Source organism: Phaseolus vulgaris, chromosome 9 (genome assembly GCF_000499845.2).
Source record: "Phaseolus vulgaris cultivar G19833 chromosome 9, P. vulgaris v2.0, whole genome shotgun sequence".
In the NCBI taxonomy this organism is placed as follows: domain Eukaryota; kingdom Viridiplantae; phylum Streptophyta; class Magnoliopsida; order Fabales; family Fabaceae; genus Phaseolus; species Phaseolus vulgaris.
Genome location: NC_023751.2, coordinates 31,690,120 through 31,761,816, shown reverse-complemented (window position 1 = coordinate 31,761,816; position 71,697 = coordinate 31,690,120). Strand labels below are relative to the sequence as shown.

Below are 71,697 nucleotides of genomic sequence, written 5' to 3'. Positions count from 1 at the left end.
GTCTACAAAGACGGCTATTAGTGGTAGCAGTTGTCTTATAAATAAATGAAAATATCGTATTATTATTAAAATATTTTATTAATTTTTAAATAAAAAAATTAAATAAGGTTCGGGATACTCATTTGTTTGATAGTTCGGGGCTATTTAAACCAACCAATGAAGATTTCTTAGATAGTTCTGGATACTCATCAATTTTTCCGAGAAGCTATTACCACTAGCAAACATATTAATATGATGTGGAACGCTTTTTGTGTTATGCTAATAAACTTTACTTGCTCCACTATTTCAAACCTGGCTGAGGAAGCGTAAAACAAAATGGGGATTCAAAGATTAGGGCATACTCAATTGATTCAATAAAACATAACAACAGTAAGGTCATTCAATTTCTACAAACTACTCACAAGTTCCATAGCTTTGGGTCTAACCTCGTTCAAGAACAATTGGAGCCCACGGAGAATCAACTTGAAGAAGAAAAGTAAATGGTATCAACCCGAAGCATGATGAACGAGAAGAAGTCTGATGCTGGGCAGATGTTGCTCTTGATGTCTATGTAGAAGGAGATGGCAGAGACTAAGAGAAAAAATGAAGATAAGATCCTAGCTCTAGAACCGTTGAGGAGCCGAGGCATAAGATCCACCCAGGAAGTTGAGGGTGAATCTTATCCAAATAGGTCGGTCCCTATGACCGGTACTCTGGACTCGGTCCGCCGACACCCCTTCACCGATTCCATAATTGGAGTTCCACTACCAGATAAGTGGAAAGGCTTAACATGGAACGTTATGATGACACGATCAACCCTGATGAGCACATGAACGTGTACACCACACATGAGCATGTACACTTCGGACGATGCAGTTTTGTGTCGAGTGTTCCCTACGTCACTGAAAGGAGGGGGAGCTTTGAGCTGGTTTACGAAGCTCTCCAAACTCCATCGACAACTTTGAGACCCTAGTGTCCAAGTTTAAGACACAGTTCGCTGCCACCCGACCACCTCACCTGACCTCCATCGCCCTGGTTAACATTCGCCAGGGGAAGGGGGAGTCCTTGAGGAAGTTTGGGAAGGTAGCCATAAGCATTCAGAATCTAAGCCTGAACATGGTCATGCATCACATGATCACGGCCTTACGACCGAGACCTTTTGCTGACAGTTTGTGCATGTAGTCAGCTGCAAACTGGGACGAGCTTAGGTGGAGGACCGCTAAGTTCATGCAGTTATAAGAACTGAGAAAGTTCAGGAATTCCAAAGCAAGTGATAAGGGAGGAGGGTTAGAACCGACCAACTGTTGGTAGAGGGGATTGGTGCAGAGATATTCGGGGACACCGATTCACAAGATACACCCCCCTAAGCATCAAGAAGGGAAAAATCTTAGACGAGGCTTTGAGTGCCGAGCTAATTCCACCACTAAGGAGGGTTGCAAGCCCTGAGAACACCGGCTGCACTCTTAAGTGTCGTTACCATATAAACAGTAGACACACCACTGAGGAGTGTCAGACATTGAAGGATGAGATCGAGGAACTTATCCAAGCCGAGCATCTCCACCGATTTATACAAGGGGACTCAGGTGCAAAGCGATCCTCGCGAAGGGAGCAAACGAGTGAAGAGACTACACCTCTATGAGAATATAAGATGACCGCCACCCAAGTGTCGACCGAGAAGGGAGGACCCTTCAAGGAGGAATGGAAGAAGGGATGACCGAGAGGTCATCAACACAATCGCTAGGGGATTCGCTGGAGGAGGCAGCTCCAACAGCGCCAGAAAAAAAACACCTAAGGACAGTGCATCAGGTAAAAGTCGTTTAATTCCGACCGAGGATGTCATCCATCACCTTCATCAACGAAGATTTCAAGGGTGTCAACCCCTCACAGGACGATCCTATGGTGATATCGGTCGACATTGAGAAGTTCACCATCATGAAAACGCTGGTGGACCAGGGCAACTCGGTGGATGAACCCCTTCCACGAACTTTCTTTTCATCTCTTTGTTCTCCTTTTGGAGAGCTAAGATCTCATCTTCATTCTTCCACTTAGTCTCTTCGTTCTTTCTCTTCATCTCTGCAATCTCCTTCTACAAAGACATCAAGAGTGTCATCTGCTCAGCATCAGACATCTTCTCGTTCACCATGCTTAGGGGTTGATACCATTTACTTTCTTTTTCAAGATGATTCTCTCGACCCCACAATGGACGTCAATTGTTCTTGAACGGGGTTGGAACCAAGAGAATAATTCGACCGATCATCTCTTCTTCTTAAAGCAGGCTCCTCATTCTCCTTTCACTGCTCTGCCTCTCGGTCTCCGTGAAGTCAGGGCTCAAATGGTACCTGCAAAAGGCACTCCAACGCTCAAGTGAGAATTTGACACTCGATACTCTGAGTATTGTATAATGACGTACCTGATACTTGGAATTTGTGTCTATTTATATGATTATCATATACTCTTTCTTATTGGATCAAACTAGGGAGTTGAATCATGTTTAGAAGTACATTACCTAACTTTTGATCGCTGATTAGTTACTAATCCTGCTTATGCGTAATGGTCTTTGAGGTGTTAGTCGGTTTGGACCGAGTGCCGAGTCATAGTCTCGGTTATGCGGGCCTTACCAGTATATAATACATTCTTCTTTTTAAGACTTAAGAAGAATAGAAATTACGGATCCAATAATTTCAAAAACATTGAAGGATGAGTCATGAAATAAAAATGTGATAAGAGTCACACTAAAGGTAAATCTATCAACTTTTCCTCTCTTTACGTAAAGTTCCATAATACATTAAAATTTTTTTGCCTATGTAAATGTAAATATTGTCAAGGAGACCACATTATGATAGCAACACAGATATTATACAAATAATTCAAACAGTACCACTTTTACTCTAACCATGAAGAAAATGGATTGTTGCTAAGGCTTCGCAATGATTTATCATGGTGAACAAAAAGATTTGGGTGAAGGTTTTCCTCGTCTTCAAATGTTGTCCACCCCATCGAGTTTTCATGTTTCATTTCTGCATCATTGTGCCTAGTTTCCATTTCTCCAACACGGTTTTTCAGTTGTTTCTTCACCGCTTCTTCACTGTGCAGGTCACACCTTGGTCTTCAACACAATAAGAAACCACACTTGTTAGCAACACTTGAAACCTTGGGAACAGATAATAATAGTTCTACTGCTATAATGAAAAAACATATGTTAAATTACCGACTTGGTTCCCCTATAGTTTGATCTAACTATTTTTTAGTTCCTATATTGTTTGCTAGAATTTGGTGTCCAAAATTCACACATTAACCCTTCTTACAAAACAAGATTAACCTATTTGCTTGCTTTCTGATCACTTCTGTTTTATACAATAAAAAAGTAAGTAAAATTGCATTTCTAAGAAATATGCAGATGGATGTCAAACATAGAAAATGAAATAATTGACAGATGACATACGAGAAGTTGAGATTTGTATTTGCACTCCTCGTTTCTGTATTTCTGCTCCTCATTTCTGTAGGAATTCTTGACAGCTCCTTCTTTACATTGTCCCCCAAAACCTGTTTATTCATAAAGAAATTTGGCTCAATGTTCAAAATAGCTCTTCGTGTTCCTTTTTTCCAAAAGCAAATGTAATTTGCAGTTTGAAAAACAAAGGAAGTGTTTCAAGTTCTCAAACCTTATCATCCACGGAAAAAGCAGATGGTGATTGATCATGCTGCAACTTGTTCATCAGCGACACCTCACCACATCCTCTTGAAAGCTTATAGGAAGGCAAGTAGGCCTCACTATCGGACCTCTCATTTAGAGACAAAGGAGCTGTGTCATCATCTGTGTCACTTTCCTTCCATTTCCTCAACCCATCATACCCCCATTGCTTTTTTGATGATTTCTCTGTCTCAAGACCATGATGATCTCCACCACCACCATGCCCCTCTTTCTTATTTTTATCCCTATGAAATAGAGCTCTAAATGGCTTCCTCTTCATCTTCTCTGATCCATCCCAGAAGGGTTTGTTTTCCTTAGAATGCCTCAATTCACTTTGGGTAAAGATAGAAGGAGAAAGGACTTTTGATTGTGCTGAGTGCATGTGTAAAGTGGGTGAATTGAATATGCTCTTCTCCATGGAGTTTTTCCCAGATTTGAAAGGAGATCCAAAGCTTAAAACCGAGGATGCTCCTTTCATAGCCTGCTTCCTTGGCTGCTTTGATGTCTTCTTTGAATTTGACTTCTCTTTGTTCATCAAGCACTGATCATCCTTCAAATCAATATCTGACCATTCTTCCTCTGGATTTTCTTTTGTGTTTTTCAACCCTGAAATTATCATTTCCCTGCCTTTAATCTCACCTCCTTGAACTGCCAATCTCACAAGCAAAGGCCTTCTTGAAGATTGATACTCTCCTTCAGAAATGCATTTGGCATGAAGAAGTTCCTGGCACCAACAAGTAAAATGTGTCAGTAATTAAGCACTGTCACATTTCGTTAAAACTTAAGTAACTCAAAAGTTGAACTTCTTATTAATATTCTGTCCAAAATTGCAACCATAACTGGAATTCAAAATCTTTGTTGTGATCTCAGCCACAATTCACTAGTTTTGGAGTCTATACACATCATCCCTAGCACAATTGGGACTAATAAGAAACGCTTTTTCCTACTTTTCAGCAACATCAAAAAATTGCAACAATAACTGGAATTCAAAATCTTTGTTGTGACTCAGCCACAATTCACTAGTTTTAGAGTCTATACACATCATCCACAATTGGGACAAATAAGAAACGTTTTTTCTTATTTTTCAGCAACATCAAAAAATTGTAACAAAACCGCAAACATAAATGTAATTGGGGTCAATGTGCTATCAACTCCTTTATCTAAAATTCTCCATAACATAAGGACTGCAATTTAAAACCTTCATTCTATCTTATTTTGCTCAGTAATTTTTCTATCAATCCAAATAAAGTTACATCTGTTAAAGATAGCAAAAAAATGGATTTGTACAAAAATGTATTTACTACAAAAAGATTGTTACTTTTAAGTGGTTAAAAATATTTGGAAACATTATAGGGTCCTTCCTCTCAAGTGGTTAAATCACCCAAGGAAACACAATCTCAAAGAGGGTCAATGCCAAATGAAGGCAAAAGTGAGATTCTTCCCAGATCAAAACTAGTAGTACTCACCTGTAAGAACATAAGCTTGTCTTTGATGATGGGGGCATAATCCTGTTGCGGAGGGGGAGAGACAAGAAGGGTGTCAAGCAAATGGGTCCTGAAAGCTGAAACCTCTGTTTCAGATAGGATGTCATCTTTGTGTAGAGCCAACAAGTTGAGAATCTGATGGAGAGAGTCTTGCTGCCATTTGAGGTTGTCGGATTGAAGTTTCCACAGCCTGTGCTCTGCGGAAACCAAACACCGTTTCTTGAGACCCAAGGGAAGAATGGTCTTGCATAGAGAAGTGATTGAATCGTGCAGAGTGGAGTAATATGCAGTGGGTGCATTTGAGTACCCCATTTTTTCCTACAAAGAACAAGAATTTTGCACAACAATGTAAATGGTGTTTTTGTAGAAATAGTAGAAGAAACAACAATGATGTATTTTGAAGAATCTGGGGTGGTGTGCTGAACGGTCACATGATGATGACGAAAGAGAGGGAACTAGCCGTTGCTTAATGGGGATGGCAATTGCAAATGTCCCACTTGAAACTAAACTTAACAAAATTATTTAAGAAATATGTTTTTTTTTCAAAAAATAAAATATTTAATTTTTAACTTTTTTTGTATCTGATTTAGATTTTTTTTTTATATTTTTTTGACAATTTTAATCTTGATATTTTAAAAATTCAATAGTTTTAACTCTAAATGTAAAAAAAAGTATATATTGATTTAATATATTATAAAAAATTATTTAAGTAACTGAAATTCACAAATAAATATATACAAAATTATGTAGTTTTAAAAAATATGAAAACTAAAACAGTTAAAAATAATAAATAAATAAAAATTGTAACAAAGAATTAAAGGTTTGTTCCAATTTTATATTGAAAAAATTATTACACAGCTGAAATAGGCAGTAAGAGAAAATTCAGAAGATTTTGGTTATCCTTTGGCACAGAAAAAAAGTTAAATAGGAAAATTTAAACTGAAATTTGATTCAAAATTGGAGTAATTGACAGCTTTGGTAGTAAGAAAGTATTAAATTAAGGTGATGATAAGTAAAATTATATCCTTCACATTTTAATAAATTAATATTTTATTTTATTTTATTTTATTTTTTAATTTAAAAATATTATTATATTATTATAAACAATGTTAAATGTATATTTTTTACGGTGTTAACAAAATTTTTCTCTTAAATTAATTTAAATTAAAATCATTTATAACTTAAAGTAAAATCATTTATGTAAAGAGAAGGTTGGAATTGTTGAGAAATGTATTAATAATAAAAATAATTTTTTAAATTAAATAATCTTTCGGAAGTTAATTATTTTTTCCATTTTTTTTTCTAACACCTATTTACTTTCTCTCCTATTTCTGTTTTCTTACTAAATACTTTCTTTTTGTCAACTTATTTTTCTTCTCTCTCGTCAGAAATGTTATAAAATATCCTTTACATGTAAAATCAAGCGTTTGAATCACTAAATAATACGTTTCGAGTATGAACAAATTATGAATTCAATTGAAATATAAGGAGAATATAAAGATTTTTATGCTATTGTTTAACTATAAATTATTATGTAATTTAAAAATAAAATTAAAAGAAGTACCTTGTAAAGGTAAGACACAAAATAAAAGGATGACGAAATCTAATCCATGAACCTCATGAAGATACATTAATTAAATGTGAAAATTGTTTAAGAGTCACAAGTTGACAAGAATGTAGTTATATAGTTGATTCTAACTTAGTTTTTCCTTGTAAACCGAATGTATGACTAACCTATTTATTATAAAGTACATGTACATGTTATGCTCTTCAGTGTAGCATTATGTGTTTTAAGTAAAATTATAAGATTAAAGTGAATGTTGTTTTATACATATTCATTTACTATAGCTGAATAATTTAGTTTAAAAAAAGCTTAATTCTCAAGTTGTAAAAGTAAAGACAGTGCAGTTTTAAAAAAATTATAATTTAATAACCTTTAATAGTTCAGTTCAGTTTTTTAAGCATAAAACTAGTTTTCTGAACTAATGAATAATTTAATTCACTTCAATTTCTAAACTAAACAGATCCATCTAGTTTTGAAGAACTATTTTTAATTCCATCCAAACTATCGATAATCAACTTTTTGATGATTTCCTATCAAGTTTATGATAATTTCATCTGAGCTTGCCAAAATAATCAGTGATTAATCTTCAAATGTGCTAGATTAGATACACATGATCACTCTGAAGTTCAAATTTTCAAACATTTGAGTTCATGTTTTATCCATCTCAGTCTACAATTGAACACAAGGAAAAGTTAAATCTAGAGGGAAAGAATGGTTGTTCTGCAACATGGACAATGAGAATTGTTTTCCAACCATGGTTTCAAGCATCTGTCATGGAACTTATGTGCACAAGGAAGATGGATCAGTGTCTCTCCAACTCTGAATGATTCCAAGCACACGGCACAGTCCTCTTGTTCAGAGGCCTTCCAGCTCCATCTAGTCCAACTGAATTTCCTTGCACCACTCTTCTTTGACCCATATACCTCTGTGTGCAACTCTGTTATCCTTGTTCTTTCGCCCTCCACACATGTTGTACTGTTTTGTCTGTTAATTAGTTAAACCATAAGTTTCCAAAACAAAATAGAGAAAATATCACTCACTTATGTGTGATTATTCTTCTAGGTGTCATGAACCACCAATTCCAAAAACTTACAACAATAAGTAACAATTATTTAAGCCTGAAGTTAGGACAATATATAGTAGGATCATATATCTGATATGCTAAAATTCAACTTAGTCATGAACCAACTATTCCACAAAATTAAATACAAGAGCTATTTGAGCCTGAAGAAAGCTGATATTGTAGCCATACCATGACATGAAACACCAATTTCAGAAAACACAAACAATTAAACAAATATATTAAAAAGTGTAATTTAAATCTAACTCGATCTTATAAAACCGGTTAAATTAAACAAATATATTAAAAAGTGTAATTTAAATCTAACTCGATCTTATAAAATCGGTTAATAAGAAGTTTATTTTCACTCTAGATAAACTCTGTCATTATCCTAGTATACGTAGATCTCCAACAAAAGACACTGACATAAACTCACATTGAGTAATGTATGATAAGTTAATTCAATGGCTACTTTAAAAATCCTGGCATTGATAATTTCTAATTGATTGATATTATAAAAAATTGACACTGCTAGTTGGGTCCGATAATCAGATCTGCGGAAGTGGTTGCAATAGACATGAGGGACAATTACTAAATCTGTTGTGGTGTGTTACACTTGATAGGAAAATGTTTTTTTCCTTATGCAGTTTGATGCTTAGGCTCAAATAATTGGTCACAGAATTGCTATGGTTTCAGTCAGATGGGTCTCTAGCAGTATCTGCTGCATAGTTTCTGGTGTGGAATGCCCTTTTATGCAGAATGTCTAGTTCTTCATCTAGACATAAGAAGGGGAGTTTTTGAAACTATGGTGTTGTTTAAATATGACCAAAAGTAGTATGTATTTCCTCTAAGCTAGGCCAAGCCTAGTACTGCTTGTTCTTTGATTTGGCTATGCTTTTATAGTATTATGATGCTTCTTCAAGATAATCAGAGCTGCATAAAAAACAACTTTTTGGTTTTGACTTTTTTGTATACCTTTTGTTATCTGACATCCTTTGTGCTCTAAACTTGTCATCCAATCTCTGTCTGGCTTCTCTGGCTGCTCCTACCATATCCTCCTCAGGGTGTCTCTTGTATAACATGTCTCTTTGCTGTTTTCATTAAAACCCGGGAAGAAAATTAATGATAAAATGTGCATAGAAATGAAAAGGTACTTAAAGATATTAGGAACACACCTGTGAAGTGGACAAGGAAGAACAATATCCATGGTTACTTGCATACAAACCAAAAGAAGAGCGCCTTGTGGATACATGTGAAGCTAAAGAAGTTGAGTTTGAATCCAAGCATCTATGGAATCTTCTCCTTCTTGCACATTCAACTCCTGGAAGCGTTCCAGCCATGGATATGTGTATGTTCCAATAGCTCACAGATTATGAAGTTGAATACATTGTCCCTTGCTTCTTATGTCATGAACTTGTTCTATGATTCCTTGTATCATGGTTTGTTCTGTTCCTGCCAGTGCTTGCTGACAAAGGAACAGAAAGAAAATGATGAGAGTGGAAAAGATGTATTGATTTGGAAAGCACCTATGCCATTACTTTATGGGAGAACTGAAAAGACATAATTAGGCCACAAGTTGGACATATTTATCTTCCTCATCACTACTTAGGGCAGTTTATTTATTTGTGATTTTATTCTTAAAAACAAATTCTTTATTTAATGTTTAATTTTTACTTATTTTAATAAAAAATTTCGTTCACTTATTTACTTCTCCTATAAATACTCATTTAAAAATTATTTATTTCAAAAACATTTACCACACCCTCGTTGATTAATCTTTAATATAAGTTATGAGCAGAACTCATTAAATTAAAGAAAAAGTACTTAGTTTTATGATACTTAATGTATTTCAATTGATAATAAAAAATACAGAAAAAAAATATGTACGAGAAGTATGTTATGAAAATTTGAATATTAACTTACAAAAGATACTCTATAGGAAGATTTTTTAAGTTTTTCCAATGTGATATTTCTATGCTTGATTTGATAGGACACTTTTGAAAATTATGACAAGAATCTAACATTTTCAGAAATTATCTTTTATTATGCTTTCTACTGAATTTTCCGTACATGAGCAGTGAAAATAGCATTTTATGAGATTGGTGTAATTTATTTGTTTTTTTATTTAAAAAGTGGATATATTATTTTCTTAAAAAATTGATAAATTGTGTTTGAAAGGGAATTCCTAGTCCTACTTCTGGTTCTTTTAATTCATAAAGATTTTGTATTTTCATTTTTTCCAAATTTATAAAATATTTTTATTGAAAACACGACTTTTTTTTATTTTATTAAAAGTATTTTCAAAACGTGAATTTTATGCTTCCCAAAATGAGTAATATTTATTTACATAAATTTACCCGAAAGAAAATTAATTTTTCTATATTTTTTTTTAAAAACATGTGATTATAATTATTGTGTTTTTTATATTTTTTTAAATTATTAAATTGTGACTAATATTTTTAGTTGTTTATTTTTTTTTTCGTTGACATGAATAACTTTTAAAATTACAACACGCTGAATAATTTTTAATAAATTGAAATTACAGAAAAAAATATTATAAAGTAATAAAAATATGTAAAAAAAAATCATTTAGGATAACTATTACGAAGTGGACTTTAAGCCTAACTCAACCCCACAAAACCGGCTCATAGAGTTGAGGTTTGCACCCACTTATATACAATGAAAGGCTCTAATCTCTAGTCGATGTGGGATCTCCAACACCCCCCTCACGTCGAGACTACCAACTCGTGCGTGAGACTATATATTATGGGTGGTCCGATAGCGGCCCGATAGCGGGTGGCACGATAGGCCCAACACAAATACTCGCTAGGATAGGCTCGAAATGGCTCTGATACCATATTACAGTAAATGAAGATGAATATTCCTTGTCTGATGTGATACTTTAATGTAGCGTACGTAATCGTAATGAAGAAATAGAGGTTTTGATGAACCCTAATTGTAGAGAAAAATAAATATAAAAGAAACTTTTATTCACTTGTATATTAGAGAGTAAAATACATGATGTATATATAAGAAAAAAAATTAAGACCTAGCTGAAACAGAAAAGGAAAGTTGGGTCAAACAAACAAAGCCCAATAATTTAAAATAGAAAATTAAATATATTAACACCCCCTTAAGCTAGGGAGTAGATATTTGTCAGGCCCAGCTTGGATTTGAAAGTAGAGAATTGTGCGAAAGCAAGGGGCTTGGTGAATATGTCAGCAACTTGCATTGCAGAAGTAATGGGTAGTAGTTTGAGGAGACCAGAGTTAAGTTTTTCACGAACTAGGTGGCAATCAATTTTGATATGCTTGGTTCGTTCATGAAAAACTTGATTGGAAGCTACTTGAAGGGCAGATTTGTTGTCACAGTACAGGGTTGCAGGCTGGGAGAGAGGAAGATGTAAATCCTGAAGGAAGTAAGACAACCTCTATACTCGGCTTCAGAGGAGCTGCGGGAGATAGTTGACTGCTTCTTTGATTTCCATGATATTAGGGAGTCTCCTAAGTAGATGGAATATCCAGTGACAAATTTGCGTGTAGTAGGACATGTTGCCCATTCAGAGTCACTAAAACCACAAAGGTGTAGTGAACTAGTGTGAGAAAAATATAGTCCTTCACCAGGGTGCCCTTGAGGTAACGCGCAAAAGACGTGAGACAGCTTGCTGATGAGTTGTGGGTGCAGATATGAATTGGCTTAAATTGTGGACAGCGAAGGCGATGTCTGGTCGCGTGTTGGTTAAGTAAATTAGACATCCAAGGAGTCTTCTGTATTGAGAAGTGGCATCAGCATCAAGAGGTGAGCCTTGGTCGGGAGAGAGACGGGAGGTGTGAGTCATAGGAGTGGCCACAGGTGCAGAGTCAAGCATGCCAGTTTCTCGAAGGAGATCAAGAGTATACTTGCGTTGACTTAAATGAAGACCAGTACTGTTGCGAGCAATTTCCAGTCCCAAAAAGTAAGTGAGATTACCTAAATTTTTTATCTTGAAGTGATGGTGAAGGGATGCAGTAATTGTATTGATTTCCTCCGTGTCATCACCAGTTAAGAGAAAGTCATCAACATAAACAAGAATAACAGTGAGTTTATCATTATTATATTTAAGAAAAAGAGAGTGATCAGCAACAGAAATAGAGTAATTATTTGATAAAAGAAAAGTAGAAAGTTTAGCGTACCATTGGCGACCAGCTTGACGAAGGCCATACAAAGACCGTTGAAGCTTGCAAACATGCTGGGGAGAAGGAAGAGAGAGGCCAGGTGGGGGGGTCATGTATATCTCTTCATGGAGATCACCATGAAGAAATGCATTATTGACATCAAGTTGTTTTAAAATCCAATTTTTTGTAGTGGCAATAGCAAGCAGAAGGTGGAGGGTAGTGAGTTTAGCAACAGGTGCAAAAGTGTCTAAGAAATCAAGTCCTTCAAGTTAGGTAAACCCTTTGGCAACAACTCTAGCTTTGTGGCGCTCAACAGTGCCATCAGAATGGTATTTGATTTTATATACCCATTTACAACCAATAGTTTTCTTTCCTGGAGGGAGAGGGGTAAGTTGTCAAGTATTGTTAGCAGCAAGAGCTTGAAGCTCTTAGTATGTGTTGATGTTTACGTTCTACAATGCCATTTTGTTGTGGTGTTTCAACACAAGATTTTTTATGTATAATTCCCTTTGAAGCATAAAAATTTGACATAGCAAACTCAACACCATTGTCAGTACGAATCGTTTTGATATTAGTTTTGAAATGATTTTGAACGAAAACAGTGAAGTTAATGATGTGTTGACGCACTTCAGATTTGTTATGCAGCAGAATAACCCAAATATAACGCGAGTAATCATCAAGAATAGTCAAGAAATAACGAAAACCTTGCATAGAAATTATGGAACATGGTCCCCAAATATCAAAGTGTACAAGATCAAAAATAGCAGAGGTAACAGTATTACTTAAAGTGAAAGGAAGTTTTCTCTGTTTTGCACGACTACAAGTGTCACATACATGATGAGTATCAACAGTAATAAAAGAGTATTGTTTGCTTAAGACATGTAATATTTCATGTGAAGGGTGTCCTAGTCTATAATGCCATAGTGTTTTGTCTGTGATATTACGATTAATAAAAGGAGCAAAACAATGCGGTTTAGAATGACTAGAAGCAGGCAAGGTAGTGACAAGGTACAAGCCAGCGATGACTTTAACTGTACCAATCCTCTCTTGAGTGAGGTTGTCTTGTATAATGCAGTGGGTTGAAGTAAAAGTTAAAGTGCATTTAAGTTGGTGTGTGAGTTTAGAAACAGATATTAAGTTTAATTGAAAATGAGGCACTTATAACACATCAGACAAATAAAACTGATCAGAAAATCGTACTAAACCAGAATATGTGGCATAAACAGTTTGGCCATTTGGAAGACTAATCAAGACAGGTTTAATTTTAGTATAAGTAGTAAAAACGTTCAAATTGTGACAAACATGATCAGTGGCACCAGAATCAATAATCCAAGATTCTTTTCTAGAAGATAGTGAAGAGAGAAACTTACCTGTTGAAGAATGCTCAGTATTGGGGATTTCATCCGTAGAGATGGTGCCGACTTGATTAATTTGAGTGTGAGGGGCAGGATCCTCAAGGTTTTGCTGACGCAAAATGTTGGTAAGGAATTGGCACTGTTGTGATGTAAGTTGAATCCCTTTTACATCCTGTTCTTTAGGAAAAAGCTCAGAAAAAGTGTCAGTAGTAATCATATTATTGGCTTGGGATGTCCAATTGGTGAATTTGTAGCCAGGAGGAAACCCATGCTTTTTATAACAGGTGTCAACAGTGTGGCCAAGACGATTACAAAAAGTGCAGACTTTTCTAGTAAAAGAAAACTTTGAGGTTTTAACATTACCACAAGGAAAACCCACTTTGCGAAAACAAACAGCCTCAGTATGACCATATTTACCACAAAAATTGCATGTAATAGTGTGACTACTATTAAGACTAGGGTTTTCATTAAACATTGCCTAAAAGATTCTTAAAACCAATCAAGATTTTGAAAGAGAACAGAAAAAAAAAAAAAAAAACCAAGAAGGGAAATAAAAATCATAGAGAAGCGCAGCAGAACTCTTCATTCGAAGAGCTCTGATACCATATTACGAAGTGGACTTTAAGCCTAACTCAACCCCATAAAACCGGCTCATAGGGTTGAGGTTTGCACCCACTTATATACAATGAAAGGCTCTAATCTCTAGTCGATATGGGATCTCCAACAATAACTTCTCCTATATATTAATTTTTATACTAGATTTTAAATTTCACTATCATCTTTACTCGTTAAAGTATATCTCTTTTATAGTACTTTAATATGATGGTATGTAACAGAATAATATTAATAATAAATTTATTATTTGTAATGTAAGTGTCATATTGTTCAATTCTTTAATTTTTTAAGTATTTATAAGCTACAATGTTCTTACAGTTATTGTTTGACCTTGTGGGAGTAATAGGTTATGTTACACTAAATTTTTGTCTCTATTTTAACTTTCCTAATGAAGAGTTACATGTTGACTCTTGACTTTGACTTCTAAGTCAAATTCTAATTAGGTCAATTTAAGACTACTTATGCATATATTTTTTACATAAGAAAATTCATAATTTTATACAATTTTTTACTTCTTTTTATTTACTTTTGTAATTTTTTTATAAGACTAAAAAGAAAGAAAATATTCTAAAATTGTTCAAATGTTGATTCTTCCTCCAAAATGTTTTATCTTCTCCCTTCGTCTTGGTTCAGCAATGTGGTGGTTGGATGATCAAAATTACAACATTGTCAACTAGAGACTTCACAATGAAGAAACATTTATGTTGAACTAGCAGTGGTGTAACATCATTTTCGGTAATGGGCATTGAAGGATTGATAAATCCCTCTTATCCACTGGGATCTCATTAGCTTCCTCCGAGATGCCCTACATTGGTACCAAGGCACCTTCATATACATCCTTTCATACACCAAACTTCCCTTCACGTACACAAATGTGATACAAAAGATTCATGTACACGAATGTGATATAAAAGAATGACTTATTGGATCACCCTATGAAGAACTTCTGGGTCTTCTCCCTTGCACATTGTTTGTCATGATGTTTTAGAGTTATGTCGATTAGACTTTGCTGTAATATGCAAATTTCATACTTTTAGTTTTTTTTTTATCTCTTTCTTCATATTAGAAGCACCTATAAATTTAGTTTTTTCCTTTCAAAAGGCTTCCTTTAAAGAGTTAATAGACTTAATTAGTTTTTTTTTTTTTCAACTTCACTACTTTAAACATGTCTTTAGACAACGATTTTTAAAGGCTTTAGGCAACAGTTTTAGAACTGTAGTCTATGCACACGTCGTCTATAGTTTTGAATTATAGACATAGTCTATTATACCACTATAGGCGACCCAACAATTGGTACCGTCTATGGGGACAAGAAAAGAAATTCAAGAAGATAAAGAAATGACCACCAAAATTGATGTTGAGAAATTTTCAAGAGAAAACAATTATGGGTTGTGGTAAAGAAACAAAGGTTATGGAGGAGCTCAAGAGCATCAACAATAACACATAGCAACGACGAGTAAAACATGAGCAACAATTTCGAATTTGAGAACCCACTCACTCAACACTGAAAATGGAGAAAAACCCATCAAGAAAACACAAAAAAAGAAAAAAACATAAAAAATAATAATTAAGAAAGGAACATTTTAAGGATGAGAGTAGTGGCAACAATGAGAGGTTGTAGAGAAGACATCAATGAGAACAATGGAGAAGAAAGCGTGAAGATGAAAATGTCTAAATTGGAAAATAAAAAAGCATATAAATGACGATTATGACCTAATAACCGTAGTCTATATGGTAGACTCAAGTATAAACAATGATTACCTAAAAAACTTTAGTCTATAGTGGTAGACACAATTATAGGCGACAATTGTTCATCAAACTGTAGTCTACATACTCTATTTTCAAATAGATAACAGTTATAATTAAAACCGTAGTCTATATGTTAATTTTATTTTTAAAATTGCCACCACATTTTTTTTATATAACGTTCCCACTTAAATTGGTGTTTATACACATAGTAAAACCCTTTTTTACACTAGTACTTATAAACCATATCAGGAGTGTCTCCCTTCATGAGCTCAAACCCCATTTGACAAATCAACATCATTGCATGGGTTTAGAGCTTTGAGAAGAGTTGAGCAGATTGTTTGTTAGACATAGTTGATGGAACTTCCTCTTTCTTAGAAGAACTTAAGGATATATGGATCCCTTATCCATGTGTAGATCATTGTCGAAGAGGGAAATGATTGAACTTGATCTAGTTTCTAGAGTAGATTACCAAGCTCTTTTCAAAAACTTGTTACAGGTAATTGATGTGTCCATGATGACTTATCATTTTTTTAATATTTTTTTTATGTTTTCTTTTGTCATCCAGAGGAGGAGGGCAGAGGTGAAGTTTTTACTTCATTATAAGGATCCTAAGAAAAAAAATTGCGTGATGAAGAAAAGTTTTAAGGGTTTGAATTCCATTATCATATTAAAAAAAAATCATATTAAATTTGTTTTAAAATCTAATCCATCAAATTTTTAAATTTTCTAATACTAGAAGACTTTTTTTGCTATCAAGTATCTTAACCAAATTCTATTGAATCTTGTCCTACCTAAAAGGCAATGATATTCCTCGTTGAATATCACGAAACTTATTTATACTGTATTTCTTCAAAGTTTTGATTGAATACCATAAAATATTACGAAAATAAGTGTTTTGATAAATAAAAATTTATTTAATAAAACTAAAATTTTAATATATATATATATATAAATTTTATTTTAGATATATGATAAATAATTTATCTTATGGATACTTTCTTTAAAAAATTAAATTTCAAGTTAGAATTAAATATATAGAAAATTGTAAATTGAAAGAAATCTTACTATATTTATTAAGTAAAAAAGTAATAGATTAAAGAAAATATTGAATGAAAATGGTATGAATAAGAAGAGAGAGCATTTGGTGAAAACAAAATAAAAATGTGAAAACAAGTATTGACTCGAATCTATTGATAAGGCATCATGTGATCCCATAATAGGTCCTCCACTTGGTTTTGTCGAGTCAAAAATTAAGTGAAGTGATAAAGAAAACAAAATGGATGTTGATGTCTTTGTTGTTCGCACAGAATCAGCATTCATAGCCTCTCTTGTTCTCTCAAATACTGTTTCAAAGGATAAGGACAAAGATATATCCCAATCATGTTTCTATATAATAATAGATTCGAATATGATACACCACTATAGCATAATTACTCCAATAAAGTTCAATTATTATAGGATTTGGAATATATTTACATGTGTCATAATCTTATCATGTTTGTATAAACACACCCACATATTCTTACACTGAACTTATCAAGTAAAATAATTATAAAAAAAAAATCAAAAGAAGACAACATATATGTTATACAATAGACATGTTTCTTTTAAGAAATTTTTGCAAAACTTTTACCTCTCATCTAATTAAGTACCAGAAACATGAAAGCAACTTTTTTCATTCAATCCTTATCAATATTAAATATATAAATATGGACTCTTTTGATAAAAAAAAAATACTAGATGATATTATCAAGATAGGTATTCTAATCTTAATAATTTGTTACTGAACTTGTTTCTAGGAACTAGTTTCATCATATGCTTTGTTTAATCATGTTGCACATGATGCTTCTTGATTAAACAATAACACTTATTATTGTAGAAGATCACTGTCTTTCCTTGAGTAAATCCTATATCACCCATCAAACCCTTTAGTGAAAGTATAATTGAATTAGTTTTATTAAAGATTAATAACTTTAATTTGTTTTTTTTATGAATTTTAGAACACAAATAAGAAACTCATATATGCTAGAGAGAAATTTAATCCATAAGGATTATATATATGTGAAAATTTGCATCTAATAGTAAAACAATAACATGAACACAACAAAAATAAGAACAAGAAGAATATAGAATTAAAATCCTTATATGCTTGCCACTAAACATAAGTTTAACCATAGGATTATTCAAGTGTGAAAACTTGCTTCTAAAGATAGAAAACAGACAAACATTAACAACAACATATTAACGAAATAAGAAAGGAACTAGAAAAAACTTAATTTGGTAATTAAAGGAAATAAAGTATAAATATAAAGAAAAATGACTTATGGTTGGATGAAGGTTTTTACGCAACTTAGAGAATATTAAGATAAGTGTTGATAAAGTCACCACTTGATCTAATGATTCAAGATAAGATTCGAGCAAGAAATAACTCTCTTATTTCAAAGCACTTTAGAAAATCTCATGTTCAATATATTTAAAGTTCTCTTAAAAAAAATAAGAGTTCTTTATAGTCGATTTCCTTAACTAGATGAAATGCAAATTCACCTAGAATTACATTTAAATGAGATCTAAACCTAGATCTAATGGTAAAAAAGTAATCATATCCTAGAATAAGAAATTTAATGATGAAAATAAAAGGAGTTGATAAAAAATATTGAAGCATGTTTTATGGTTACTTTTCTTGCTTCATTCACATTTTTCTTGGCTTGCTTCTACATGTTTTGGGGATCCATTGGTCTTGAATGACTCCCATTTTCTCCTTGCTTCTTAACCCTCTATCTTTCACACCCTTAACCTGTTGGGCTTAATAGGCCCAATTACAAAAGAATTATTGTTTACAACTATTTTGTACAAGAAAGAAAATGTAAGCAATTTTCTTATTTTCGAAAATTCACAAACAAAATAAGCTCTACTCTTCAACAATTTATTTATTTAAGATCTTCCCTGCTCATGTCCTTATCCTTCCAACATCCTTTAAGAGAATTTTTTTCACGAATTTGAGAAGACTTTTAAAGGAAAACAAATTCATTAATATGCCAGGACTAATATAAAAAATTTCTTTTTTTATTATATAAAAGAAAATGATTATCAAAGAAATTTTGTTTACATCAAATTGTTTATTTGATATTCCTCTTTCAAATTTTCTCAAAATGAGATGAAGTTCAACATCTAAATTTCTAGACTTTCGTTTTCCCAAACTTTATTTGCAAAGACTTTGTTTTTAAAAGTTTTACTTCCAAACCTTTTAATGTTTTTAAAGAACTATTGTTTATATTATACCAATAAGTTATTGAAACTGGTTATATTGTTTATTATAATATATTTTTTCATAAACATTAAAGTTACTATTTTTTTATTAATCAAAATTTCACTATAACTAATTAAAGTTTTATTTTTTATCATTTCATCTTTTGTATCTTCTTAATTCTTTACAATAGCTTATAATTACGAATACTCAAAATTTCATGATTTATTTTGAATCCCTTACTAACACACTCAACCTCCTTGCACAATTGTTCTTTTAAACCTATAAAAACAAGAGATAATTAATTATTATTTTTACAAGATAGTTTAATTAATATTTTTTTATGAACACGCCATCATCCACCTTCTTATAATAAACACGTGATGGAAACATCTTTAGAGAAACAAAAGACTAAGACATTGTTTAAAATTTTCTCAAGTTTCAAGAGAAACTTGACACTTGGTTCCTCTCCTAAGGAAGAATCCTTGGAGAAAAACTTATTAGAATACTTTAGAAACCTTATAAAGAACAAGAAGAAAGCATGATAACAATTCAATCCAATGGTGTTTTTGCAAGATGCAATGGACTTTGCATAATGTGTATGTGGATACAAAGCTAATGTTATGCTCATACAACTCGTTTATGTTATCGAACCTAAGATTTGAGAGCCTAGAGAAATGAGTAATGTATGTCTTCTAGATAGGGCATCAACAACTACATACTCTTATATTTCTTATGTTTAATAGCATAAGAGAATTATTCTAGAAATTATATCCACTTAGCATGCCTCTTATTTAATTTTCTTTGCCTTCGAAGATACTTAAGTAACTCATGATCGGTGTGTATGATAAATTCTTAAGTCACTAAGTAATGCTCTCAGGTTTAAAGGACCGAATGCGAGCATAAAGTTCTAAGTGACATATTTCAAGGAGGGTTTGCAAAGTTTTTTACTAAAATATGCAATAGAACGAACACCTTGAAGTAACACAACACTTGTAGCAACCCTAGAGGCACCACCTCTAATTCAAAAGTTTTTGAAAAATTTGGAAGCACTAGAATGTATGCATGAGTTTTGAAAGAATTTTTCTTATTTTTCATCCCACACAAAAATAACAATATCGTTAAGAGAAAAAAATACGAAAACATCTAATCTTAATTTTTTCTTTAAGCGTAAAGAAAATATGTGGTTGATAATCTACTATGATGTAGACTAAGTTAAAGATAAAGTAGAGAGGAAGAGCATAACTAAGTGATGCAACTTCATTGTATGATCTAGTCTTCATTGTGAGATCCCAGTCTCATGAACAATCAAGAAGCATGAGATTATAGCTCTCTGAACAACAAAAGTAAAATATATATCAACTATTTTTTGTTGCTCTCAATTGCTTAACATTGTCTTGTAATTTTGGTTAAATCATTATCTCCATAATTTCATCCATGTTTTGTTATTGTGGTGTTATCTTAATTGTATTTCTTTCATATTCTTGTTCGTAGAAAATTGAATACAAGACTATTTAATTATACATCCTGTTTTATCAAATACTTGTACTTTATTTTTATTTTCGTCGCATAAAATACCCAATCATCACTATCACCAAAAGCCCATGTCTTCCCCCACCTATTTAATAGATTCTTCGTTCCACTTACTGTTTACCTTATATTGAGGTTAATGTAATTCTAAAGTTTGGGATTTACTTAATTTTAATCTTAAGTTAATGCATTTTTAGAATGAGATAAATTCTTCCTGTATTGTCACATTGTATAGCTTGAACATTAAGACTTGAGTTGTTCTTCTTGTTTATCTTCTCGTGTTATATATTGGGCTCAACATTAAACAAACTGATTTTACTAAAATTATATAAAAATTAAAAAATAATAAGAGAATAAAGTGCAGAAAATTGAATATTTTCACTTATTTCTTTATTTTATTAGCTATCTCGATTAGAAATAAGATTAGTTTATTTTAAGTGGGGGTAATTCTTATTTTATAAAAATATTTTATGTAGATGAGTTAAACTTAAATTTATTTCTAAGTATGATATCAAAATATATCTGTTAGGTCATGGGTCTGGCCGATGTTTGGTCATTTATGGGTCGTTTCTCGATCTGTATATCTAATATTATGAGGGAGCATAAGTCAATGAATATCAATCAATTAGACTTAATCACCCATAATGACTCAATAAAGACAGAATCAAACTGTGTTACATAGGATATGACCAATATATATCAAAGGAAACATAAAAAAGGAGATATATCTTACACACTGATCCTAGACCACTTGGAGAGGTTCTAGGGCTAGGTTACAATTTGGTCTTCAGAAAGGATCATCTTGTATCATCTAATAAACAACATAGGGAGTACTCTTAACTCATATTTATATATACTTATTATATTTTATGCTCTTACTGACTTGAACATCGAAGTGTCATCGCAGAAGGAGTCTCCCTCGTTCCCACAAGGTTTTTGAAGGGAAACCACAAGGAGCTTATCCAAATTTCGACCGACCCAAGTTGGCTAGAACAATATCCTAATAAAGCAATGTGCTTAAATGCATTAAAGTTAAATGATGATTAACAAGGTTAAGTTGTACATAAAATTAAGTAATATGTTCTTAATTACGATCCACATATTAATCTCGGTCCAACAATAACATGATTCATCATAACTGTATAAATAGATACAACAATTAAGATAAATGTACGTCATTATTACAACAATACCAAACATTTACTTGAGCGTAGAAACATCTTTTACAAATATCATCTCGACTGAATACCGAATATAAAGAGTAAAAAGTGAAAGAGAAAAATAAAATGAAATAAATTAAAGATTCTCTCAATCCTTCCATACAATATGATGTCTAATTCCATATAATGAAGACAGTTACTATTTATAAACCCATAATTTAAAAAAAATAGTGGAAGTCATTTCTTAATACCTTTCGCTTTCAAGAAAAATGTTTTATTTGAATGTCACTGTATTATTACACTGAATCTCGCTGGTCTTCTGCAATTCCAACTACTCGAAAATACCACAAAAAGATTACCCTCATATTATGGAGAGTTTGTCGTCAAAAAACACTCGCATATGTAGTTTGACCCAAAAAAGGGGGAAAACTTGAATTAGGGGGCTAATCCCTTATTGGTTGATGCATGGTGAAGCAGAAAAAAGGACACAGACCAAGTCAATGGAACAGAAAAAAGGGGAAACATAAACGAAAAATGTTGAGCCCTTTTTAAGTATAACAAGAATATAAAGATTGAAAAAACATAAAATGTTCGTTTTATCTTTTACACAAAATTAAAAATGAAAGATACTTTGGATATTTTCTGTACTAACACTTACATTTTTTATTGTATAAAACGAGAGAGGGAAAATCTTAGTCTTTTTTGTTTGTCAATCATATAAATACGTATAATAGTATATTTCTAACCTAGTTTTCACTCCAACTCTATGGATTTATTTTATTTTATTTTCTTATAATAAAAACACTAATTATCAATATATCATTCTTCCTAGGACTTACTTATTTTGAAAAGAAATATAATTTTGTGAATTTTGAAAAAATTATCAAAAGATAAAACTCCATTATTACAATCTACTAAAACATTAAAAAGAAAAAAAGGCTTACAATTTTTGAATTAATATTTTTACTCTTTTTAGTTGGCTTTTTTGGCATGCGGGTGAGATATTAATTTTGCTAATCATTTCACGCTTGACTTAAAGTTCTATGAATGAAACGAGGATATCAAGTAATTAAGAACGAGTTTTGCTGCCCCTTATTATTTGATAGAAATTTCTTTTCATTTGTATGAATATATCATTTTGAATCTTCTTAGAAGGGATGCTTTGGAAAATAATAGGATAAACATTTACATGTATCAAATAAATTTTATTTCAAATTATAAAATAGTTTGGAAAAAAAATTGTTAATCTATTTTAACTCATTAAAAATTCAATTTAATCTGATTTAGTTAAATAAAAATCTAATTTAATCCATCGATTAAAAATTTTATCATTAATATTCATCCATAAAAATAGTAAAGACTAAAATTATATTTTTAAAAATTCTTAAACAATTTTTTTTAAACTAAAACTTTTAAAAAAGATAAATTTAAGAAAGTATTAATTATAAAAAAACTAGTTGGATTACTTCTTTTTTTTATTAATATATTTACAAGAAAAATTATTAAATTTAAAGAAAATAATTAATAATGTAAGACCTGACAAGTGAAGATAAGTTAAAATGAATAAAAGATAAAAAAAAATTATAAATAGGATATAGGTGTTCATTCTTTATTTTACTAAATAATTAACTATTGTTTTTTACTTAATTGTTTATAAGATTAGAGGATAATTAATGGTAAAGTTGTGTCAATAAAAAATATTGAAAGAACACCTTAATTTTGGAAATAAGAAGTTGTGAAGATAATAAAATATTTTTGGAAAACTTTTTAACAAATGGCCTACCAAAGGTTAATAGAATTTTTTAAAAACATAATTATCATTGTTTATAAAAAAATGTTCATGAGTCTTTTCAAAAAGGGATAACCAACAACTAATGTATCAAAAGGATAACCAACAACTAATGTATATGTAATAGAAGGTTTAATAACAATAACTTTTATACATGTTTATTCCAATAAAGACTAGGTCAAGTTCGTAAATTATAATAGTAAGGGTCTACCTAACAAATCATATTACAAATATTATTATTGTCACATTTAGCATACAATGATTATATAAAGTTATTCCTAGCTATCCAAGTATATATTGTCTCTATATATTAATATACAAAATCTCTTTAAGTTATCAATTTAAACTTCCCTTGAGTTTAAACACAAGTACACAAGGTCTCTCCAAGAAAAATACATGAAGGCTCTTTAGGATATACAAAAAAAAAGAAGATGTTATTTGATTAGAAGACTCTCACTCAAATGAGTGAATATGAAATAATATGTTTTCATTGCTTTATAGATATTACTTAACAATGAAGAGTTTACAATGAAGATATTTCTCTAAGTAAGTTGACTAGAAGAATAACTATAATTTTAGCACTTGAAGGCTTTTTTGAATTAATCTCATGCATGTGAGGCTCTTTTTTTATATATGAGAACCTCAATCTTTTTTTCATAAGGGTGTTTCCTTATATAAGCGTCCATAAAAGACCATTTTAGGTTGTGTGCCAAAGAGTATCTTCAGTCAGAGTTTTTTCATAGCTTTATGACTTTTTGCTAACAACCTTTACTTTGTAATATTATGAGATGAGTAAACTACTCACTAACAATACCAAATAGAACTTTCACATAGTGATAATTGATACTACGTGTCAGAATCTTCCTTGAAAGATATTATTGGTCAACTCATAAAAAGCTTACACCAAAATGAAAATATGAAAAATAAGAAGCTTATGTATATTGAAATATAGACTCTTATAAGTATAAATGTAAAGATGTATGTATAAAGAATATGTATGTGTCTAATCTATACTCATTTACATAAAGAATATGATTATAACTAATTCTACAAATATATAACACCATATTCTTTACATATTTTCTCCCCCTTTTGTTGTAAACAAAAAGAGGGAGATGCTTAAAAATCACTGCGAGGCAGAGGCAAAGGTGATGAAGGTGGGATGCCTTGTTGGTTTGGTGTTTGGCTTTTGATTTGAGGTTTGATTATGACTATGTTTGAAAAGTTAAAGGTTGACTGAAGAAAGATGTGTTAGTGGTTTGGGGAAGCATAAGGAGAGTGGAGGTGGTAAGGTTGGTGGTGTGTTCTTGGCATCGACCAACTATAATATCGTGGTGGATTTTGATTAGCTAAAAAATTGGCTAATGCAAACTTATTTTCTGACTAATGAGCATCATGAGTCTCTAACATATGTTGAACTTGTTCTACGATGATGTAATTAGGTTGCGTTGGTGGTGGTTCTAAGATTGGTTGAGTATTATGTGGAGCTTGGATCTCAATGGGAGCTTTAAATTTTGTTAAAACCTTTGCTTCAACATTATCTTTTTCTTCTTTTTTTCCATTGTGTTTATTTCAGCTTAAATTTTGGCATGTGTTTCATCTTGTTATTTGTCTTCAAGCTTGGCTTCTTGTTGAGCTCTTTTTTTTGCATCCAATTTCTTTACATAAACAGCAATAACTTTCTTTTGAAACTTTGGAATTAGAAGGGATGCATGGGCATCAACTAGCTTGTAAAAGTTAGAGATGATTGTGTTTGTAGGCATGTAATCCCTAAGTAGGTTTTAATATGTCATTCTTGGCTATGTCTTAAGGTCGTGTGGCTATCGTCAAATTTTATAACATAAGGATGATCATGTTCTATTCACCCTTGATGGAACATCACAAAATTAGATAAACTAGCACAAGTATAAGTATTGGACAATTTTAGGCACCTAAGTATTAGATAATTAGGCTATTTGAGTGAGCAAGGCTTGCTTAAGTGAGCTAATGTTTCGCTTCAGTGAGAGTCTTTGTGTGATCGATGGACTTTTGACTTTATTTTGCTCCAACCATCTAATTTTTCTTGAGAGAAAATTTTCTTTATTTTCTTAAGAAAAATAAAAAAAACAAAAAAAAAATCATAAATCATAATAAAAACTAAATTTGAGCTAAAAAACTACTTAAAAAGACATAATCAAATAACAATAAATACCCAAATATAAGTTAAAAATAGGATAAAAAAAACTAATATTTAGAATTTATCACAACACCCAACTTATAATTTATTTGTTCTTAGAAAAGCAAAACAAAAATAAACCAAACATAAAATCTAATCTAGAAAATCGTACACTTTAGAAAGAGAATTTTAAGTAAATGATATTTTATCAATCATTAAGGTAATCACATAACTCAATGTAAAAGTTACATCAATTCCTTAATTAGATTAGAAGAATAAATTCCAAAACAACTAGTTCAGAGAATGAATTATTGTGCACTTACTCTCTTCATTAATTTTATTTCATGTGTAATTTGTTTGGTTAATATTTCTCTCAATCTCATGCCTTCACACATTCAATTCAATTTTGTTAGTTATTTAAAACAATTACATGATAAGTTTATTTTTTTTATTTTTTTGATAAAATGTATTTTAGATTATTTATAATGTAAATTTAGTTAATTTTAAACTTTTTATAATTTTTTATTTATAAATAAATTATTCTAATTATATTTTTCAGTTAAAATTATTATACGGTTTATATTTTTATCATACTATTCATCTTTGATTGTATTTCAAAATATTTTCAATCAAGTTGAAAATAAAACAAAATAAAATGATTGTAATTAACTAAAATAAAGGATAACTTGTATTTCTAATTCTTAGTGTTATCATCTCATTATTTTGTCTATCATGATTTTAAAATTTAAAGAAAAATATTTATTTAAATTGTCTTTGATCTTAACTCCTAAGTTATGTGATACTACTGGGTATATCGAAACAAATGCTCCATTGAAGATTAAGGAAACAATAATTTGTCTTTTGAACCACTTTTTCATTCTCATATCACTTAAGACTCAAGATCAATAACAATTTAAATACATGTTTCTCTCTTAATCCTTAAAAGCACTTTTATGAATTAAAAATCGTATGGAACTCAAAATTCAAAACACACAATAACTTGAATAGGCTATGCTACCATCTCAATATATTTAAGGTCAAAATATGTAAAATATACATACAAAACTGAAATATTAATCTTTTGCAATAATTTATAAATTAATAAAATATACTTTATATATCTGAATTATATTTTCTCAACCCTAAACAAAATCTACACTACAAAAACGCGTTAGTGGGGTTATTTGGGTGAATCAAGTGTCTTTATCTTTGTATTGTTATTTATGTTGGAAATTTTGTACTCATGTTGTTGAAGTGGAAAGTGTAATACCGCGTATGATGATGCAATAACCTCTCTTAGATTTACTACTATAATAAATTAGGTGCACTTTTTCACCAACTTCAATTCTGGCTTTAATTAATGTCTCATTCAAGGTGAATAAATGGAAATGAGTCAAATGCTTTCAATTAGAGGACACAACGTTGGATATGTTTATGTTAAGCCCTTTCTTTTATCCCTTTTCTTTTCTTGGTTTCACACTCCTGCAATAGTGATTTGTGTTCATTTTAGAGAACCACAAATGTCCCATTTTTTGTCTTTTTGACCGACACTTAGGGATTCTAAATATCTCATTATCGAGTAACCAATGTAGAATTTTAAAGGTCCTTATCCCACGGATGCTAACAACCATATCCAAAGAGAGATACCGAATAACTAACCCTATAGATTCTTCACTGCCGACTTTGTTGATAAGCGTCAAGCGTGGGATTCAACACTTTTCTTCGACATATATATGAAGTAATTAAAGAAAAAGTTTGGCATATGAAAACTATCTTTCATAAATGTATTCAATTCTAGTTTGATATTATCATAATTATCGAGATTAAAATTTGTTAAAAATCGAAGATAAATAATTCATATTTTATGTATTTCAGAAGGTATGTGATAAATCAATCCTAATTTATATAAAAAAGGCATTAAATAATTTTATATTAGTATAAAATTGTGTATATATATATATTTAACTGTTAATTTTTATAAAAATATCCAATTAAAAGATATTGGATTATGTGACATATTTTAAAGGTTAAATGAGTGTTATTTTATATTTCTTTTATAAAGGGGAAAAATCAACTAAAGATAATGTTATTAAGAAGTGAACTTTAAGTTTAACTCAACTTTATAAAACAGACTTATAAAGTGAGGTTTGTACTCACTTATATACTATGAAATGTTCTAAACTTTTGTCAAATGTGAGATCTCTAACACACTCCTCTCACATCAAGACTACCAACTTGTGCGAGAGACTATATATTTATGGGGGGTCCATTGTTTGATAGTGAATGACCTAATAGACCCAACAAACTCTCGTTGGGATAGGCTCGAAATGACTCTGAAACCATGTTAAGAAGTGGACTTTAAGTCTAACTCAACCTTATATAACTTACTTATAAAGTGAGATGTGCACACACTTATATATTAAAACTCTAATATCTAATCGATGTGGAATCTCCAACAAATGTAATTTTTATTAAATGTTATAGTATTCAATGATGTGTGTATGTATCGTTATTTGGATTACCAATTTGATATAACTCAATCTTATTACTAAGTAAAGTTTTATGTATTACTTAGTGTAGTACTAAACTATATAAAGAATTGATGGCAATATGATATTTACACTATGAGATATTATACATAATACTTAATTATTCTTCATCAAAGATATATAAGGTATTCGTGACTATTATAATATAAGTGAGATAAAATGATCTATTGAAAATAAGGATGAATTGAAGTGGTTCCTTGAAAAATAAGAATATCACAATTGAAACGTAAATGAGAAGAGATATAATGTAAACACTCAACTAATAGATAAATTGTCTATAAATATATTAAAAAAAGCATAAGATCAAGTAAGGATATAACAAGAGTTATAACTAAATTTTTTAGAAAAAACTTCAATTAGCTTTGACCAAAACATTTTGGTGTCCACCTTAGTGTGAAAGGTACTTTATGATCTTTACCAAACCAACTTCCTAACTTAGTTGAAAAAAAAAGGCTTCCTTCCTAATAGTTTATCCATTCAAGTTCGTGGGCATAAGAGATCTTATTATAATCATTATCACATTGACATCCTATCTTACATTGCTATAGAAAACCTACGAAACGTTGTTTTTATAACTATTCTTTAGTAGGACATAGTTAAAAGTCCACACATACACACACATATACACAAAACATGCACACACAACATACACAATACACACACCCACCCACATACTTTTTTTAATATATATATATATATATATATATATATATATTCACATAATATTGAATTTTTAAATTAGTTTTAAAAGGGGGATTGAATAGATATATTAAAACCCTTTTAATTTTTTTTTGCAATAGGCCATTCAAACGTAAATGAAGGTTATATGATGGTTTTATAAGTACTTTTAAAGACCCTTTTAGAAGGGATAACCAAGAGATAATACACATATAAGAAATGTAATGTAATTCTCAGAATAATGGTTGGATCTTGATAAACTCAACAAGTGTTGGAGAAGCCAAGAACCCATGGAAGATGGTAAAGGTTGTGGAAGCTCACCCTTGGTATGAAATTAAAACAAAAAATAGAAAGGAAAACAAGTTGTAAAGGAAAAGAGAAAATGGATTAAGGAAAGATATACGAGTAACACACCACGTTTGAAATAGAATCCTAAAAGGATAAGTATTATGACTTGAAACAACTTTCCAAGATAAGAATCAAGAAAAAGAGTAGAACACTCTTAAGATACTTAAAGTTGACTCATAAAATCAATTTGTATTCAAGCATTCAAGTGTAGTTTACGAGAGGACTTGTCACCTTATTTGTAACTACATGGTGTGACCAAGAAGAGAGAAAGGTATCTATAAGCAATGTGAACACAAGGAAAGAAATCCTAAATGTGAACATAAAAGCAAATATGATACCTAGTGTGAACACTAGGCTAATTGAGTTAATGATTATACTTATGTCACACTAATCCTACATTAACACAAAGTTCATTTTGAGTGAATGAGGCACAAGTCCTTAATGCACTTATGGAAATTTTAGAAGAGAAAACCACTAGACACAACTTATAGAAATTTGAAAAGACAAACTAAAAAAGTTAAAGAAAGAAAGTTAAACCAAAAGATAATCAAAATATATGATAAATGACTCAAAAAGTGCAAAGCAAAAGTTTGAAAAATACAATTAAAATATGCAAAATTAAGCAACCAATTTCACCCAAAAGATTCATGTTAAAATGCTAAATGAAAGTTGCCTAAAACAAGCACAAATTACTTAATGTGAACCTTAAAAGGTTGGAGAGGATCTTGATAAACTCAATTGGTGTTGAAGAAAATAAAATCCATGAAAATACAAGAAGTATTGGCACAAGCAAGAAGCACCATGGAGAATCCCATTTGAATGGTATTAGTTTCAATGTAAAAACAAGAACAAGTAAAGAAATGAAAAAAAAAAAATGGATTGACATAAGAGAAGGGGAAAAAATAACCACCTTTTATAGTCAAATCTAAGGATCTAGATCATAGAAATAAGCATTACAAATAAAATGAAAATACCAATCATCAATCAAGAACAAAATATTATATTTAAATATCACTTCAATACATAAGAGTTTGAACATATTACTCCCAATATCAGGCTATTACAACCATGGAGAGCAAGAAATTGATGGTTGCCTCCTCTAGGGTTTCTAACACTTTTTATTATCCCAATTTGATTCTAATTAGGGGTGACAAAGCGGGGCGGGCCATGTGGGTTAGCCAACGGCCGCTAATCAAAAACGCGAGGCGGGCTAGCCTACTAGCCTGCAAAAAAAAAGTTTGTGTGTTGACTTGGGTTGGGCTTGACAGTGATAACTTGGACTGGAAAAATATATTAATGTTTTGAATTAACTATGTTAATTGTAGTGATGTTTATGTTTAATGTTTTTTAAATAACTATTTTTAATGTTTTTGAAATGGGAGAATATTGATATTTGATTTTTATCTTAATTGAATTATTAATGTTTGACTATGTTTGAAATGGAAGAAAAAAATATTGATGTTTGATAGTAGCAAATATATAGGTTCAATTTGATGATTTTTCAAGAGCAAAAAGTAAAAAACATTTTCATTGAATTTCTAAAAAAAAAAATGCGAGCTAGCCCTTATGTGGGGCGAGGCAGAGAATTTAGCCCGCGTTCATTACGCAGGGCGAGCCAAGTGTAGGGCGGGGCGGGCTGACCCGCTTTGCCATCCCTAATTCCAATTCACTCAAGGATTATATAGGGTTGTGTCTCAAACCTCATATTTAACCTAGTTGAGCTTGGACTAAGTGACTTTTCGCTTGGGCATTATTGGGCTTGCCTATGCGAGTTGCACGAAAAAAGACCCAATGTCACTGGAGTAATCTTGCCTGGGCGAGATTGGGCTCGTTTAGGTGAGATCCTCTGGAGGCTTCTGACTTGAGTGAGTTTGGACAAGCTTAGGTGAGTGCTAGTGCATTCCAACTTTCCCTTTTTAACTTTGTCTATTCTTCTTTTGCCCTTTTATCTCCATTTTTTCCTAGAATTATGAAATTAACACAAATTTAAGAATAAATCGTTCTAATTCAAATTAAAATCACAAAATATGTTTAAATTTATAAATTAGGAGTTATATTATGGTTATTTTATTAATTAATATATATAAGTGTATGTATTTTAATATGAAATATTACTTAAATATGACACTTATCAGTGGTGCCATTTAGCTTCCTTCCTCTTTAGCGTAAACACAGGGATTGACACAACTAGCTGACTCTATAGCATTGACATACTACATTTTCAGAAAAGTTGTCTGCATTGATCAATTTTAAAAACTCTTCAAGATAAACATAATGTTTAGAAATCCTCTTAAGAGAAATAAAGAAATGAATATTTCTTACACACAAAAAAAAAATAAAAAAATAAGTGTTTATAAGTCTTCTATGTATATCATGTGACGAAATATACTTATTGTTTGCCAACCAAATGGTTATCAAAGGAATACTTTCATATATTTAAACAAAAACTTATTAGAAAAAGAAATATAAATAAAGTATTTATGTTTGTTCAACCTATCACTTATATTCCTTATCACTTATATTCCTTAGGTTAAACAAGACACTTCATGATGAGATTTGATGCTTATCAAAAATATGTTTTTACTTTTAAAAAAATTATGACAGTAACTTTTTAAATTATTCAATATATATTTACAAAAGTAACCTCAATTTTGGAGAATCGCCTAAATCATCTTTCCATTTATATATTAATATTCAATAGGTCTCAAATATTAATTATACTTGTAATGATTTAATAAATTAAATTGTTGAAATAGATAAGCAATGTGCGTTTTGTTGATTGCAACTATTTAAGATAAACTTTAAAGAAAATAAGCTATATATATAAATGATTATATAAAGAAAATTGTTTTTCTAAATTATTATAATATTATCAAATATTTTAATCTATCACAATTGATAATATTATCAATTGTTCCCATAACTCTTTGGTATCTTTTACTTTAGTGAATACAATTTATTATCGATTTACTTTTATCAATATATTCTATTTTATTCTTTAAATTTTGTAATTGTTTGAAAATCAATTAACTACTCACACCAAATTAATATGGACTAAATTTAAGTTAATATTAATATGATTTAATTTAAATTTACTTTTTTATTTAAGTTTTTGGCCCATTCAGTCTGATATTCAAGATTTGTGGATCAAATTAATGAATTTTATTTTTAAATATACATTCTTATTTTTTTAATTATTAATTTTTAATGATTTTTAACTGTGAATTATTTTCTAAGATATGAAATAATTTCTCTTTATGATTGTCATAAATATATATTAAATTAAATATTTTTTATATAAGTCCTTGCATTACCAAAATCAATTATATTACAATAAAATAAAAATATGTATGATATAATTTACAATAATTAGTAATAATATATGCATTGAGAACACATGTTATGAAAAAATATGTTTTTAAAAAAAATTAAAGTAATATTTTATTATTTATTAAATATTTAATTTAAAAAATAATTTTCCAACACTGAAATTATTTAAATCGTAAAATTTAAAGGTGGCGTGACTAAAAAATGTTAAAAAAGATAGAAACAAAATAAAATAAAAAATAAAGAGAGAATATGGTATGGTGAGATTTGGTGGGGGAGACACGAGGCCCCATCCACAGAAGTCTTGGGCAGATGCAAACATGTCACCATAAATCACTATCCACTTCATTTTCCTCTTCCCAAATTCATTACACTCTGCATGAAGCGGTCCACTCCACGTGCCCTCTCTTTCTCCCTTTCTCTTTCCTTCTTTGCGTCTCTTCTCCACCGCCGTTTACCACACTTTCTCACTTTCCCGGCAAAAAATCTAACTGCACGCCTTCTGCATGCCACCGCATTCTCTGCCACTGTGCTTCTTAGTTTCAAACCGAACCAATTTTCTCTTTGCATTTGAATAATAGCAAAAAACCGAGACAGAGCAAACAGAGTGAAGACTACAATTACAGGGATAAGTCCTCCAAAACCCCCCAATTTCATCGGGAAGACGCGATTTGTTTTGTCTTCTTTCGAATTCCAAACTCCACCAACTTCCGCGTTGTTTTTGTTTATATCTTTCATTCTCTCTCTCTTCTCACTGTCACACTGCACCGCTTGACATTTGGTATTTGCTCTTTCTCTCAATTTAATGTGTTTTTTTTTTGTTTCTATTTGACTAGGGTTTTAAACTGCGTTTTTTGTTTGCAGGATTTGACATCGAGCTCTTTAGGCGAATCCGTTGCCTCTCTAATTTACAGGTTTTGTCTTCGATTTGCGTGCTTCTTTTATTGATTAGCGGTTTTCTTTGTGATTTTGAGTTTTCGGTGGTTATGGCGTTTGAGCAAACCTCTGTTCCTGGCGGCGATGTTGTGAGGCCACTGAATTCAGTAGCCCGGAGTGTGGCGGAGGAGTCTCTCGTTTTGCCGGTGTCTACGGCGGTTCCCGGCGGAGCGGTGCCGATTTTCTACCCTGCGTCTGTCTCTGATGCTGGCTTGGTTGGAATGGGGTATGGGAATGTGACTTCGGGAGGTGGCGGTGGGGCTGCCACGTGGTGTGTTCGCCCTGCTGTGCCTATTCATAATCATAATCCCTCCGTGAATCCTGCTGTTGGGTTTGTTCATGTTCCTAGTTTTCCCAATAGGGTTGGTGCTGTTGGTGGCAATGCTGTTGATGTTTCGAGTAGTTTTGTGGCTGCTACTCATGGGTATCCTATGAATTTGGGGGGTAACTGGGTTGCCTCGGGTAATGGTCTGGATAGTATTAATAGTAGTGATGTTAATAATAATAATAATAATAATAATGCTGTTCCGGCGAACAGCAGAGTCATTAGCAATTCTGGTGATCATGTTTGTGGTGGTGTTGGGGTTGGTTCCATTTCCAATACCCCGTCAAGCCAGCGGACAGATCAGGCGAGTGAGGAGGGTGGGGATGATTCGGTTTCAGGGCGGAAAATGAAGTTGATGTGCAGTTATGGTGGGAAGATTTTGCCTAGGCCAAGTGATGGAATGTTGAGATATGTTGGAGGGCATACAAGGATCATAAGTGTTAAGAGAGATGTGAGTTTTAATGATTTGGTGCAGAAGATGGTTGGTACATTTGGGCAACATGTGGTTATCAAATATCAGCTCCCTGATGAGGATCTTGATGCATTGGTTTCGGTTTCCTGCCCTGATGATCTGGAGAATATGATGGAGGAGTATGAGAGATTGATTGAGAGGTCTCCTAACGGTTCTCCCAAATTAAGGGTCTTTCTTCTTTCTGCTTCAGAACTTGATCCTTCAGGTGTAGCACAGTTTGTAAATTTGCATGATGGTGGACTGAAATATGTTGAAGCTGTGAATGGAATTACTGATGGGATTGGTGGCAAACTAACAAGGAAAGCGAGTTATACAAGTGCAGTCTCTACCCAGAATTCTGATTTTAGCGGGATAGATGCTCTTGATAGCTTGAATGCTGCTCAAGGGGATGTCACTGGGGTACCTGTACCTATGCCCAGTTCTTTATCACCTGAGGGGAACGTGGCCTCTTCTCATGATGGTACTTCAAATTCTGTGGTTCCTGAGCCTGGTACATCTTACACAGAGGCCTCTGCGCTTCCACTGGGCATTCCTGTCAGTAATTCTGGTCCAACCCACACTCCACTTCTCCAGAATGAGGTTGAGTTAGAAAAGTCTGTTCCTGTTACTTTTTCTCAACCTCAATTTGGGGTGCAACAATCTGGTTTGGAAATTCCACCCTCTGCACCTTTGCAAACTTTTGTTGATCATCGCCAGGAGATTATGAATCATGCAGATTATGTCCAGCTTCCTCCCCATGTGGGATTCCTGAATCCTCAGCTTCTAGGTAAGCCTGGCTCCATCTATTCCCAACATCAATTTCATGATAATACTTCCTGTTTTGGGTCCCATCAGGTAATCCCTGCAGTGCAAATGACCATGACTCAGCCATTTTCTCTTGCTGGTTTAAGACCAAGTGTTATTCAATCACAACCATTCATGCAACCTCAGCAAAACCGTTTGGACCAATATAATGATGAAAATGCTACAGGGCTAAGGATTCACCAGGTTCCTGCTGAACAAAGTTACAAAACATTTCAGGTTCAAGTCCCTTTTGGAGGTAATTATGGCTGGATACAGGTTCCTTCAGCAGAGCATGTAATCTTTTCTGATGCATTTGTACCTCAACAACCAATGATGACCTCTGAGAAATTCCAAAGAGTGGAGGACTGTTATATGTGTCAGAAAAAGTTGCCTCATGCACATTCAGATCCTGTGGTTAAGGATCAGCAAAATAGTTGTGCTGGTCCAATTTCTGATTCAATCCCAAGTTTCTATAGTCTACCTACGGAGGACAATTCAAGGGCTCAAGCAACAAATATTGTTTTGGTATCTGCACCAATGAAGGAAGACAATGTTGAACAAGCAGTTGTGACCAGACCCAAGGTCCTAAGCAAATTGGATACTCCACCTGGAGTAGCTTGTACAGACACAACTGGACTTTCTTTGGAGTCTGAAGGTGAGAGGGTTTTTATACAAAAGCTGGACAGGTCTGATCATCCCAGGAATGCAGTTATCCAGGAAGCAGTTGTAAGAATAGGAGAAAAACAGTTGCCAAGTGATGGGCTGATGGGAACAACACCACTTTCTTATCGAGATGATGTCACCCGCCAGCATATGGTGCCACTTGAAAACAGGTCTAAAAAGGATGCTCCTGTGAATAAACCTGTTAATAATGATATACCTTTAGTTGTTGGCACATCTATTGAAAATTCTGACTGTATGGTTCAAGAATGTCCAACAGAATATACTAATGAACTTGCTAGCACTATTTCAAAAGCAGATGCCATGGAGAATTGGATAGCACAGGATCTTCTCAAACCTATTGATGGAAGAATGGACAACCTGAAAATAGGTAATCCTGAAAATTTTCTAAATAATGATAAATTTGATTACAGCAGCACTCAACATATTGTAGAGAAGAAAGGGTTGGCTCTAGATAACAACCTTAAGTCAAAGTTGATCACTGATGCAGATCAAATTAATATGATAGATATGCTTCCTAGTTCTACTGTGGAAATTTCATATGGGAATAATTCCAGGCCAGTGGAATGTAATGAGGTTCTACAACCCCCTATTTGGGGTATACCTGGCTCAAATCCTCAGTCAAAGAGTGGAAACCATAACAGGGATGATGCAGTTTTATCTTCAGTTCCTCCATCTTCTAGGTTTGGAGATGTGCAGGATTCCTCAAACTCACTTTTTAGCAATCAGGATCTATGGAATATACACAGTTCATACTTTCCACCACCGAGACCTAACAAAGTTGCATTGAAGAAAGAAACCTATTCAAATAAGGATCAACTTGGTGAGAATCCGGGCATCAATGGGGAACAAAATTTAGAAGCTCAAATAGACAATGGCCTCTATCAGACATTCAAACAGAATTTAGCTTTGGAAGAAGCTCGATCTGCCGCCAAGGGTATGTGAATTTGTTAACACCATAAATGAGTAATATATTTATCTTATTTAATTTTAAGCTTTTGACTCACGGTCATTGTCGTTTCTTTATTGAAGTCTCATCAGAAGACCGACAACTTCAAGCCATTGCTGAAGGTTTAGCCGCTTCCGTTCTGCACTCAAGCACTTCTTCAAATATTGATTTGAATGCCAGAGATTTGTCCCATCATGAGGACATTGGCGATGGAGATGTTCGAAATAATCAAATAGATATACAGCATAAAGATAAAATTCAGGTGACATTGCTTGCACACTCCTTGCTATTATCTTCTCTACCTTGAAATTGTAGGAATAGTTTCTATAATAATACATTTGTCGCCCCTCCATCGTACTTTCCAATGGGTGCAGACATGGCAAAAAAACTGTACCTGCCTGTACTTGTCCCATCATGATATTGATTGTGCTTAGATGCCTGCCCCGGACCCAGTCCCACTTTGATAATAAAACAATGTATTAGTTAACTGTAAAGTTAAGCTTACATCTCTGTAGTAACAATATGTTCTACAATTTCTTATTATCTTATTAAGTTTTTACTTTCGTTTTTATGGGGATGACACAAAACGGGACAAGATTGGGCATCAATGTTTTCATCTCTGTCTGTCAGAAGGATGTGGATTCATGGGTGGGTTTGGGGAGGTGAATCGTGTGGAGGGAAAAACCCACCCTATTCCATTGCTGCCCTTATTTGGATGTGATTTTTCTTACTTTTATTATTATTGTTATTGATAGTTTTTATTATTATTATAATAATAAATACTAATATATATTTTCCTCTCAGGATCTCAAAAGCAAGCTTCCAGAGAAATCAAATTTTGGCTTTCCAGCATCAGATGTTGGAGCTTTGCAGGTTTAATGTTTTCTTTTGCATGTGTTCTCTCTTCTATGGTTTCATATTACCAACTAAGCTGAGCTAAAACCTTAACTTGCGATTTGATTAGGTTATAAAAAATTGTGACCTTGAAGAGCTGATAGAGTTGGGTTCTGGGACCTTTGGGACTGTATATCATGGAAAATGGAGGGGCACTGATGTTGCAATAAAGCGGATTAATGATAGGTGTTTTGCAGGAAAACCTTCGGAGCAAGAGCGCCTGGTCTGTGTCTCATCATTAATTGTTCTGATTTCTATTTCCCACTTATTTTTCCATCCAATGAACTGACTGACATTGTTCATGATTTATACATCAACAGAGAGCAGACTTTTGGAATGAGGCAATCAAGCTTGCTGACTTGCATCATCCAAATGTGGTAGCATTCTATGGTGTTGTGCTTGATGGCCCGGGAGGTTCTGTGGCGACAGTGACGGAGTATATGGTTAATGGTTCTCTAAGAAATGCATTGCAGAAGAATGGGAGGTACTAGTAATGTATTTGTATATGTGCATGTCCCTAGGTGCATGCTCACAAAACCATCTGTTGATTAATTTGCATTACTTTGATTTAATGCATTACTGTTTTCATAACAGTAAATTGATAGGCCATAGTAAATGTTTATAGAAGGAGAGGTAAAAAGATGGACTGGGGAAGGGGCCATGGAGATAGTGGTTTAGTAACAGAATTGCCAGGTTTTTCCGGTGACAAGGAGAGAGTGGAGGATTGAAGTCTGGGAATCATGAGTATTTGGAGAAGGTTAACCAAATGGGGAAGGGGGGTTGCGTCTTGGTATTGGGAGGTTTGGGTTTGAGCAGAGGAGGTACTCTCTCAGTTGGAGTGTCAATGTTTTTTCTTTAACTTTAAGGAGCGCTGTGCTCCAATTCGTCTTTATTTTCAGTATTTCTTACTGTTTCATTAGTGATCAGAGTATTCTGTGAGGTTTAGTGAGCTATCTTAAAACAACTTTCAGTTTCTTTTCTACTTTATTCCTCTAGTTCCTATCATAATTGTTTGATTTATGTGATAATATCAGGAATCTTGACAAGCGCAAACGGCTTTTGATTGCAATGGATGTGGCCTTTGGCATGGAGTACTTGCATGGAAAAAATATAGTACACTTTGACTTGAAAAGTGACAACTTGCTCGTGAATCTCCGAGATCCACACCGTCCAATATGCAAGGTTGAAATATTTTGTTCTTATGTGGTCATATTTGAAATATTGTTGTTCTGTACTCATTCATACTATAGATGCATTACACTATGTTGTAAATAAGGAAGTGAATGATTTGCGGACCAATTCCCGTAGATTTAGGTTAATTAATGTTTTATAATTAGGTCCACCACTCCAACAATTTTTTCGATCAGAAATTTTCTTAACGGAGTTATGTTACATGCTTTCTTGGTCCACGCGGCACTACTCATAGCATAGAACACTTGAATATATGGCCGGTTTTTTAAGATTGTATAAAAAAGTGAATTATTTTTTAGAGATTTATGTAAGGGAAAAAGTAGTGTTTTGTTTTTTTACGGAGTTTAATGGTTATGCAATGACGGTATAAATATATTTTGCATTTTTCTCTTATAAAAGACACTTTATTTTGATAGGTGGTTGTAATTTCAACATTGTTTTTCAAATCTATTCAAAGTAACTACTCAAAATAAACATAAATTTGTTTCCTATAGATTCTTTTTTTTTTCTTCAATAGAAGAAACAAACCCATAAAATTTATTGAAGGGATTGTTTAGAAGTAAAGGTGATTCCCTCATAAAAATGTCGATACAAATGGGCTCATACATTTTGTATCCTAGTTATCGACCTTCTGACTTTCATTTCAGGTTGGTGACTTGGGTCTGTCCAAAGTAAAATGTCAGACTTTAATATCCGGCGGAGTTAGAGGAACTCTACCTTGGATGGCCCCAGAACTGCTTAATGGGAGCAGTAGTCTTGTATCAGAGAAGGTATATTTTGTGCTTTAACTTGTTAGAAAGCTGATTTATTTTTATGCTTCCTTCATATTTTGTCATTCTATAAACAGTTGTTTCTCATATTTATCGTTACAGGTTGATGTGTTTTCGTTTGGTATTGTTATGTGGGAACTGCTCACGGGAGAAGAGCCATATGCTGATTTGCACTATGGGGCCATTATAGGTAGTTAGTCCAAATGTTTGAATCCATACGTAGCATTTTATTCACTAGTTTTGGTTATTGATATTTTGGTTTGTCACATAATTCAGGTGGTATAGTAAACAACACTTTAAGACCTCCAGTTCCAGAATCTTGCGATCAAGAATGGAGACTGCTGATGGAGATGTGCTGGTCTTCAGAACCATCAGAAAGACCTTCCTTCACTGAGATTGCCAATGGATTACGTTCCATGGCAACCAAGATCTCTCCTAAAGGACAAAATCAACAGCAGCAACCTACTTCATCGCTTAGTCAAGTGCAGAAATAATTTCCAACAACTGCAGTGTGCTAAATTCCTGTTTTGGATCTGATTTGGTGAATATATACTGTAGGAAAAGTATGCAAGTGTGAGACGGTAAGGTAAGGTTAATAGTTGTGAGTCCTTTTAGTATTCTTGTATTACACCCAAACCTCAGTGAATATCATGTGTCGTACTAGTTAAAACAGAAAAAGAAAGATATTGATATTTTTTAATTTTTTTATAGTGGTTGTAAAGATGGACATTGTAAAGAGTTAAAAAGCACTTAACAGTAATGTTGTTATGGTTACTGTTTTGAAGTGGTTAATTTGATGTTGATAGAAAGGGAGAAATTGAAGTGATTACTGATCCTTACTAGTGGTGTGTTATTGTATGTATTGACCAAAGGACCTTTCCTTTTCTTCAACTATTTCTCAAGTGACAAGACAACTAAATTTCTTTGCTACCACTCCTCCATCAATGGACGTGGGAGCCACCAACAGCTGGGCATGACACGGCGTACCGTTGGGTCGGCTATATCCTTTCCGTTAGGTGTGGTGTGGTGTGGGGCACATGAAACTCAATTCATATATTATATTAACTTTTTCCACTCTTCATTTACTTTTCCTTTTCAACTATTTAATTCTATTATTATGTCTTATGTCTTGAGTGACGGACATGCCAATTGCCAATCATCGGTTGAAACCGTCCTTGGCGATTCCAAACTCCTCAATGGTTTCCAGTTTAAACAATTGTGATTTCTTTTTTTATTAATATCTTTTAGTTAGAGATGTTCCAGACAGCTGTAGCTTCATTTTCTTTGCCATTTCCTCCTTTGCAACTCTCTCTTTCTCTCTCTCCCAACTCTTTATAATCATCATCTATTTGTTAGAGCTATCTACATAATTATCAGCTACAATCCTTGCAAATTTCCCATCCTCTGAAATATGGCTGCTTCAGAGGGAATGCCATTGGTGGAGGCAGCGGAACACAGGGAAGATTTCTTCGACCACCAAGAGCCCACTGGATGTAGGTATGGATGCTTTCGAGGTTTTGGGTTGAGTTGGTGCGGAGGCCGTGAACAAGTTAACGGCTCAGTCGAGCAAAGGGGTGATTCGTGGGTGATTTGCAAGTTGAGGAATATGAAGGAGTTTACAGAAGTGATTGCAGGTCCCAAGTGGAAAACATTCATTAGAAAGATAAGCGGGTATGGCAGGAAGCAGCAGAAGAACAGATTTCAGTACGATGAGCACAGCTATGCCCTCAACTTCAATAGTGGGGCTCAGAGTGAAGATGATGACATGCCTCCCAGTTTCTCTGCTAGATTTAGTGTTCCCTTTCCTGCTGCTCGTCGCCAAACTGAACAATGATTTCTTCCTGCTTCTTTCTCAACATTTTATTGCTTAACTTGTTAGTGTTTTTAATCGGTAGAATCATTAATCATTCATTCTGTAAAGATCATTCTTTTTGTTCAAACTGTTATGCATTTCGTCTTTCTCTTTTTGCACTTGCTCAATTAATGTTTAAAGAAATAGTAGATGCAGTTGGAGACTCTGCCATCGTTACAAGCCGAATGTTGCCTAAAACAATTATCTTTCCAGAACAAAAGGGAAGATGGGGAAAGATCATAAGATAAAGTTATGAAAATATGTAGCATTCAGGAGGTAACGTGTTCCAATCAGAGACGCTTGAAAACGTATCACTCTGTTGTGTTTAGAAAGTGCAATGGAATTATGTTTCCCCTCAATAAATCTTTTCCGAAATGACACTGTTAAAAGAGAATTACACAGATAGCATAATAACTAGCATGTCTTTCTTTTAAAAAAAAAATAACTGAGTGGAGAAAATAATTTAAAAATTTTAAATTTTTTGTTTCATTATTGATAATACAATTTACTATAGAACTACTATTATTTATTTTTTTATAATTTTCTATTCAATAAAAATTATTACTAATGAAACGAGAGGCATATGCGCGTGTATATATCTTTTTATGATAATAGAAAATAAAATTAGAAATGACAAAAGTTAATTATTATAATAAAATTAATTAAAAAATAATATTAAAATTTATGTTAAAGTTGTAAGAAATTATGTACATAAAATACTTTTTTATAATTTTCTATCAAAATAAAAATAAATTTATAATAGAATGTATATAAAAATAGTTATAAAACATTTTAATTTATTCATTATTGTATGTATAAAAATATTTTCTACGTATTTCATATTTTAATTTTATCTTTAATTATATTCTAAAATTAAAAATAATGAAAATAAATTATCTAAATCCTAAAGTAACTTCACAAACATTTCAACATCATAATACACTATAAATTACTCACATTTTTCCACAACACAATATATATCAACTATTCATTATTTTTATTTATAACTATTATTATTAATTTTATTTGCTTATAGAGTACATAGGCACCAAGTATTTCGTTCCACTAGTAATTGTATAATGAAATGACATCCAAGAGTAACTTCTTTTAGATACAAAATCTAAAGAGTAGCTTAACAAATATTAAAAGAAAAAAGAAAAATAATTATAAAATTCAATCTCTATTATTAACGGTTATCGATTAGTAATAACTTATATAAAAATTAAATAAAACAATAAATAAAATTCAAATAATTGAATAAATTAAGAAAATAATTTTCAAAATAATAAAATTTAAATTAAAAAAAATTATGAAATCGTTTACACATATATGGAATAATATAGGTATAATTAGGTATGGTTTATTAGTTTTTATTGAGTTGAATTTAATTAAAATATTTATTAATTAAAATTTCTAATATTTTATAACTTTTTAATAAAATATTAATTTAATTTTAAAATATATGGATACCCTTTTAATTTTTGTAATATTTAACTACATTGATAAAAATATGAAATTTTGTATAAATAAATTTTATGAATAATAAATTAATTTTGTAGATAATATGACAAATGAGATATATGCATATAAAAATTACCTTAAAGTTAAAAATTTTAGATAATATAAATTTATTCTTTGATTTATTATTATTTTTGTTGTTATCTTTTTTTTATATATTTTGAATTTAGTAGTTATATTTATTTCAAAATGAAATGAAATAATAAAATTAATATTAGAAATACACATTTGTTATGAACATGAAAAGTATAAATTTTTAAAAATTACTAAAACCTAAAAAATAAAATAAGAATTTTGAAATTATGAAAATTAGTCTTTCACATTGTTATTTGTTTGTTTAAGCTCATAAAGCAAATAATTTCTTACACATACCTCTTAAAGATAAAAAAAAATTAGACATCCTTACATAACTTTAGATTAATGATGTATGAAATGTCAACATCTTTACTAGTTTAGTGACATGATACATCAAGACATCATTTTTTTCTATCTATCGATTATCAAAAATATAGTTTGTTAATGACTTTAAACCCTAAACTCAAAAAAGTCATTAATTATTTGCTTAAGAACTTCAAAAATGCATTAATAAGGTATCCTAAACATTTTGAAATTTGTACATTGGAAATGATTTTCTTGATGATTTTCTAGTATTAGAGGATTGGAATGAACAAGTGGAAAAAACAAATATAAAAGGTACCATTACTCTCTAAAGTATGATTCTTAGATAAAGGTGGCTGTTTTTTTCTTAAGCATGTTGTCAATGTTCTTTTTAATTTTTTGGTTCATATTTATAGAGTAAACCTTTGAGTTTTTGACAATCACACTCTTCAATACAAACAACCTAGATTTTTTTTGTCGAAAAATTGAAAGGCGTGGATGACTCTAGAATATGAAAACTAATATATTTAAAAACTGACAATATGTAAGATGTTGTAGGATTCCATATGCAAGAATAATAATATTGATTAACCATAAATTGTGACATCAATGTTAAGCACTAACTGTGCATGAACGAGATATTTGCAAATATATTAACAATCACATAATGCCACATATCGATCATGCATAGTGAAAAGAGTGTCACTTGCTTGATTAGTGGAGTGAGATAAATGCCATTTGTCCTGAAACATGTGAAGTGTTAGACATGCAAAATGTGTCAAGTGTTATGTCAAACATGTAAAATGCAATTAACACGTCCATATTGAGGCATGTCTCATGTGTGACATGTAGAGTGTGATAATGTCATGTATTAAACATGCAAGATGTGATTAACATATGTCAAACATCCATATTAATGCATGTTACATGTTGAACATGCAAATTAATCATTAAGAGCTAAAATTTGTTTCTGACCTAAGATTTCTTTCCAAGCATGAATTCATCTATTTTCTTTACAATTGTACACCACAACAAGAGAGTGATGGAAAATAAGTTAGGTTTGACATGCTTTACAAAATATTTTTGTAAAGGTACAACAAAAGCTTAAAGATTGTGTGTATTTATCTTCTAATGAAGGTTTCAATTATCATACGAAGCAAAGACTACAAGTTGTTGTATATTTTTATCAAACAAAGTGATTGCATCTTATATGATCTCCCATTTTTCAAAGACACCATCTTACAAACAAGTAATCTTCATGTTTTACACTTTGTTGTGACATGCACTTAATCAAAATTAAGGATTATTGAACTTTGCTCTAACATGATCTAATTGTTTGCAAGAAAAATCTTGTAGTTTTATTCAATCTCCTTTCTAGAGTATACATGTTACTTCAAGAATCAAGTATGTGGCATTGTACTTAAATGAGTTTTGAAAACAAAGTAGATGAGGATGGATACATAACCAAAAGTAAGGCAAGGTTGGTTGCAAAAGTCAATAGGAAGACATAGACTATGATGAGAGATATGCTCATGTTCCAAGATTAGGAGAAATTTGAATACTCCATACTTATGTTTCTATCATGGATTTCAAACTATATAAAATGGATGTGAAGCGTTGATAACTTTCTGGAAAGTATACCAATTTTTTTGCTAGTAGTAAATGAATAAAAGCCCAAGTATCGAATCTACATATACTTTTTATATATAACTATTTAATCAGAATAAAACTAAATCTAGGATTTTATAACAAAAAAAAATAGTATTTCATAAAATTCATTCAATATAGAGGAAACTATATATTTGGTTTTGAATAGTGGCCAATAAAAAGGAATTGAACAAATTAGACAATAAAAGTCAATAAAAATGAATTGGTAGAAAAACACACACAAATTTAAATAAATAAATATCCAAATAAGAATTGTTGGGCTTTTTTTAATATAAAAACAAAGGCTATTCAAATAATTTGAAATTTTAAAAATAATAAAGATAACTAAGAATGAGATGATAAAATAATTGTCGGATATTGATTTCACTATCTCTATGAAATTGATTTTAACATAATTTCTCAATGAGAAAATACCTAGGTCGCTTAAAGAATATCAAATTGATTTCTTAGCGAGGTTTGTTAAGCAACCAGCATTGAGATTAAAGACTTCGCTTGACTTGATAATTCTTATATTTGTTCCCACCCTTGTTTCTAGTTGTAGGTTGTATCATAGTTCTCACATAGATTCTAATTTTTTTTTAAAGTTTTTCAATAGTAATTAAAGTGATGTGATTTGGTTAGTTAGGTCAAACAAGCATTAAGAATAAAGTAAAAACAATTAACTGGATAACTAAATAATGTAAAAAAGGAGAACACAAATTACATGTGTCGGGTAGTTAGGTCAACCTCTAACAACAATGTTTAGCCACTCACGACCTTACACTTACACAAAAACAAATAAAAAGAGAGAAAAAAAACTCAATGTACATATACTTAGGATGATTTACAATATTTGTTAACTCATGTATTTATAATATTTTGAGTTGAATTTTTCTCTTTACAACACGGTCTTAGAATGTCTCTTTAGGTAAAGCAAAAATAACAATAGAGACAACAAGTCACAAGTTATCCGAAATTTTTAGAATCTTTAAGAGTACAAGTCATGTGTCTCTTGCTTAAGCGCCCTAGAGGCTTGCTTAAGTAAGAATATTAGTTCTATTTTAACCTAAAGTCTTCTCATTTTCCTACAAAAATAAACAAAACATAAAGCCATAGTGAAAAAAAATTGATTTTGAATTAAAAACTATTACGAAGACAACCAAAAAGAATGACGATTACCCAAATATAAGTCAAAATTAGGTTCATAATATACCAATATGTGTAATTTATTACAACACTTTAATTTAAAAGTTGTCAAGTTAAAATTTAAATTTATTGAAAAAAAATATAATAGAAAGACATATATAACGTGAAATTCTTAAAAAAGCTTGGTATTTTACAAATTTACTACATATTTGAAATTGATATTTATGCCTATCAATATGTGATTCTTTTGTAATTTGTTGTTAGTGTTTATTATTTTCTTTTAAGTTATAGTTTTTTGTGTTTATATGAGTTGATTTTGTGTTACAACACTTATATCACTATGTCTTTAAGTCAATCGTTATTGCATTGTTTTTAATAGTTTTCTAAAATAAATTTATATTTTTCTTGTCATAATATTTGAACTTTTGTAGGAAGAATAATATTGTTTTTATTCAGTAAAAGAAATATAAAGAGTTTAAATAAGTTGAAGTTGCAAGCACACAAGAAGATACAAATGTATCTCCTTCTGTCTATTAGTGATAATGAAGTGTGTTAGTAGATTGTTAAAAATGATGTGCACAAAAACTGAGTTTGATAGATTGAGTAATGACTTACTCAATAAACACATTCGAAGTCTACTATGTTAGACACATCACCAATCACTCTTAACATATGTGTTGCGACAGTCAAATTACCCACTTGACAATGTCTTTTATATGGATGGACCAATTAAAGTTTAACTTAGGTCCAAAAAGAGGGACAACATTCTCCTTTTGATTCATAGAATAAGTAAAAAAACATTAAAAGTACTAATATTTCACTTTTATTGTTTTCAAATCCTACTTTTCCTACACATTCCAAGTTATTTCATAGAGTTGAACAACGCAACTAAGATTCTAATGAAATAGTTAAAGAGCAATGATTCATCAATTACTAATTAAATTGATGACCATATGGTAAACCGGATTTGATTGTTAATCTTATCGTCAAACTAAATATCAAGCAAAATAGTTTAAATAACAATTAATTTTGAGGTAGTTAAAATTTATCTTTTTATCCAATAAAAATAAAATGTTGAGAGATGGAAGTGTGTGCTTGACTAACGACATTGAATTCACAATATTAGAGTTTGAGAAAAAGCTTAAGTAATAAAACGAGAATTTCAAAAATTTGAACGAACACAAAAAATAATTTCATGATTATAAAATTTCGTCATATCACTTAGTGTTACATGAAATAAATTTGACATAAGAAATCATCATAAATAAATTTTTTATTAGTTTGTATACTTCAATGCTTCATTTGTTCTTTCAATTGTCTTGTTAATCTTATCTACACTAGTATTCTTAATTCCTTTAATTTATTTATTTTTTCTTTTGAATCGTGTTATTTCTCGAAATTTAGACTTAGATTGAAGCTTCTGTGTTCATTTAATTCATGAATCATTTTACAATTTTCGATCATTTGCCTTCGTTCCCTTTTATTTTCAACTCTGCAAATTATTATATACTGTTTATGTTCATATGCAATTTATTTTTATTAATGATTACGACTCGAGAAAATATTTATATTTGTTTGTTACATTGTTTTTAACTTACACACATTATTTACCGTCACTGTTTTTCGAATTAAGTCATTAATTGTTATTTTATTTTTAAAAAATTAAATTAAAAAGTTCAAATTTACTCATATTTTTAATAAGGCATTAAAATTATGATAATCACAAATATAATTTTTAATCCTTATAATAATGATCAATTAAATACCGAAATTGATTATTTTCCATCAAACTTATAAAATCATTGAAAAACGTATTTGTCTAATTTTAAAATGGTGGAACATTGACAGCCTAAACAAAATTAACTTACAAGAACTTGAATTTTGATTTATATATTTTCACAGGAAATAAATATACATATAATTTTAAACAAAATATACATGTTTTAAATGTTGACTAAATTTATTATATTGTTTTTAAAATTAAAACTTAATTGTATTTTCAATGTTTGCGTTGCTCGAAGAAAATATTTTGCCTCCACCGCTTGCTTGAGACAAATACTTGCAAGTTGCTTTGTTGTTTGCACTGTTCTTCAAATAAAAAAATTAATTTTTCAAAAGCAATCATCTTTGAATATATATATATATATATATATATATATATATATATATATATAACAATTAAAATTGATTATGAATAACGAATACAACGCACTGAGATTGGGATAAAAAGAATATTACTTTGATGAGAACCACAAATATAAAAGAATCAATTTACAATTTGAATTTGGTTCATACAATTTTAAAATTGATTTGTTTAAAAAAAATATATTTTTATTTTCAATTATGACGAGATGAAAAGTTCTCATCATATCAACAATCAAAACGATCTAACAGTTCTTCGCTTTTTATTAAAAAGCAAAAAGAAAATAAAAACTGTGAAGTGAGGTAAATACATTACAAATACGTATCAGCATACTTTCAAAGATACCCATTGAACCCAATAGATAATGCCTGCAACAATATCAGGTATCAACTCAGCAGCCTCATATACAGCAATACTAGGTTTTTCTGTAATTCAACCAACCAAGTAATTAATCGCTCCCAAATACATGTTGCTATCACAAATTATGCTTTACCATCATATTCCAACACTTCACTTTCATGCTTTTCCCTGTAAGCTCCTCTCTTTTGTTGCATAAACTGAAGAATAGCCAAACATAATATTTTCCCTGTTCAAATCAGTGTCCATTCACATGAAGCTCTGGTTACTTGTTTCACCTGCACCACTACTGCTCACAAGAAACACAACATTCAGCATCTAAATGTATGTTTAGATTACATGATTCACAAAGTATCTCAGCAAACTGTCTATCAAAAAATAAATGAAAAAAACAATCATAGAACCATACAGATCAAACTCCTGTGTTCCAAGATAAGTCTTACAAGTTACAACCACCGGGTCAAAAGATTGTGGGATATGTTTGACATAGTTTCATTATGAGAAATAATCAATTGATTTTTGATGAAGATAAAGCTTGCTTTTACTTTTTTTTCATACTATAACCATAAATTTGTGGGGTAGAGTTTATTAATTATTGTGTGTTATCCAAACAAGATATAAATAATTCCAATTATAATGCATGATGTGCATGATGTGGTGGATACAAAAGAGGCTAATAAACTACGAACTCACCTCTTGCGTTTGCTTTTGGAGCCACTAGAAGACGAAGGATTAGTATGCCAATTCCTTTTCCTTTGATTTATGAACCAGTTATTTATCTGCTTTAGTTGCAAGCCTGTTTCCTGCACCAACCTTGCCTTGTCTTCTTCCTGAAACAACATTCACGAGTGCAACTAAATGTATCAGCAATCATCGATGAGACAAAAGCCCAACAATACCAACAAATACGTATAGATTAATCCTTAGTTAGGTACATTATAATAATCTTATCCTTTTCATAGTTATCTCCTCATCATCATTGGCACTAAAAACTATAAATAACAAAGTTAAAAATGAAGATGGTCCACACATGACTAGACAGCAAATGAGTAATATAAGTTTATTAATATTCTCTACATGCTTTTAAAATACGTTGGAAGATAAGTTTTTCTTTTAAACAAATCTTCTAAAAAACATTAAGTGCAAGCAATGATTGGTGCTAATGTGTAAACTTACCGTTGGATATGGCCATTTGGAATGTGACTGCCACCAAGCTTTTAAAAGGGAAGTGGTGTCACCTGGGAGCTTCCCGGCTCTTCTCTTTCGGAGAATTTCTTCTCTTATGTCCACGATCTTCTCCTTGTAACCCTGTTCGAGATCAAGAAGTTTTGTAAAAAAATTCAAACTCGGCCATTGATAACTACAACACAAAATATTCTCTGATAACATAATACAACCAAGTTTATCCAATTATATATCATGAAAAGTTTTTATGTGTAATTAATATCGATCTCCAACCTTATATAACTTTTTGCTAAAACAATATCACATAGACCAGGTTTTGTATTCCTAATTAACTACCTGTTTTAGCTCATGCTTCAACTCCTGCCTAACACGCTCCATCAAAGATCTTTCAGTTTCGGTGGGAACTAGAGGTCCAAAGCTGAGACTATCAGCGCCGTCCATGCTTCCTTCATATATGTTGGCATTACTCTCAGCCTGGTCTTCTTCATCGTCGGACATTGTTGCACCAGTTCCTTCTCCGGGGGATACACCTGTTCATGCACCATATATATACCTTCATTTTAAATCTTCCATCTATTCTATGCATGCAATGCACCAAATAACTAATGATGGAAAGGATAACACATTCTATACATGGTGTGAATAATGGAATGCTAAAGCTCAAAGATCAATGACATGCTCCTGCATGCATGCTTGGTCCCTCCATCAACCCGCTATAGCATGCAGGGAAAACCCTTACAAGGCTTTTAAGTCTTAATGTGTGTGGTTTAGAAACTTATTAAAACCTTAATTATTTAAATGATAAAGTGAAAGTACTCATTTTAACATTTTTTGTCTAATCAAAGAAATAAAACGTAGAAAAATGTAATATTTTTAGCATGCAGCATTGTTCCTCTAAAAAACCTGGTTGCTAAGATGGTAGTGGACTAACTGGTCAGACCAGTCCAACAGGGAATCAAACGCGAGAGTGGTATTTTTAGTGTAGAAAACTGAGCCTAAAAGCTGGTATGAAATTCGAGTAAACTGGTTCAAAATGGAATGTTGGAAAAGTTTTATCTATTAATCCAAAGCCAATATTGTTCTTCGAATAACGTTTATTTCACACTTTAAAATAGTAAAAAATAACAATATTCAACAGCTTTTTTTAGTAAAATATTATAATAAAATAAAATATATTTTTTTCCAAATAGTTTTGGCAGAGTCTAGGGTTTAGGCAGCATATTGTCTTTTCCTTATTTTTAAGTTTTTTTTATGCAGTTTTTGTACTTGAGTTTCGACATCTTAATACCTCCTTCTTTTACTTATATATTATTTATAAAAAAAATATTATTAAGGATCAGAGATGGATATGATTTTTTTTTTAGCTAAATATTACCTATAAAAAAAATGTTTAATATTGGGTGTCGAAGTAATATAAATAATAACCTTTTTTTGAAAATATTAAACATAAGTTCGAACTAGAAATATATTCAAACAAATATATTTTTACTCATTATTGCCTATGGCATCATGGTAAAATTAAAAAAAAAAAAAACTACAGTATTAATCTTGAACCATTATTTTACCTGGTTTTCAATTATTCATCCAGTTTAAAAACGTTCTTTTAAAGCTTAAGATACGTTTGTTTTATTATTTTTAACATTTATAATTATCATTATCAATATGATATGATGACGGACTTTTATTTATCATTTTTGTTTCCTGAACTTCTTTCTTCCTTTTTCGGATTTAATTTATTCAATCAACTTTTATGCATAACATCATCATATTTTTGTCTTAGTGAAATATACTCATCTCTCTTCCTCTAATTATACTTTTCTTCCACTTTCATCATATACCTTTTTACAAACAAAGAGGGTAACAATTTATAAAGCACACTAACTAACATGGAGGATCCAAACAAAGATTTATGAGATAGTTGAAACGTACCAGTCAAGGTTTGTAGAGATTGCTCCAGCTCCCAACAAGCCATAACAGCTTCCATGGCATGAACACGGACATGTTGTTGCAATTGTTCTTTGAAAGCACAGAGCAGTATAACATAATGCGTCTACAACAAAAACAAGAGCAAAACTTGTAAAGGAGCTTCATGTGAAATAAGCACAAGGTTACGTCCTGAAAACTGAACTCAATCATGGGGAACTAATTAAAAATACCGAAGAAGGGAAAATGGTATATGTTAATTCAACATGTAACTCTCACTAAAAAGTGAATTTTTAAGTCTAATTTAACAAATTTAAAAGATGAAGTTTGTATCTAGTTATATATTATAGTTAGAAGGATAATAAGTGACTTTCTAAGTTTATAATAAACTTCTTTGGATATGATAAACTTTAAATGACTCTGATATTATATTTAGAAGTGGACTTTAAGTCTAATTCAATATTATAAAACTATTTTATTTTATAAAATAAGATTTACACCCATGTTCTAATATTTAATTGATGTAAAATTTACAACAATTCTAATATCTTTTTCTTGTGAGTTACTAACTCACTGGTTGAAGGTACTTGGTGAATATGTCACGATCAATGAAGCTAGCATAGGCATTAATTAAATATTGAAAACATTTTAATACTATAATGCTCATCATCTTTGGTTCTCTTGTGTGAAGTGATTATGAGGTTTGAATATTGAAGGCTGAAAGGAATGAAAGTAGGAATGATTTATGCGTGAACTAATAAATAGATACACCAACTGCTATCCACTGGAAGACAACTATAATAACGACTTAGGTCCCATGGCTTCATTATTTTTTAGTTGGCAAACCAGTAACGTATACAATGGGGAATGGGCGACAAAACATGGTGAGAGCTCCTTCCAGTTGTTATGTGAAAACATATGCTTCTAGAATTTAGTAATTCGTAACCACCACATTAAGTTTTCAGACAAAAAAGAATTAACAAGTGTAACACATGTGTGATTAAGATTCTAGAAGAAGAAAACACTCATTGAATTGAAAGGAATACGATCATGCACCCTTCAATCTCTTTATTACATTACACCAAAACAAATCAGATTCATTTACTCACTACTAGTACAGCCGTCAAATCTGTAGAAGAAATGTTACTTTTTCCCTCCCTCTCTCTCTTGTTTTTTTTTTTTTGTCCATTTCGTGAATTCATACAATCTTGTCACTGTTCTGGTAATCGACATACATTACCCTTTCTTTTATTTTTTTCAAACTGCAGAGAACAAATTCCGGAAAATCAGGACGGGAAGGTCCTCTAAGCTTAGCCGAATAAACAGTAAAATTTTAAAAAATGTATATGGAAAAGATTGAAACACAAAAGAGCTGACCTTTGCCATTAAGAAAGAGCATTTATAAACTTCGTCAACAAAAAATAAATATACAATAAACAAAGAGATAAAAAAAAGAACTAAAATAAGCAGAAGATGATTAATGCACTCAAGTGGGAGATTAAAATAGTACCCTCTTGGAAGATATTACTAAATTTATTACATGAAGCCATTAATTATTAATAATAGCTGAATGCTAGCTGAATGACATTAGTGAAAGCATCAGAAATTCACACAACCCAAAAGCAGCTGAGTTTGGAAAAGAAAGAAACAAGAACCAAAAGGAAACAAACACGCTCTCATATCAAATGATTAAACTCGTTGGAAAGTGGATTAGCGGAACAGAAAACAAAAACATTAATCATAGAGTAGGGTTGATAGTTGATTATGATGAAGTTATAAGCAAGCAAACAATTATAGGTTTTGAGAGAGAGAGGAAGCAAATTAACCATGAATTGATCGAGCTCTTTGTCATCGACGACGCCGTTTCCGAGGCTAGAGTACTTATCAACGACTCGCTGAGACTGCTGAAGCTGCGCGTCGATCCGTGGAAGCTGGTCAACGGGCGTGGCGATCCTCAGGCACGAGATGTGAGCTGATAGGAGTTGATCGTAAAGCGGGTGTCCCAGAATGTCCGCTTTGTATTCCGCCAAATCGTCCGGTTCCGAGTTGCTCTCCGTCCGGTTCCGATCTATGCCCCCCCGAACGTCGTCGTTTTGCTGCGCCGTACCCGACTCCGGCTGCAGGTGGAGGAAATTCTGCTGCCGAAGCGTCGCCGCGTTGCTGCCGTTCAGCCACGTGGGTGCTCCGCCGGAGAGCGGCAGCAGGCGCTGCATGTCTCTGCCCTGACCCATCTGCTGCTCCTCCGTGAACGACTGAAACGTGATTTCATGTGCCAGATGGTCGTGAAAAGCCATTATTTTTGGATGCCCAATTGCTTAATCTCGTGTTCTCTTTCACTGCATCTCCCAGTCCCAGGACGTTCAATTGAATTTCATGACAGTGAAAACGCAGCTTGAAGCATCAGAGAGGAGTGGTTAGAAGAAGAAGAAGAAAAAGGGATTTGGTGTGGGGGGAAGACTTTTCGAAGTTTTGACGCGAAGACCGAGGCAGAGGGTGAGAGAGAGAGGGAGAGGATCGAGGGTGGGATTGGTGATAACGTGGAAGGATTTGTGGTGCCACCTTATTGGAGATTTTGGTGTAATAAGACAAGGTTTGATGAATGATGTTGGAGGCAGCTAATAACTACACAATAATTATAATTATTTTATTAATTGTTTAACTATGGCAATAGAATAATCCTATTTGGAGTTTGGTGTTAGGAAATGGTTGGGAGAGAGGACACAGTGTGCCGACGTGTTGTCTTGTTTTTTTTTTGTTTTGTTTTGAGATGGAGAAAGATATGTTTCAAAATTATTATAATTGAAAGATGCGTGTGTTTGAGAAGAAATGAAACAGTCCTAAATCCTAAGTCGCACTGCAGAAAAGAATGATAATAAAAAAAAGGAAAAAAAAAGAGAAACGGGTAAGACAAGGTACTAGGTGGTGTTTAGGTAGAGCATAGGGTGGCAAATAGGTGATGGTAGGTGCATTGTAGGGATTGGCGCGAGATTAGAAAATAGTAAGCAATCCAAGAATTATAGGTACACCAAAGGACCCTTTATTTATTGGGAACTCACAACTTACTTTTTCACTCACCTTCTTCCTCTACATTCTCTTACCACAAAAATCACCAACAACACACACAAGAAAATACTACATTCAAAATCGACTCCTTTCTTTAAATTTTGGTCATTCAAAAATGGTTAAGAAAACACATACAAAATATAAAATAAGAAGATAGTAATAATATCTACATAGGAAGTTATATGTAATATAGATATAAGGACCCTTTTTATATTGGTTATTATACAAGCATTTTTTTAGATTGGAAAGAAAATATCTCTTTAGTAATTATTTTTGCCAAAAATTTAGTTTGGTTTTTTCAATTAATTTTTCTAACAAAAAAATGTTGATATTTTAAATATATATCAAGGCTTGAGTTTAGGGAAAAAAAATCACTTTATACTCAAATCTGTTATTTTTCTATTATACCAATTTTAAAACTAAATCAATCATTCACACTCCACCCTTTAAACATATAATAAGTTATCTTTTAACTATTGTTATATCTATAATGTGAGGATGATTTTTATTTAATCTAGGATAATAGTTGTTTTTAAATGTCATTATATATACTAATTAAGAACTGTCTATGGTTTTTACATTGTACAAGATGAAGTTGATTTAAATAGTTTGTCTTTATGTTTCTTTGATTTTCCTATGTTCCTCTTTCTTGATCATTCTCCCTTAAGCCTTTACCATTAGGACTAAGATAGTTCTTGTGGTAGGTACACATTAGAATTGCCCTAGTTGTTCATTGCCTCTACCATTCATTGTATCCTTGCTATTTGAAATCTTCATTAATTGCATTGTGACCACTACTACTCTCATTGGATTGGATTGATTATCTTTTTGTTCCTAGATTCTCTTCTGCTCTTTCTCATGTTTATTTTAATCATTTTTAAGTTCAGTTTCCATTATGAGAAGATATGTAGTCAATAAATATATTTTAATTGTATTGATATTTTTTTATTGATTATTTTTTAAATGCATTGATATTGAATTTGGTGTTTGTATTTATACTGTTATATATAAAATAAATAAATTTAAATAAAAATATGAAAATATAATGAAGATTATTTTCAAAAATATCATCATATATAGTATATATAATCACGGTTCTATGTATATTCAAATCATAGTTGAAAATCTAAAATTTCAATAACATATTAAATAAGAACAATTCCAATTCCAAAATCCTGTGTAAAAGATTCTAATATTGAATATTAATGTGTTAGTTTTAAATTTGCAGCATCAAGAATAGTATGAGAAGTATTATTTATCTTCGTTATGAGTGTGAGTTTCACAAATTTATCTTTAAAGAGTGTTTTAATGCATTAATATATAGAATTGTTTTTTAAATACATTTAAGTGAAATAAGACTTGTTCTCCTAAGAGGGGCTCTGAGACAGTAGTATAGTATCCTTCTTTCATTCATTCGGGCTTTGATTTTCGGTTAGAAGGGCACCTGCAAAAGATTCTCCAATGTTGAAGTAAATGTTCGATATTTTGATGCAATAAATATTGTTATAATGACGTATATTTGTCTTGTTTGTAGTATCTAATGGATCATTGGTGCTCACATTACCTAATTTTTATGTGATTTATTTACGATTAATACATACTTTAATAAATACGCTTATCCTTGTATTGTACATATAATTTTGATACTTCACCGCCTAAAACTTAGAAATTTATTAGACCAAAAGTGTTTTCTTTTATTAGTTTATGTATTCTAATCATTTTAAAATTCCTAGAAACATATATAAATATACCAATTATTAATAATTTAAAAAATCGATTGTATGTTTTTTTTCATTTGTCTGTCATTTTTTTTTTCATTTTTCTCAAATACTCTTAAAATTCAATTTATTGATCACATATTCTTTTACATCTTATTTATTTTCGTTCTACCAACCACAACAATAAAAATAAAATAGAAAAAAATATTGTGCTCACTCCAAAAGTTATTTACTATTCAAAATGTATCTTTCATATACATTCTCCAATTATATAGTTCAATTAAGCAACAACTCAAACTAATTATTGATATGAAAATTTCAGAATGAATTAAATATTTGAATAATCATTTGATATTCTCAATTAATTCAATCAACATTTACACTTTACATTCATTATCAGATAATTTTATGTTTATCATCCATGCCAAATAATTTTACATGTTTGTTTTTCCAGAACTTGAAAAGACCCTTTCTTTTTTCTCTTTTTTTTCATTTATTTCACAAAAAATTAAACGAAATCTTAAACTTTAAACCATCTAAACATAAAGAGTGCATTCACTAACTTAATCTTTGAATTGGTAAATACACTATTAAACAAAATATTAATCACAAAAAAAATGTCAATCAACATTTTTTCTCATTTTTTAAAAATACAAATATATTATTATTTTCATTTTGAGGAAATTGAAAAAAAGTGGGTGAAAGGTGTTTGTTAATTTATAACAATGGGAGAATCATTATTGTGTGAGTGTTTGGTAGGGTAGAGAAAAACCGTAAAAAAAGGAAGAGAATTATACTTCTATCTTTGGTAGAAAGAGAAGAAGAAGAAGAAAAACTAATCTGTAAACCTTTTATATTTCTTTTTATCATATATTTCTATAAAATTATATAAGTTTTATGTTTTTTTTTTTATTTGTGACTTGCTTTTACTTTACTTAACAACTAATCATTCCATGATTATTTTTTCTTAAAAAACGAGAGAGCATTATTCTGGGCAGAAGGCCGAAACGAACGTATGAGAGGAGTAGTAGCAGTAGTTTGGGCTAGGCACTACCCAACCCGAAAACGACGTGAGCACCCAGGAACGACACGTGTCCTAAGGAGGTTTCATGGACCACAACATAGTACTGCACAAGATTTAGGAGTGCGGGCCAAAGGGGTTGTGAGGTAGAGGGTGGTGGGGCTGGAACCGAACAGAACACAGAACAGAAGACAGAACAAAGCACAGAACAGAAAACAGAGAAGAGTGCAGATGAGCACAGTGAATGAAGATGCGTGGTGAACAGAGAAGGAAGGAAGGAAGAGGTGCCGGCGGCTGAAGCAATTTGTTGGACAGAGAGAGAGTGATAGAGAAAGGGAGACAGAGGTCACGCGGAACTGTTTGGTGGTCCCGAACCCTGCGTTTGGGTTAAAACAAAAACATAAAAGAAGGAATTGGGATTGGGATTGGGATTGGCGTGTTCTTGGGTGAGAGTGGTCCACTCAACTTTCACTTCCAATGCCCCATACTTGTACAAATCTCCTACTACTACTCCTCAACTAATCATTCACCTTTTTCTTTTCATTCTTCTCAATAATCCTTAATACTAACATGCTCTTTTTTCACTGTCACTTTTCTTTTCTTTTAAATTTAACAAAATCAATATATATATAAACTTTTTCTCTCCAAGTTCAAATTAGCTAATCATAAATTTCAAATTATAAAGAAATTTATGTCTTGTTTCATTTTTACCTTTCTAAACTGCTCAACTACACATGTAATATATTAAAAAGTGAAAATATAATATTTTTCAAATAAAATATTTGTATTTATAATAATATATAACGATATAGATTTTCTTAGTAATCGTTCTTTTTTCTTGTAACTTTTTTTAAGTATACATATTTTTTTAATTAATATATTTTAATTTTAAAATTATGAGAAGAGACATTTCGTCATTTTCTTATTAAATTGTTATTCCCAATACAAGCATGATTTTTATATTTGAGAAACCACCAAGTTATCCCACAAGAAATAAATAGAGGCTACTTCTTCGTAATAAATCGATAGGGTTAAAACAGAGACCAACTTAAAGAAACGTTGTCCTGAGGAAATTTTGAAAAAGAGTGTTACGATGAGGGATGAAGGGTAGTAAAAGATGCAGGTAAGGAAAACCACTACGAGAAAGAACTAACTAAAGATATGAAAATTCTAACAATATTATTCTCTGTCTCCTCTGAATACACAGATACATTTTATAATATCCTTGTCAGCTAATAACTATGAGACAGCTGTAACTTTTAACAGAAAACATAACAAAATTGTGACAACTCATTTCCTTCTAGATGAAATCTCTGAACCTTATAAGTTTTTCTCTATTTCAAATGGGCCTTGATGTTTTGGGCTTGTCCATTCCCTCTTGTGAAAGAACCTTGTCCTCAAGGTTGGTGGATGGGCCTACAGGGAAGGGCGGTACTGTTATGGTCATAAAAAGGAAACTTAATCATGTTGTGGGTGGTTGGGTAGGAGTGGAGATTGGGCATTGAGTTATGGTCTTTGGGATGTGTATTTCGTTGGGCTCATTGATTAGGTGGATAAAGGGAAAAGTAGGTGGCTGATGTGGGAATTTAATATTGTTCTTAAGTGTGCTCAGCGTGTGGATTTCGGTCGGTCCAATGGTTGGTTGGATTGAAGGCAAGAGATTGGGTTGCTGTGTGAAGGTCATATTGGGAAGAAGTGTGCTACTTGTGTGGATGGGAGACATAGCATTTGGGTTTAGAAACTTCTAGATGGGAAAAACATTTGGACAGTGAGATATAGTTGGATGCTTAGTTATGTTTTCAGAAGCATGTGGGCCAAAGTGGTATACAATTGGATATTTAATTGAGTTTGCAGAAGCATGTGGGTCCATTGTCATTAGTGCAAGTGAAGGTGGGATTTGGAACGTCGATGAAAGTCGTGTGTCCTTAAATGCTAAAACTACAGGGGAGTTAGGTGAGTTCGTGGTTAAAGAGTTATGTGGTGTAGTTGGGGTATCAGAGCTTACTTCTTCGTTTGGAATGAGAGTGGGGAGATTGTGTGCTGGTGGGGGTGGGATTTCCAAATCTTGCGTGTAGTGGAAGGATGGGGGAGGAGTTTGACCGTGATAGGGTTTATGTAGTTATATGTAGAAAATTGGGTGAATGTGTAAGAATGGTGGTAGGAGGAGTTCATAGGCCACTTCGCTGATGTGATGCTTAGTGGGGTATGGCAGAAAAATCTTTGTGAGAGCTTGTAGTGAGTTTTGGAAGTGAGTGAAACTTAGTGGTAAGCTTGACGACAGAGAAGAACCCAATCGTTTACTTCGAAAGTGTGGTGGTGTCGTGACCGGTTGGCTATCTGCGCCATTCTTTGTTGGGTTTGTGTCAATGTATCTTTCAATTGGTGAAGCATTTGTGTGCGGTCATGTAGTGTCATTTTCAAATTTGGTTTTATGGTGGTTCCTGGAACGTAGTTTGACATTGTGTGTGATGGTCGTTCGTACAAGGATTGAAACGAAGATGTCTTGATAGCGGAATGGTATGAAGAATTGTACCAAAACTCAATGAGATGCAAGTATTAGTACCACGTTCTTGGATTTTTGCTGGTTAAACATCTGAGGTAAAGTTTTAAACTTTGATTGACAATCTCTGTTTGTCCATCTGTCTGAGGGTGATACGCAATACTGAACTTCAACTTTGTACCTTGCAGGTGAAACAATTCCTTCCAAAAACGGCTTTGGAAAACAGGATCATGATCAGAAATAATGGACTTGGGAACTCCATGTAACCTGCAAATCTCAATAGAAAAACGGTTAGCTAGTTGGGTGTGTTGAAGGACGTAGGAAGAGCAATGAAGTGGAATGATTTGGAGAGCCTATCACAGATTACCTAGATGACTCTGTGTCCATAAGACGAAGGTAAGTGGGCGATGAAATTTGTAGTTAGTTCTTCCCATAATTTATTTGGTAGGGGTATGGGTTGGAGTAATCACAAATGTTTTTGATTTATGGGCTTGTTGTGTTGGCGGGGAAGACATTGTTTGATGTATGATTTGGTGTCACGGTACATGCCTGGCCAGAAGAGTGAGGCAGCAAGTCGAGCCATGGTGGCTTTAATACCGAAGTGGCCTGCTGTGGGTGAGGCGTGTAACTCAGGGATTATGGTGAAGTGCAACCTGTCAATGGAAGGAACATATAGGCTTTGGCCATGGTACAAGAGTTCCTGATGGAAACTGTAGGACGTTTTATGTAAAGAAATTAATTTGCGCACTTCTTCTTCTCATTGGATTGTCTTATAATACTATTGTAATTCTTTGACAATGTTTGGGATTGGGGAGGATATGGCAAGAAAATGGGATTTGGGAGGTCGGGATAAGAAATCAACAGCTTGATTGTGGCGGCCTGGACGGTAGATGATGTCAAAGTTGTACCCTAGCAGTTTGGTGACCCATTTTTGTTGTTCCGGCGTGTGACATGCATTGGTAAGTAGCCCTTTGAGACTTTGTTGATCTGTTATAATTTTGAAGTGAGTACCAATGAGGTAATGACGCCATTTTTCATTACTTCTATTATAGCTAGCATTTCTCTGACATAGACTGAACTAGCTTGCTTTCAGGACAAAGTTTTTTGTTGAAGAACATGATGGGATGTCCGTCTTGGGACAGCACGACGCCAATGGCTATGTTGGAAACATTAATTTCAACAATGAAATGAATGGAAAAATTTGGGAGACTTAACACTGGAGTGGTAGTTAGGACATTTTTCATTTGTATGAAAGCTTTTTGTGTATTTGTATTCCACGTAAACTTTGATTATTTTAGTAAATTTGTGAGTGGAGAGGTAAGAGTGGCATAATCGCGAATGAACTTCCGATAGAATTCCATGATACCCAAAAATACACGTAGGGTGGTAAGGGATGTAGGACTAGGCCCAAAGTAGAATGGCTTGAATTTTATCTGGGTATGGGGAAACAATGTCATCTTGAAGAAGATGGCCCAAGTATGAGACCTTGGTGGTTGCAAACAAACATTTAGATTCATTGATAAAGAATTTGTGTGAGGTGTTGAATATGTTCTGACATGGAGTTGCTGTAAATGAGAATGTCTTAAAAAAAACAAGGACAAAGTGTCGTAGGTGTGGCCTGAGTAATTCATTAATGGTTGCTTGAAAGGTAGAAGGAACATTAGCAAGACTGAATGGTATAATGTGAAATTAGTAGTGGCCATCGTACATTCTAAATGTTGTTTAGTAACAGTCTGGAGGGTGAAACCTTATTTGATGTTTACTAGAGCGTAAGTTTAACTTGGTGAAAATCTTGGTTGTAGTGAGTTCATCCAATAATTCATCAATTGTAGGAATAGGAAACTGGTCTTTGACTGTAATAGCATTTAGGCCTCGATAATCTACACAAAAATGCCAAGTCCCATCTTTTTTTATTAGGATAATTGGGGAGGAAAAAGGGCTAGTGCTAGGACGAATAATGCCTTATTGTAGCATTTCTTGAATGAGGGAAGTCATGATGTGTTTATGAGCATGTAGGTATCGGTAAGATTTAATGTTAATTGGGGAAGATTGGGGAATGAGGGGAATATGATGGTTATGGGGTCTATGAAAGGGTAATCCATGGGGAAGGGAGAAAACGGAATTGTACATTTTTAATAGCATAGAAATATCATGATGGTTAGAAGGATTGGTTGGAAGTGAGGGTGATGAAAGTGGTTGAACAATGAGAAGGTGTAGTGAAGCAATGACATCAGTATGTAGAAGGTGGCAAAGATGGGTAAAAGAGGTTTGATTACGGAGAAGGTGAGTAGTGCGATTTAGGGTAATAGGTGAATCGTTGTGTATAAAAGAGAGGTGAGGGGTAGAGAAATCAGCTTGTAAAGGACCTAAACCAATCCATACCAAGGACAACATCAACACCCTTAATTGGGAGAAAGTAAAAAGGAATGGAAAAAATATGGGATTGTATAGAAATTTGAACATCGGGACACAATGAAGAACAATGAACTTGTTCTCCATTTACCACCATGTCAAAGAAAGGTGTGATAGGGAGGGTGCAAAGTTGGAGGTGAGAGGCAAGGCAAGGTTGTAATATGTTATGGGAACTACCAGAGTCGATTAAAATAGTGACCGAAATGTGAGCAATGGGGCCTTCATATTTAAAAGTATGGGTTGAGGGAGTGTTTGATAAAGCTTGAAAGGAGAGATGGATGTATGTATGGGTATCGGTTTCAGGGTTTGAGGGGGTGTTGTTGTCAATTTCACATGGTTTACTAACGAAGATTTCTCACTCAATAAAAGAAGGAAGCGGTGGGTTGAACACTTGTGATCGGGGAAAAACTTTTCGTCACAATTGTAACACAATCCAACAACCCTACGTTCTTGAAGTTGGGTTGATGTAAGCTTTTTTTATAGGAATGGAGGGAGGTGCAAGGGGAAGTGTGGAAGTGGAAGTCGAAGGGCGTGGTGAAGGTAACAAATGAGTGAATGGTTGGGGGTAAAGTGGGTAAAAACTGTAATGGACGTTTGGAATCAGTAATTTTTTACTCCAGAAGCTTGGCTAGGAACATAGCCTGTGTGATGGAGGTGGGTTGTAAGACAACAAATTCCCGTCGAATCTCAGGAAAAAAGCCAAAGATGAAACAATTATGTATCATTTCAGGAGTTAATCCCATAACCCGATTGCAGAGTTTTTCAAATGTCTTTTAGTACTTTGTAACTGTGGTGTGTTGGCACAATTTAAATAACTTTGTCTGGTGATTAGCGTATGTTGAGTGTAAAAAATGTAGTTCCAAGGCTCTACTAAAAGAAATTCAATCAATAAGTTGGTGGTTTTGATAAATCCATTTAAACCAACTCAGTGCATCACCTCGCATATAAAAAGCAACCATATTTAAATGAAAGTCCCAGGGAATATTGTAAAATTGATCAGCTCGGAATAACCAGTCTAAAGGGTTTGAACCAACAAAGAAGGAGAGTTGAATTTTGGGTGGTCGTATTGTGGGAGAAGGAAGGGGAAAAGATGAATGGGGAGGTATAGTTGTGGTTGTTGAAGTAGTGAAAGTAGCGTGTGAGTTATAACAGGGGATGTGATGGAGGATGTAGCATCAAGGGAGAAGTTGGTAAAATGAGAAACATAATCAACATTAAGGGGAATAGAGGTGATTTGAGATTATAAGGTGGTGATAAGGCCAGTAAGAGTATGAGTGATTGTCTCTTGTTTTGATTCCAAAGCGGCTTGGCGTTCTTCTAAAGTTTGCTCGAAAGTTTGATAACAAACCTCATGGTTTTCCTGTGAGGTGTGAAGTTAGGTTTGGAGGTTGGCTAATTTGCCAATGATGGATTAGAGAATATCCTCCATATCTTGAGTTGGTTTGAGAGAAATGATAATAAAAGATGCACGTTAGAGAAATCATTGTAAAAAATATATAACTAAAGATATGAAAATTCTAACACTATTATTATTTATCTCCTCGAAATACATAGATACATTTTATAATATCTTTGTCAACTAATTACTATAATAGAGTTGTATCTTCTAAAAACAAATATAACAAAATTGTGACAACTATTTTTTTTAAATGAAATCTCTCATCCTTATAAGTTTTTCTCTATTTCATATGGAACTTGAAATTTCAAAAGAGAGTATTCCCAAACGAAAGAAGTCGCACACCAAGTATTCGACAAAACGCGTCTCTTACCATGATTTTAGAAACCTTGGATTCGATTCTGGACGTGGTGAGGTTCTTGGACAGTGGGAAGACATGCTTAATAATAAGGAGAGGAGGGATAAAGCTATTGAGGAATGTCTTTGGTATCTATTTGGAGGCTTTAACCACTTTCCATATTTCACCCCTCACTTCCTTCCACAAATTTGTAAAGTGGGTGTGGAGTATACTAATCTCTCCAAAAAAAAAAGAAATTCTTATCCTTCATTGCTTAAATTGTTAATGTGAAAAAGAAAAATCTAAACCATAAGAAGAAAATGGGAGAACAAATTTATATATAATAAATTCAAAGAAATTCTTATCCTTAGACTGTTAATGTGAAAAAAATTTAAATCATAAGAAGAAAATGGGGAACAATTTTTATGTATAATAAATTTTCCTTTACTAAGAGTGCTTTTATTATTATTTAATTTTAATTTTATCATAAATTTATATATATATATAATATTATAAATTTATACTATAATTTATTATATATATAAATTTATAATAAAATTAAAATATACAGATACATAATCCCAACACAACCTGTGTTTCTAGTAGTAAATCTGAAAAAAAATTGAATAGTGGTGTACTCGCATAAAACTTTACAAGGTCAAAGTAAACACGGTCTTTTTATTACTTAACCTTTATTAAAAATATAAAATCATACAGAACAATTAAATTAGATATAAAACCATTAAATTTATATTTTAATATAAAATTTAACAAATAAAACTAAAACGTGTCAAAAAATATGTTACTTGTGATTTTGTAATAAAGAATTATTTGTTTGAAGTTAAATATCTTGAACTGAGTCTCATATAGATAATAAAACAAATCATTTCTGCATTATTTTCCTCATTCAACTTCAAGAAAATTTATCCCAGCTATCTACCAAAAAAATTATAAAAAAAATAAACTACATAAAATTAATTTTTAATTTCTTAAATGATTAATTATTCATTTATGTTTTCTTAAAATTCAATAAATTATTGTATCAACACTTACATATTAAAATTAATCCAATTTATTATTATATTAGGTTGAAGAGTGTTAAGTAGGGCAGTATAAGGCATAAAACGAGACATAGTGAAAGATGGATCCTACAGAAATAGATCCAGACACTGCAACAGTGCCTCATAAACCCAGATTTCTATATTACTGTTTAAATGTTGCTTCTGTCCATTTAACTTTAAGATAAAATATTAACCTCAATTTAGAAAATTTAGAAAAAATTAGATCAATTTAAATATTTATAATGATTATGAAATAACTTGAAAATAATAAAGAAATTGTGTGACTATATATTAAAAAAATTATTAAAGAAAAATAAATTTTAAAAACAAAAAATAATTAATTATTATATTGATTAAATTAGATATTATTGTAGAAACTAAAAAATTTATTAATATCTAAATTAATTTTTATTGTTAATAAATAGTTTTTAAATTGATATTTAATTAGCTACTAAGATTTTAACTATCAATTTTAGACTATAAATACTTAATAATTAATTAGATACTAATTTAAAAACTATTAATTAGTAATAAAAATTAATTTAATAATTTTTGTTTTTTAAATTTTTCTTATCAGTAATTAAAATTAATAAAAATGAAACACTTCACGTTAATTTCAGTCTTTATATGTGTAATATTTAAAATAATATTTAATTTAATTAATATAAATTAATTATTTATTATTTTTAATATTGATTTTTATTTAATGATTTTTTTAATAGTAAAAAACAGTGACTTATATTTAATAATTTTTAATAGTAATAAATAGTGACTGAGTCACTCTGATTATTCGGTGCTGATAAGTTTGTCAAAAGAAGAAAAGAAAATAGTGACTGAGTAGTGTTTTGTAAGCTGAGATCAGTTGTTCTTCCCTGTGTAAATCGGTGATACCGGAGATTGCAGATATGCAGAATGTAGCAATATACAAAAATAAACTTTTCATCTTTCTTGTTAGATCTATTTTTTATCTTTAGTTTATAAAAATCCAATCCATAAACGTTATCCTCATTTTCCAAATATGGATTACGACTATTCTTCACTTCACTTCAGCTAATTCTTCTTCTTCATCATCAGATCCCAATGAAAGCAATGTTTTAATTAGATAGACTTTTATTTTTGTCTTGGTTTTTCCCTGCAAATTTAGGTTTAATTCTTTTGAGGGCTCTTCCTTTTTCTTTTGAGGGATCGTTGACATTATTGATATATATTTTTATTCTTTTGAGGGATCTTCCTTTTTCTTTTGAGGGATCGTTGACATTATTGATATATTTTTTTATTGTTTAAATTTTTCTGCTAAAATTTTTTCATGGAACTTCTTTCACTAGAATATTTTTATTTTTACCCTCAAGCAGAGGGATTTGGGAAAAGGTTCTGACTTATGTTAGTGGAATTCATACAATGATGACAAATTGATGCAATTCCTTTGAGAGTGTTCCTCATCCCAAGCTTTTGGATTTTTTCTTAGTAGTTGTTGGGTTTTATTTTTTATCTGAGCAAAATCATTTTATCTGGCTAACAGCAACTGTGGAAATCTTCTGTTCCTTAAGTTGCAAGTTGGTAAATGCCCGTTAGTTTTCATGCTACCCAAAGACTTATCCATGGATTCTTGCTTCTCAATTCCAAAGGTAATTGTTCTATATCCTATCTCTCTTGGGCATGTTATTGTGGAAATGGAAATAGGCGTAGCGAAAGAAGAAAAGTATCCAATTTCACTGGATGACCAAAATTTGAATAAAAAATTATTTGCAAAATGTAGGAATGAATACCATTTATTATTGAAGAAAATGAAAAGTATAAAAAGTTGAGTGTTATGTCACCTTCAAAAGAACTCACATTGAAAAACCTACAATCTATGAAATTACTCGGAGCAGATAGAAACCGATATTTGCACAGTATAAATGATGAATTACTAACTTAAAAAACAAGAGACGACAGTATCAGCGTTTAACTTCATTGCCGGTATGTATCATGTTCACCGAAGCTTTGAAATGAGATGAATGAACTAAACTAAAACCTTTCAAGTTTGAACTTCGAAGACATTCATGATGTTTGCTTGAGGTTTTATTCATCATCATTGATTTCAAAGAATGTGAGTATGATTTTACATGTACATGAAATCCGCTGGAATAACACTAAATATACATTCATGGAAATAAATTATGGCAAAGAAGGCGTGAGGGAAGGCTTTGTCACTTTCAGTTCTCCACAGTCACTAATATAAACAGTCGTAAGAGGCCTGTTCCATATGTTACGTGCATTCTGAGCCCTTCCATCTCCAAAAAATTCAGCCAAGTCATTAAACTGGCGAATTCTCTCAGATGATTGGTAGGTAGGAATGGAAGCTATGGCTGTGATGACATCCAATCCTGCAAGTAGATTCATTTAAGAGCTAAGCACTTCATTGGTGATAAAGATAAATTAAAATTCATATAATGTAATCAAGTATTTCAACATTCCCATAGTTTAAAACACAATATGGTTAAATGTAAGTCAAAACTAGATATTGGAACCTGAAGGTACAAGACAAAATTCATCTTTTTGATTAGTTACTTGTAGCAAAATAGATAGGTAACACTCCTCAGGAAAGTCTCCTGATATATAGGAACAAGTTGAGTAGATATGACTCGATAAAATCTTCAGTTTAGTCCTGTACAATAATTCTCTGAACAGGCCTTTACTAGCAGTCCCAACATACCCTTAGTGTGCTGCCCTAGTAGTGGAGTTTCTCCGTGTTCTTCACACTACCACCACTTGTCATAGATGCTTGCATCCAATGATATTTCAAACACGAATTTATACACACATAAATTCTCAGAAATGATAAAAGTCACTCAGAATGAATAACATTCATAATTAACAATAAAATGTGATAAGTGTCTTTAACAAAACAAGTAAAACACCAACAAAAGTCAAATACAAGTTTCCTAGATTGGAATAATCAGTCATCATTTCCTAAATTCAAGTTCTCTTTATCATTTTCACCATTATTACATCTATAGATTTCAGTTTTTGAATTGAGCTCAAATCAATGCCTGTACTAATTATTAATTTTTTTTATAAAGTCAAGGTCTTTAGAGAACTAAATTGAAGGTATTATTGTCTAAAGCAGATACAAAGCTTCAAGAAATGATCCTATTTTCAAACTTTAGAATCTGCAGTACTCAAAGTAACATTGTCATTAGCATTACCTTCGAGAACTGTTCCAAAGACAATGTTCTTGTTATTGAGCTGGGGGTCAAGGCCCGGGTCCAGTGGTGAAATTGTCCTAATTATCTTGTGAAATTGCACTAGAATAGTAAAAATCTCATTTATAGAACACAAAATAATTCCTTAGATCTTTATCTTCCCTCTAGCAAGGTAGATATTCTCTTCATAGGGACCAACAACAATCTAAAAGGAAATCCTTGCATAGTACATTCATATGAAGGAATTCATTCTGATAGAATAGATCACTAATTATAAAAAGATTCGAAAAGCACAAATACTTCTCCAATTCTTTGAAGCTACTTTTCATAAAATTTGTGACATATTAGTCATTCTTCTCTTCAAAATGTCCAAAGAAGAATCATCTAGTGGTACTACACATATATTCGAGTATTGACATTAAATTGATGACTCTCTCGTCTATCTAGACCAAATATATATGTAATAAGATGTTAGGTTTAGAAGGATTTCAAAAAATTCACAAAAGTTAGTTCAAAATGAGATATAGATAAATTATCTACTTACTAGTGTGTACTACTTCAAAAAGTTCTCTAAAACACTTTTGTAAAACTTATGCAAGGATAGATGGGACAAGTAATATAAGCATGTAATACAGAGTATAATGAAAATTTATTTTATGTTGATTCACTTGACCTAAGCTACATTTAGTAATAAGAACATAGTGCGGTGAGTACAATATTAATTATACACATCCCTTTTTCTTAAGCAAAAATTCATACTTAACCTTGTCCTAGAAGGGTACAAAAGAATAGAGAATGAACTTGAGAGAGTAAATTTTCCTATCTTAGGATCTCATATTTATAATAACTTTGTAGATTTCAAACACAATGTATGAGAGGGAAGAGAAGAGAAAAAGAAAGATCATATCTAGGAATTGCCCAAAGCACACAACAACTTTTCAATACATTCTATTTAAGACAACTTATTCTAACAAATGGAAAAGAAGATAGAATTTATGGAGGGTGGATGATGCTGAACGAAGAGTAAATATAAAGAATAAAAAATAAGAGGACTTACATTGGAACTAGAGGTGGTTGCTCACACAGAGGTGGGACAGCAATGCCCCTGCGCTGGAACCAAAGGAAGTTGTAGACGAATGGAGTCTGTGAACCCTAGGAGGCCTTGGGTGGGGTGCTTGAGCCTGAGAAAAAATTAGTGTGTTTGGATGAGGCATTTTAAGAGGGTAATTCATTTTTTTAAAGAATTTGAAATGCTTATATGACAAATCTGTTGTTTAGGTAAGAAATTTTGAAAGAAATTGAAATTCTATAATTTCCTTAAAGCGATTGAATTATTTAAAATTAAAGAATTTCAAATTCCACCTAAAAAGTAAGAATTTGAAATTCCTAATATTCTCAAATTCATATTTTTTGGTATTTGTAGATTGGGTCGACCTAGGCTTGGGTTGATTCCACTCAAAATAGGCATGGGTAGACTTGGCTCGACCTAATTGAACATGGGTCAACCTCAACTCGGATGAACGTGGACCCTCCTCGACTCAATTGAATGCGGGTTTGCCCTAACTCAGCTCAACATTTGCCTAGGTCAACTTGGATTGACTGAACTTGCCCAGGCTGACTTAACTCAATTGGGCCTAGACAGACTCAACTTAACCTGGTCTTGATCGGGCTAGGCACTACATGGTCTTGATCAGACTAGGATCAACTTAAGCCAAGCCTAACTTGGCTAAACGTGGGTTGGCCTCAACTTGAATGAACATGGACACACCCTGACTCGACTAAATGCGGGCTTGTCCCGACTTGGCTTAAACTGGGTTTGGCTTAAACTGGGTTTGGGTTGACTCAGCTTGACCAGGGTTCGGGCCTACTCGACTTGGGCCTAGACTGAGTCAAAATGGGTGGACTCTAACTCTGGCTGACTCGACCTAATCTTGCATGAGCTTGACACGCTATTTTACTTGGTTCTGACTTGATTTAACATTGCTTAACTTGAAAATAATTCGTTTAATGTAAATTGAGAAAAAGTTTTGCAAATATAAAATGAAAAAATCTTGAAGAACTTTGGAAAAAAAAAACATCAATCACGATCTACTACAGAATATTATCAATATTGATATTTTTTAATTTTTAACAATTATTTTATATTTAAATAATTTTTTGAATTTGGTGATAATTGGAATACTTTATCCAAATAAGAAAATTTAAATTCACTAAATTTAAATTGCCTCATCCAAACAAAACATTTGAAAAATGAAACAATTTGAAATGATATCAATTCAAATTCAATATATTTGAATGTCTTAAAAATTGTGAAATTCCCTATTCAAACACAAGGTTAAGGTTTTCTTTACCTCGGATTGAACTGAGATGGAGCTTCTTCATTCTTATGAAGACCAAAGCCATACGGTTCACAATTTCTGCCATGGCCACTCCAAGCCACCACTCTGCCCAACACGACCACTATAAGCCGCCATGCAAAACCCGATTTTCCACTGTCATGTGGTGGTGGCCAGCAAAATGTCCGCACCAAAATCGTCCATGATCATTTTTTGATAACACTGCTAAAAATCATCACCAGACACTGAAAAACTTGTACAAAAGATAAAGATGATGACTGCTTACCTTAAGATTTTGATAAATACACGAGACCCAAAATGTATAGTGTTACCTGAAACTCTAAACAAAAGCCCAGGGCATACAAGGATTTCCTTTCCAGTGCAGGTGTCTCTCAAAGGATTTTAACTAAGAGCACAGTTGCGTTGCTCTTGACTGCTGGAACAAATTTCAGAAAATTGAACTGACCCAGTAAAAAGCACAGACCTGCAAAATTCAGATTTGAATATCAGCCAATATAAATTCCATGATAATTGACAGACTCAGTTGATAGTTAACATCGTTAATTATTTTACTGCAAACAGTTTCTTTGTTGTGTAAAAAATCCAATTTTCAAGATCATATAGCATACTAATTATGCTACAATATTTAGTTCAGAAGGGAAACTAAAGAAGCTGAGCAAAACTAAAAGCCTTGTGAATGTATTCTCTTAATACTGTCAACAAACTTATACCAAGAAGAGGGATTTTGTTCATATAAAGTACAATATGAAAGAGAGTAACCAAAAAAAAGAGTTCAGAAGGGATGAAGTATACTAAAATATGAGAATCAAATTTTCAAGAAACCAAAATAATGATACTGGAGGAATGTAATACAAACCGTATATGAATATCACATCTGGATGAGTAACAGAACTGTTGGTTCAGCCACATCAACACATTCTGGAAAAGAAAAAGCATAATGCGATCAACCAAAATTTCTTCTCATTTTGTACCTCAAATGAATTATTTTTCTCCTAGCAATAATCAATAACTCATTCAATCTTTTGGTTCCTCCATATGAATTAAAAGAAACCAGTCCCCTGGCTTG

At 32.1% G+C, this 71,697-nt stretch overlaps 6 protein-coding genes and 1 long non-coding RNA gene across 11 annotated transcripts in view; 3 read left to right on the top strand and 4 right to left on the bottom strand.

Moving 5' to 3' along the window:
* Nucleotides 1-2,712: 2,712 nt before the first annotated feature.
* On the bottom strand, nt 2,713-5,634 carry LOC137822771 (uncharacterized). Its single transcript, XM_068627767.1, has 4 exons — nt 5,137-5,634; nt 3,642-4,394; nt 3,422-3,522; nt 2,713-3,085 (listed from the first exon to the last, which is right to left on the bottom strand). Exons 1-4 carry the CDS (start codon nt 5,464-5,466, stop codon nt 2,863-2,865), a joined length of 1,407 nt encoding a protein of 468 aa, XP_068483868.1. The 5' UTR covers nt 5,467-5,634; the 3' UTR covers nt 2,713-2,862.
* Nucleotides 5,635-7,278: 1,644 nt separating this feature from the next.
* LOC137822036 (probable E3 ubiquitin-protein ligase RHY1A) lies at nt 7,279-9,338 on the bottom strand. Its single transcript, XM_068626923.1, has 3 exons — nt 8,954-9,338; nt 8,754-8,869; nt 7,279-7,702 (listed from the first exon to the last, which is right to left on the bottom strand). Exons 1-3 carry the CDS (start codon nt 9,116-9,118, stop codon nt 7,417-7,419), a joined length of 567 nt encoding a protein of 188 aa, XP_068483024.1. The 5' UTR covers nt 9,119-9,338; the 3' UTR covers nt 7,279-7,416.
* Nucleotides 9,339-32,792: 23,454 nt separating this feature from the next.
* On the top strand, nt 32,793-41,399 carry LOC137820318 (RAF-like serine/threonine-protein kinase PRAF). 3 transcript variants are annotated; one of them, XR_011082605.1, is made up of 11 exons: nt 32,793-33,212; nt 33,296-36,565; nt 36,661-36,839; nt 37,174-37,294; nt 37,382-37,450; nt 37,542-37,694; nt 37,792-37,955; nt 38,506-38,653; nt 39,310-39,432; nt 39,535-39,622; nt 39,709-40,271. XR_011082605.1 is itself a non-coding variant. In XM_068624346.1 (10 exons), the coding sequence occupies exons 2-10, from the start codon at nt 33,418-33,420 to the stop codon at nt 39,924-39,926; spliced, it is 4,290 nt and encodes a 1,429-aa protein (XP_068480447.1). In that variant the 5' UTR covers nt 32,793-33,212; nt 33,296-33,417; the 3' UTR covers nt 39,927-41,399. The 3 variants fall into 3 exon arrangements, 2 of the variants coding, with proteins under 2 accessions (XP_068480447.1, XP_068480448.1); XM_068624346.1 differs by lacking the exon at nt 37,174-37,294 and having other exon boundaries at nt 39,709-41,399; XM_068624347.1 differs by lacking the exons at nt 37,542-37,694; nt 37,792-37,955; nt 38,506-38,653; ... (1 more) ...; nt 39,535-39,622; nt 39,709-40,271 and having other exon boundaries at nt 37,382-37,453.
* Nucleotides 40,844-41,266, top strand: LOC137822394 (uncharacterized). Its single transcript, XM_068627281.1, has one exon. The coding sequence runs from the start codon at nt 40,844-40,846 to the stop codon at nt 41,264-41,266; it is 423 nt and encodes a 140-aa protein (XP_068483382.1).
* A 6,958-nt stretch (nt 41,400-48,357) lies between the features above and the next one.
* LOC137822941 (homeobox protein knotted-1-like LET12) lies at nt 48,358-54,590 on the bottom strand. The gene is made up of 6 exons (XM_068627969.1): nt 53,408-54,590; nt 51,588-51,708; nt 49,995-50,188; nt 49,650-49,781; nt 49,167-49,303; nt 48,358-48,762 (listed from the first exon to the last, which is right to left on the bottom strand). The coding sequence occupies exons 1-6, from the start codon at nt 53,873-53,875 to the stop codon at nt 48,723-48,725; spliced, it is 1,092 nt and encodes a 363-aa protein (XP_068484070.1). The 5' UTR covers nt 53,876-54,590; the 3' UTR covers nt 48,358-48,722.
* A 4,462-nt stretch (nt 54,591-59,052) lies between these two features.
* Nucleotides 59,053-61,185, top strand: LOC137823078 (uncharacterized). Its single transcript, XR_011083054.1, has 3 exons — nt 59,053-59,981; nt 60,072-60,842; nt 60,977-61,185. It is a non-coding gene; the product is annotated as an uncharacterized lncRNA (long non-coding RNA).
* A 5,926-nt stretch (nt 61,186-67,111) lies between these two features.
* The window catches only part of LOC137820590 (pentatricopeptide repeat-containing protein At5g55840), an 8,332-nt gene continuing 3,746 nt past the window's right edge, over nt 67,112-71,697 (bottom strand). Inside the window, exons 2-6 of one of the 3 annotated variants that reach the window (XM_068624740.1) lie at nt 71,488-71,697; nt 70,943-71,094; nt 70,626-70,855; nt 69,332-69,455; nt 67,112-67,455 (exon numbers count right to left, since the gene is read on the bottom strand). The exon at nt 71,488-71,697 is cut by the window's right edge and continues 3,167 nt beyond it. In XM_068624740.1, the coding sequence (XP_068480841.1) occupies nt 71,575-71,697 (123 nt within the window). In that variant the 3' untranslated portion in view covers nt 67,112-67,455; nt 69,332-69,455; nt 70,626-70,855; nt 70,943-71,094; nt 71,488-71,574. The remainder of the gene's footprint in view (nt 67,456-69,331; nt 69,456-70,625; nt 70,856-70,942; nt 71,095-71,487) is intronic. The other 2 variants (XM_068624741.1, XM_068624739.1) reach the window with 2 other exon arrangements.

What these genes read in the sequence shown, in the direction of transcription:
- LOC137822771 (XM_068627767.1), bottom strand. Translation starts at nt 5,466, where the DNA reads ATGGGGTACTCAAATGCACCCACTGCATATTACTCCACTCTGCACGAT. An exon ending in ACAAGCTTATGTTCTTACAG is followed by an intron (nt 4,395 to 5,136) that starts GTGAGTACTACT and finishes TGTTGGTGCCAG; the next exon opens with GAACTTCTTCATGCCAAATG. An exon ending in AATACAAATCTCAACTTCTC is followed by an intron (nt 3,086 to 3,421) that starts GTATGTCATCTG and finishes ATTGTGTTGAAG; the next exon opens with ACCAAGGTGTGACCTGCACA.
- LOC137822036 (XM_068626923.1), bottom strand. Translation starts at nt 9,118, where the DNA reads ATGGCTGGAACGCTTCCAGGAGTTGAATGTGCAAGAAGGAGAAGATTC. An exon ending in CTTCCTTGTCCACTTCACAG is followed by an intron (nt 8,870 to 8,953) that starts GTGTGTTCCTAA and finishes TAATGAAAACAG; the next exon opens with CAAAGAGACATGTTATACAA. An exon ending in AGGATGTCAGATAACAAAAG is followed by an intron (nt 7,703 to 8,753) that starts GTATACAAAAAA and finishes ACTAATTAACAG; the next exon opens with ACAAAACAGTACAACATGTG.
- LOC137820318 (XM_068624346.1), top strand. Translation starts at nt 33,418, where the DNA reads ATGGCGTTTGAGCAAACCTCTGTTCCTGGCGGCGATGTTGTGAGGCCA. An exon ending in CAGATGTTGGAGCTTTGCAG is followed by an intron (nt 37,451 to 37,541) that starts GTTTAATGTTTT and finishes CGATTTGATTAG; the next exon opens with GTTATAAAAAATTGTGACCT. An exon ending in CTTCGGAGCAAGAGCGCCTG is followed by an intron (nt 37,695 to 37,791) that starts GTCTGTGTCTCA and finishes ATACATCAACAG; the next exon opens with AGAGCAGACTTTTGGAATGA.
- LOC137822394 (XM_068627281.1), top strand. Translation starts at nt 40,844, where the DNA reads ATGGCTGCTTCAGAGGGAATGCCATTGGTGGAGGCAGCGGAACACAGG.
- LOC137822941 (XM_068627969.1), bottom strand. Translation starts at nt 53,875, where the DNA reads ATGGCTTTTCACGACCATCTGGCACATGAAATCACGTTTCAGTCGTTC. An exon ending in TGAAGCATGAGCTAAAACAG is followed by an intron (nt 49,782 to 49,994) that starts GTAGTTAATTAG and finishes GATCTCGAACAG; the next exon opens with GGTTACAAGGAGAAGATCGT. An exon ending in CCAAATGGCCATATCCAACG is followed by an intron (nt 49,304 to 49,649) that starts GTAAGTTTACAC and finishes ATGTTGTTTCAG; the next exon opens with GAAGAAGACAAGGCAAGGTT.